Here is a 72,089-nt window from a genome sequence, read left to right as displayed (position 1 = left end):
TCAGATTGAACATTTTGCTTCCTTTGCTGTTCCCCATTCTTGGCATCTTGACTTCTTGTGCGAGGTCCTCATCACTGGGGACCGCCTCCGTGGTCTAGTGGTAGAGCGTCCGGCCGGAGAGTTGAAGGTTCCCATACCCCAAAATGGTACTTGTTGTTACCTGTCTGTGTGTGTGTGTGTGTGTGTGTCCGCACGCGCGCGCGTGCGTGTGCGTGTGCGTGTGCGTGTGCCTGTGCGTGTGCGTATGTGTCTTCTTCTTGTACAAGTACGGACTCTGTGTCTGGTGTTATAGTTTGAGTTCACTGAGACACCATGCCGCATGGATACGTCAAAAGTTGGACCGACTTGCTCGTTCACACGATGCAATGTGTTTACACGGAAACACCACTCAGAATAATTATACCGATTCTGAGTCGACCAGTCTGCCCACCTAATGCCGAGCGCCAGGCGGGGTAACAACAAATACCATCTTTAACGTGTTTGGGTACAAAGGGATCGAACCACAGACCTTCCGCCCACCACGCTATACCCACTAGACCACGGAGGCGGTGGTGGCAATGCGACTGACGTGGGCAATTATTCTAGCACTGTGATTGTTTAACTCATGAATCTTAGACATGTGACTGTTTAACTCGTGTAGCTTCACGTATCCTCGCACAACTAACTGACCTTAAAATTGATGTCTTGGTCGTCGACGACGATTGCGCTGAGTGTCGGCACGTAGATGCCTCCGTAGCTCTCCCCAGTGATGTAGAAGTCGTTGGTCTTGTACTCAGGGTACTTCAAGAAGAAATCTTTCAACGCGAGGTAGTTGTTGTGAGCTACCTTAAACACATAAAACCACAAACACTAAAACCGACAGAAACACTAAAAATCTTTATCTAAAAGGGCAAAACCTTGAGCATATCAAGATGACAGAAGTTGCCATAGTTACTAAGCAACATGACACACGGCCAGTGTCAAAAAGTTGACAGAAGTTTTCATTATTACTGAACAGCATGACATACGACCAATGCCAAACAGTTGACAGAAGTTGTCATTACTAAGCAACATGACATGCGGCCAAGGTCAAACGACAGCACGTGGCATCATGTCCCGACAGTGACAGTAAACATCCCAGTGGGGCGTTCCAGTTGTAAACACGTGATGAAGTCCAAATGCCTGTGGTAAATAATGTTGCAGTCCATATGCTAATTAATGATAAATATGTGATGCAATCTTTATGTTAATGATAAACATGCAGTGCTGTCCATACGTTGATATTAAACACGTGATGCAGTTCATATACATGGGGAAAACACGTGATGCTGTCTCTATGTTAATAGTAAATACGTGATGCATGCCACATGTTAATAGTAAACACGTGATGCATGCCACATTCTAATAGTAAGCACATGATGCATGCCACATGTTAATAGTAAAAATGTGATGTTGTTCATATGTTTATAGTAAACACATGATGCATGCCATATGCTAATAGTAAACATGTGATGTTGTCCACATGTTAATAGTAAACACATGACGCATGCCATATGCTAATAGTAAACGTCATGTTGTTCATATGTTAATAGTAAACACATGACGCATGCCATATGCTAAAAGTAAACATGTGATGTTGTCCATATGTTAATAGTAAACACATGACGCATGCCATATGCTAATAGTAAACACGTGATGTTGTCCACATGTTAATAGTAAACACATGACGCATGCCATATGCTAATAGTAAACATGTGATGTTGTCCACATGTTAATAGTAAACACATGACGCATGCCATATGCTAATAGTACACATGTGATGTTGTTTATATGTTAATAGTAAACACATGATGCATGCCATATGCTAATAGTAAACATGTGATGTTGTCCACATGTTAATAGTAAACACATGACGCATGCCATATGACAATAGTAAACATGTGATGTTGTCCATATGTTAATAGTGAACACATGACGCATGCCATATGCTAATAGTAAACATGTGATGTTGTCCATATGTTAATAGTAAACACATGACGCATGCCGTATGCTAATAGTAAACATGTAATGTTGTTTATATGTTAATAGTAAACACATGATGCATGCCATATGCTAATAGTAAACATGTGATGTTGTCCACATGTTAATAGTAAACACATGACGCATGCCATATGATAATAGTAAACATGTGATGTTGTCCATATGTTAATAGTGAACACATGACGCATGCCATACGCTAATAGTAAACATGTGATGTTGTCCATATGTTAATAGTAAACACATGACGCATGCCGTATGCTAATAGTAAACATGTAATGTTGTCCACATGTTAATAGTAAACACATGACGCATGCCATATGTTAATAGTAAACATGTGATGTTGTCCATATGTTAATGGTAAACACCTGACGCATGTCATATGCTAATAATAAAAATGTGATGTTGTCCATATGTTAATAGTAAACTCGTGATGTTGTCCATATGTTAATAGTAAACACGTGATGTTGGCCATATGTTAATAGTAAACACGTGATGTTGTCCACATGTCAATACGGTCACCTCATCGTCATCTGTGATGTAGTTTCTGTCGTCACTGAAGGAGAACCCAACACCGGCTGGGGCCTCGAGAAACAGCATGTTGGCGATCTGGTAACAGAGGAACACCTCGATGTACAATGGTGCTTTGGAGGTCAAAATGACTGCTGGGCATGACTTGCAGAAGCGATTATTGCTTTTGAATAGCTGTTGATGCCCGGCAATCCTTCTCCATCAAAGGGGCACACGGATGCCGAAAATATTGAACAGAGTTCTTAGTCTTTCCAGGATGCACGCACACTTACGCGCGCGCGCACACACACACACACACAGCTTACCGCGTTCCAGCTGTGTGGATTGTACTCCACCGTCTCCCCGTCAGTAGCAATCTGTGAGGTAGCAAAGAGGAAACAAATAAGAAATTCAGCCAAAATGGGGATCGTGCAGTAGGATTGTTTATTCACGAGATAAGTATAATGGCCAACTTTGAGTCTGTTAAATGGATTTGACTGCGAGAATACATCACTTGATCACTTTTCTTACCATTACAAGAGGTCGTTTACATGCTATTACGGTCGGTCATGGCTATCTATCGGTTTTAATGTTTGCTTAACGCCGCACTCAGCATATTCCAGCTATATGAGCTGTCCTGTAAATAATCGAGTCTCGACCAGACAATCCAAAATCTCATATTATGAGCAACGCCCCAAGCCGCCTGGGTACGAAGACTCGCAATAAAGAAAGTCACCGAGCCTGACCACCTAATCCATGACGTCGCCTATTAAGGGGGTATCCGTGGATCCATCAGTTGAAGCAGGTCACTCACCCTGAACGGCCCGTTCTCTGTGAGGAGCCCTAGCAGGGAACTACATCCGGGGCCTCCATTCAGCCACAGAACCACGGGGTCCGTCTTCGGTGTGGAACTCTGAGACTCAACAAACCTAAAGGACATTTCAATGATGAGGGTTTTTACAGGTAATGGTTGCAAGCGAGGGGGGATATATATACTAGTAGTATGAACGTATGTCTGACAGGTCAGTCATTGCAGTTATCAGAGGTTATACGTGGTTCAGCATTATTACGCATCAGTAGTAATTTGTTACCTCCAGGTATTTCCAGCAGCAGTATTTATAGTAGCAAGACTAGCGGGTAATCCTCCAGCAGTATTTCAATACTACATATTGACATTTCGGGGTATTTTCACCAGTAGTATTCGTTACAATGGGGTATTCGCACATCGGTATGTTTTACAACGGGGTATTCACTTAGCAGTATTCGCTACCACAGGATATACTCACATCAATATTCGTTACCACACGATATTCACATAGCAATATTCGTTACCATACGGTATTTTCACAGCAATATTCGTTACTATAGGATATTCACATAGCAATATTCGTTACCACACGATATTCACATAGCAATATTCGTTACCATAGGATATTCACAAAGCAATATTCGTTACCACACGATATTCACATAGCAATATTCATTACCACACGGTATTTTGACAGCAATATTCGTTACCATAGGATATTCTCACAGCAGTATTCGTTATCACAGGGTAATCACACAACAATATTCGTTACCACAGGGTCTTATTCTTACAGCAGTACTCGTTACTACAAGGTATTCTCACAGCATTATTCGTTGGAAAGTATTCTCAAAACACTATTCGTTGCACAAGGTATTCTCAAAGCAGTATTCGTTATACAAAGCATTCTCACAGCAGTATTGGTTATACAAGGTATTCTCACAGCAGTATTCGTTACAAGGTAATCTCACATCATTATTCGTTATACAAGGTAATATCACAGCAATATTCATTGCAAGGTCTTCTCAAAGCAGTATTCGTTACACAAGGTCTTCTCAAAGCAGTATTCGTTACACAAGGTCTTCTCAAAGCAGTATTCGTTACACAAGGTCTTCTCAAAGCAGTATTCATTATTACAGAGTATTCTCACCATCATTATTACGGGATAGCCTTAACATCAGTATCGCATTACTACGACGTATTTACACCAGCACTATTTCTAGTTATTCTAGCCAGCAGTATTTGTTACCATGATGTGTTCTAGCCAGCAGTATTTGTTACCATGAGGAGTTCAAGCCAGCAGTATTTGTTACCACCAGGTGTTCTAGCCAGCAGTATTTGTTACCATGAGTTGTCCTAGCTAGAAGTATGTGTTACCACCAGGTGTTCTAGTCAGCAGTATGTGTTACCACCAGGTGTTCTAGCCAGCAGTATTTGTTACCATGAGGTGTTCTAGCCAGCAGTATTTGTTAACACTAGGTGTTCTAGCCAGCAGTATCTGTTACCACCAGGTGTTCTAGCCAGCAGTATCTGTTACCACCAGGTGTTCTAACCAGTTGTACTTTTTGTCACCAGGTGTTCTACCCAGTATTATTTGTTACCACCAGGTGTTCTAGCCAGCAGTATCTGTTACCACCAGGTGTTCTCACCAGTAATGCACCTTCCTGGTTCCCGAGGCCTTCAGATATCCAGAGTATTGCTTCCAGCTGGGAGGTTGACTCAATCCGGGCAACTCTGTGATCTCGTCCTCTGGTACAGCTGCACGTGCACCCACGGCGAGGACAGCGAGGACCAGTAGCCAGGACGCCATGCTCATGTCCGGACGCTCGACTGATGTTTGACGGTGGACTTTTAAGTCTTCCTTCTTCAACGTGATAGAAAGACAAATTGGATAAACACACATAGTTTTAGATTTAAATCATATTATAAAAAAACAGGTGAAGTTTAGTTGTATAACCGGTGTCAGATTATATAAACTCCGGAACGGGCTGGTAAAATGACCTTGTTTCGTTATGTTGGAGCGGCGGGCTAGTCGAGTGCTTAAAAGCGTTAGCTCATCACACCGAAGACCTGGTTTCGATTCCCTAAACGAGTACAAAGGGTTCACCTGCCCTGATATTGCTGGAGTAAAACCATACTCACTCACTCACTCACTCCACCGTTATGTTGGTCGCGTAAACAATCAGTAAGGTATACCTAGTCGACATGATCAGGTCTTACCTGTCAGACTTGTGTGATCTCTGTAAAAAACGTGTCTCCGGGTTTTATGACAGTTTTTGCCTCAGCATCACATAAGCATGACTTATGGCTGTAGTCTTGGCTGCGACGTGTTGCAATTGCGCAAGTCCTGCCCCTCAAGTAAGTCCAGCGTTATACATATTCACCCAATACCAGGGTTGAAGCAATGAGAGATAGGGGCTACGCATGGTGCTGCATTTGCACTGTTTCTCGAAGTTGCGTGGTTGGATGGTAGCCTGAGTATTTGGTTGCGATGTAAATGTCGGCCTTGATAACGTTTGAACAGGGTGGCCCTGTCGTCTAGGGTGCCGTGTTTCGCGTCCCTTAATTTAACCAGGGACTTATTATTGTGGTTCAAATCCCGGTTTGTTAGCACCAGACATGTGTTGGTGGGTTGCATTTGAGGCTTGCATCAATTCAGGCTTTGATATAACTGTTATAACTGATAAAAAGCGGCATTGAACCAAAACTCACTCACTCACTCACTCACTCACTCACTCAAATGTTTGTATTGTCATTTGATGACTCTAATCGAAATCCTAGTACACAGTCTATTTACAATGTATGTCCACACAAGACACATACTTATGGCCCTTATCCCTGTACATACAGCTTAACAGCATTGTTATGTCACCTTGTGGAACATCGTACGACCAGTATGTCGAGGTCCAGTCAAGGTTGAATGAAGCATTTAGACACTGGTATTTAAGACTTCAAATACTTGGTTCCTGGGTTATCATTGTTAATAGACTCTACGAGTCTATCTCACTGACGAACTGATACAGACACACTAGTCAGAGAGGTGTGAATCTCTCACCGTGAGCCTGATAGAGACACACTAGTATGAGAGGTGTAATTCTCTCACTGTGAGCCTGATAGAGACACACTAGTCTAAGAGGAGTAATTCTCTCACTGTGAGCCTGAGAGAGACACATTAGTCTAAGAGTAGTAATTCTCTCACTGTGAGCCTGATAGAGACACACTAGTCTGAGATATGTAATTCTCTCACTGTGAGCCTGATAGAGACGCACTAGTCTGAGAGGTGTAATTCTCTCACTGTGAGCCTGATAGAGACACACTAGTCTAAGAGGTGTAGTTCTCTCACTGTGAGCCTTATAGAGACACACTAGTTTGAGATGTGTAATTCTCTCACTGTGAGCCTGATAGAGACACACTAGTCTGAGATATGTAATTCTCTCACTGTGAGCCTGATAGAGACGCACTAGTCTGAGAGGTGTAATTCTCTCACTGTGAGCCTGATAGAGACACACTAGTCTAAGAGGTGTAGTTCTCTCACTGTGAGCCTTATAGAGACACACTAGTTTGAGATGTGTAATTCTCTCACTGTGAGTCTGATAGAGACACACTAGTCTGAGAGGAGTAATTCTCTCACTGTGAGCCTGATAGAGACACACTAGTCTGAGAGGAGTAATTCTCTCACCGTGAGCCTGATAGTGAACACTAGTCTAAGAGGAGTAGTTCTCTCAACGTGAGCCTGATAGAGACACACTAGTCCGAGAGGTGTAATTCTCTCACTCTGAGCCTGATAGAGACACACTAGTCTGAGAGGAGTAATTCTCTCACTGTGAGCCTGATAGTGAACACTAGTCTAAGAGGAGTAGTTCTCTCAACGTGAGCCTGATAGAGACACACTAGTCTGAGAGGAGTAATTCTCTCACTGTGAGCCTGATAGAGACACACTAGTCTAAGAGGAGTAGTTCTCTCACCGTGAGCCTGATAGAGACACACTAGTCTGAGAGGAGTAATTATCTCACTGTGAGCCTGATAGAGACACACTAGTCTGAGATGAGTAGTTCTCTCACTGTGAGTCTGATAGAGACACACTAGTCTGAGAGGTGTAATTCTCTCACTGTGAGCCTGATAGAGACACACTAGTCTGAGAGGTGTAATTCTCTCACTGTGAGCCTGATGGAGACACACTAGTCTGAGAGGTGTGATCCTCTCACTGTGAGCCTGATAGAGACGCACTAGTCTGAGATGAGTAATTCTCTCTCTGTGAGCCTGATAGAGACGCACTAGTCTAAGAGGAGTAGTTCTCTCACTGTGAGCCTGATAGAGACACACTAGTCTAAGATGAGTAGTTCTCTCACTGTGAGCCTGATAGAGACACACTAGTCTAAGAGGTGTAATTCCCTCGCTGTGAGCCTGATAGATACACGATAGTCTGAGATGAGTAATTCTCTCACTGTGAGCCTGATAGAGACGCACTAGTCTAAGAGGAGTAATTCTCTCACTGTGAGCCTGATAGATACCCGATAGTCTGAGAGGAGTAGTTCTCTCACTGTGAGCCTGATAGAGACGCACTAGTCTAAGAGGAGTAATTCTCTCACTGTGAGCCTGATAGATTAACGATAGTCTAAGAGGAGTAATTCTCTCACTGTGAGCCTGATAGAGACGCACTAGTCTGAGAGGAGTAATTCTCTCACTGTGAGCCTGTTAGAGACGCACTAGTCTAAGAGGAGTAGTTCTCTCACTGTGAGCCTGATAGAGACGCACTAGTCTAAGAGGAGTAATTTTCTCATTGTGAGCCTGATAGAGACACACTAGTCTGAGAGGAGTAATTCTCTCACCGTGAGCCTGATAGAGACACACTAGTCTAAGAGGAGTAATTTTCTCACTGTGAGCCTGATAGAGACACACTAGTCTGAGAGGAGTAATTCTCTCACCGTGAGCCTGATGGAGACACACTAGTCTGAGAGGTGTAGTTCTCTCACTGTGAGTCTGATAGAGACACACTAGTCTAAGAGGAGTAGTTCTCTCACTGTGAGCCTGATAGATACACGATAGTCTGAGGGGTGTAATTCTCTCACTGTGAGCCTGATAGAGACACACTAGTCTGAGAGGAGTAGTTCTCTCACTGTGAGTCTGATAGAGACACACTAGTCTAAGAGGAGTAGTTCTCTCACTGTGAGCCTGATAGATACACGATAGTCTGAGAGGAGTAATTCTCTCACTGTGAGCCTGATAGAGACACACTAGTCTGAGAGGAGTAATTCTCTCACTGTGAGCCTGATAGAGACACACTAGTCTGAGAGGAGTAGTTCTCTCACTGTGAGCCTGATAGACACACTAGTCTAAGAGGAGTAGTTCTCTCACTGTGAGCCTGATAGAGACACACTAGTCTGAGAGGTGTAATTCTCTCACTGTGAGCCTGATAGACACACTAGTCTGAGAGGTGTGATCCTCTCACTGTGAGCCTGATAGAGACACACTAGTCTGAGAGGAGTAATTCTCTCACTGTGAGCCTGATAGATACACGATAGTCTGAGAGGAGTAATTCTCTCACTGAGAATAGAAAACACAGAACTGACAAAAATATGAAGTATATCGTTTATTCTTAAAATAATCTTTACTTAAAAACTGTGTAAACATGAAATACAAAATAAAACATACAGTTATGAAATCTACAAATCGCTATTTAATACTAAAAAGGCTTGCCAAACATCACTACTCTGTCACTTGAGAAACAATGGCTCCGTTTGACGTTACCGTACATGGTCATGGGGAACATGACCTTTCTGTACTTTCTTTGAAGATTTCAAAGATTCTTTGAGAAACAATAAGACTTATTTAGACTGTGCCTTTTCCCTAGAAGCTATACACCGAGGACACCAGAGAACGCAAAAAACCCATAGTACAGACAGTCACTTGGTAATACGTTTCTAGATCATCATTCAGTCCTGAAGGTGTATTGATCTAGAAAGGGTTATTTTTGATGAAGTTGGTGAACATCACAAGTGCTGGCTCAGGTTTATCTGAGGGAACCATGTGACCGGATCCCTGCAAACAAAACGTCAAATATTAAATGCAGGATTGTCGCCTCCCCTTGCAGTGTGTTGGTCAGTGCTTACTTTTTAATTCATTTATGTTCTTCTATGGATCTATGATACCCAGAGAGGAGGAGAATGATACCCAGAGACGCTGATCTATGACACCTTGAGACGCTGATCTATGACACCCAGAGAGGAGGATCTGTGATACCCATAGAGGAGGATCTATGAAACCTTAAGACGCTGATCTGTGATACCCAGACACGCTGATCTATGATACCTTGAGACGCTGATCTATGACACACAGAGAAGAGGACCTATGATACCCAGAGACGCTGATCTATGATACCCAGAGACGCGGATCTATGATACCCAGAGACGCTGATTTTTGACACCCAGAGACGCTGATCTATGATACCAGGAGAGGAGGATCCGTGATACCCATAGAGGAGGATATATGATACCCAGAGAGGTTGATCTATGATACCCAGAGACGCTGATCTATGATACCCAGAGACGCTGATCTATGACACCTTGAGACGCTGATCTATGACACCCAGAGAGGAGGATCTTTGATACCCAGAGAGGAGGATCTGTGATACCCAGAGACGCTGATCTATGACACCCAGAGACGCTTATCTATGACACCTTGAGACGCTGATCTATGACACCCAGAGAGGAGGATCTTTGATACCCAGAGAGGAGGATCTGTGATACCCAGAGACGCTGTTCTATGACACCCAGAGAGGAGGATCTTTGATACCAATAGAGACGGATCTATGACACCCAGAAACGCTGATCTATGATACCCAAAGACGCTGATCTATGACACCCGGAGACGCTGATCTATGACACCCAGAGATGAGGATCTGTGATACCCATAGAGAAGGATCTATGACACACACAGACGCGGATATGTGACACCTGGAGACGTGGATATGTGACACATGGAGACGTGGATCTGTGACACATGGAGCCTTGGAGCTATGACCCCTACAGACAGGGATGTGTGACACCAAGAGATGCGGACCTATTATACCTAGAGACGCGGATTATGATACTTAGACGTCGATCTATGACAGCTAGAGATGCGAACCTGTGATGCCTATAGACGTGGATGTATGGTTCCTAGAGACGTGTATCTATGACACCTGGAGACGCTGATCTATTACACCTGTTGGCACGGTTTAAGAGACAAATACCTATCACGTTGTTGGTTGGGGAAGATCTTAGGAAGATGACAAGACGACGGCACGTACCCTGACTGTGACGTACACGAGATTCTCGAACCCTCTGGCGAATCCCCCCACTTGTTTTGTCTTGTCGGCGGCGGTGTAGTACCAAGGCTTGCGGAACTGGACGCTCTAGCAACAGCAGATGTACGCATTGATGACAAGGATGATATGTGTTGCCTGATATGAACTGCCTGATATGAACTGCCAGGGACGTGTGGATTCCAGGTTTACAGTGTGGTGTCAAACAACACACACACGTGCACTCACGCACGTACGCGCACGCACACGCACACACACACACACACACACACACACACACACACACACAGAGTCACTCACACACAAAGAGTCACTCACACAGTCACTCACATACACACACACACACAGTCAACACACACACACAGTCACTTACATACACACACACATACAACACACACTCACATACACAACACACACACACATTCACATACACAACACACACTCTCACGCACACAACACACATTCTCACGCACACAACACACACTCACATACACACACTCTCACTCTCACTCTCACACACACATTCACATACACAACACACACTCTCACGCACACAACACACATTCTCACGCACACAACACACACTCACTAACACACACACACACTCACACACACGCTAACTAACACACACACACACTCACACACAACATACACACACTCACATACACAACACACACACACACACACACAAAGAGTCACTCACATACACACACACACACACACAGTCAACACACACACAGTCACTTACATACACACACACATACGACACACACACACACACACAACACACACACAACACACACACACACACACACACACAGCTCTATATAGCCAAATCTCACAGCAAACGGATACTACTTCATACCTCAGTGTCCCCAATATCTTATTACAAAAAAGAAAGAGCCCTACCTTCAGTTCGAGGGAGTCGACAAACCATTCGTCTCCCAGGAAGTTACAGGCCATGTCCACATCACCGTTGTACACCAACACCCGCTTCTGCAGCATCAACGTTGTATTATCACATACCAGGAAATAAATATATGTAACTCTTCTCTCAACCAATGTGTAAGCATCCTTCTGAATCATTCTATCATTCTGTTAAAAGGAACTGGAGTGTTGGTCATCAAGATACTATATATTTACAAGAGAACCTAGTCCCTCAAAACGTCCTTTTCAAAAAATCTGTAATAAGATAGTCGAAGGAACTCGATAATGTGTCACAATAAAGATACTCAGTATTAACTGGAGAATTGCCCCTTGACAATGGCACCATCGACTGGGGAATCTGTCGCAGTACAACAAAGCTATTAACTGGAGAATTGCCCCTTGACAATGACACCGTCGACTGGGGAATTTGTCGCAATACAACAAAGCTATTAACTGGAGAATCTGGTCCCAAGGACACCATCAGCTGGACAGTCGGTTCCTAAATTTATACTTCTTTGAACCTGAGGACTATGACGTATGCAAACCTTTGCGTCGAGGACCTTAAGGTACTGCTCCTTCACTGTCCTGTACGTGGTCTTGTAGCCCTGAGACACCGGTCCGCTGAAACACGCGTATTGCTCATCACTAACTCAAGGAGATCGTTTGATGTTCTGTGAAATCAGTCAACATTACGTGAGTGAAATGCAATACTTCTATTGCAGGATATCGATAGATTGAATTAGCAGGATCGTCGTATGTAAACAAGGGTTAAGTTCGATTGCATTCCAAAGATAGTGGGTCAGATTGTAATTATAAAATATAAACACACATGTGATCTTTAGATTTCAATATTTGATTAGTGCACAATTGTTGATTATTTCATTCAATGTAATGAACGGAATAGTTTTGTAGAACCTTGCGAACTACCAGACGAAGGTGAAATTGCCACAATCAGAGTGTGAAATAGGTTCGACCTGAAGCGCTCCTAAAATCATCATTATTATGAATAAATGTCTCCTTTTAGAACCAGCCATTCTGAAACGTACCTGCAAGAGTCCCAACGTTGAACAGAGTCCGGTATATGGAGAGCACGGCGCACTTCCGGCTGATTCAGGTATACAAGGACGTTTGTTTCATTAAGACAGGGTGGTGTCATCCGAAGCTTCTCAGGTGGGAGACTCTTCATCACCTTGAGACAATAAAAACATTGTGATAGCAGATATTACCTTAATAGTGAAAATGTACTTCGAAACTTTCTGATATTTGCGCGATATTTTAGCGACTCTCAATGCTGATTGATAATCTGATGTGACGTCACATTGTTTAAGTGTTGACAGTGCGATTAGCGACACCCCGTGTTCACGACGCCACAATTCCATAGTCTCGCGTCATCTGCATAATACAGTAAACTACGGTTATAACGAACACGCTTATAACGAACTGACGGATATAACGAACTAACCTTTTAGTCCCGACTATTTGCTGTAGTTATGCTGTATATATGCTTATAACGAACTACGGTTATAACGAACTAAAAAAGTAGTCCCTTTGAGATCGTCATAACCGTAGTTTACTGTAGTTCGCATTCAGTAAAATGTCCAGGTAGGCTTGGCATATTGTCTGTTTTTCTTTCTCATGATGACAATTAGTAATATATAAGAGCAATATATAAGAGGGACATGCTCTGTTCCTTTACTCTGGACATGACATCCTTAAAAACTCAAAACTCATTCGGAGTTCTTCTATTCTGTCACCTACGACAAGTTTACTGAGGTGGAGAAAAAATCAATATTCTCTTTCTCAGGCCTACTCTGATTTCTTCCTGCACTTGTGGTGAGTGTGGCAGGAACCAGCCGAAGTTGGAGGAGGTGTAGGTGCCTGTGTTGACGTCGTATGTCAGTCCGGTCGCCGTGTTCACGCACTCTCCGTACAGGTTGTAGACGTTGAGGCCGCTGCTGTACAGTGCTGTGAATGTCTCGAACAGCTGAGGAGAGAAGCATTACGTGTACTGTGTCTTCAACATACAGTCTTACCTCCCCTTGACCCTAAACATCAAATTGTGGGTAATCGCTGAACCACACAGTTCTCCGTCGCTGGCTGGACCATACTCTGCGTGCCGTCGCAGTTGACAAAGTTGTTGCGTCAAGACGTTACCTGTGTCTGGCTCGGAGACATGCTTCGCGAAGGCGGTTCAGCACCGTCCGACGATGTTGTTCTATTTTAAATAGTTGCTGAAATTTTGGCAACCGAGAACACTCACTTACTCTCATACACATAACATACACACACACACACACACACACAAAACACACACACACACACACACACGCGCACGCACACACACACACATGACAGAAACTATATTATGTGGCATCTGACAGCATTAGTAGTTTTGCGATATAGCGTGCAGTACTTAAAGTAATGTATGACGCGTACCGCTTTCTTGCAGTTGGTGTCGTTGGAGCTTTTGCTGTAGAAGTTGCACCGGCCCTCCTGGCCCTTACAGCAGTAGGTCATCAGGTTGTTCCACGTGCTGAAGAAGAAACGACCCGAGTTTGTGAGGGAGTAACGACATCCAAATCTCCCAAGTCAAGAGAACTAAAACTGTACGAGCAAGAGAGACGAGATTCAATTACAAGGCTTAAGGAAAAGTACATACCATGTATATGGCCTCAAAAAACACAACCATTATGTGCTAACATCACTGCATGTATAGTTTGATCAAAGAAGTCGGTAAAAGTGATATATGAAATAATAGCACATACAACGCTACTAAATTATGTTAACTGAAGAAGAAATCATCCAAAACATTCATCAGTACTATCAAGTTTTAACTTGATTCTAAAACATGTCCATTCCTCTTTTGCGATGGATTCCCATGCTTTATAAAAATCCCTACACAGAGAGATATATTGCTGGGTCCAGCAAATGAACCATCAAATCTCTGTTACAGTATCCATAATACAATCAAGGAAGGACTTTTTTATATTCAAAAAGAGTATTTGAGACACGTGGAATTAATACCATGTGGATACTCAAAACCTCAAAGGATTTGTCTGAATTTTTGCAATCTCAGAAAAGAAGTCAAAACATATGATTATTCAACTTTATACACCACTATCCCACTTGACCAACTAAAAGAAAAACTTCTTTTCTTGATCTGTGAGTGAGTGTGTTTATTACGGTAAAGGGGCCACCGTCCCATGATACATGAAACTTGACATAATAAGCGCTGAAGCGCCATATAATATGATTACAGTTTCTGTTTATGCAAATATTAAATGATGGATATCCATATTATGCAAAATATTTACTACGTTTCTTTAAAGCTAAAAAGATAAATTTAGCCAAATTATTTATGACCGTGATTTTAAGTGATGTAAATAATAAAATAAGCTTATTTGTGTAAATAAACATGGTGAACATAGATACAGTTACATATCTAACTTCAGAGGTTCAGGACAATTTGTCAAAAATGAAAACAAATCCCATCTGAAGCTAACTGAAAAACATTTAGGGGGGGGGGGGGGGGGGGGGGGCATTCAGGCAAGAAGTATACTTCCCCACGGGCACCATCTGTGCCCCCCTTCTGTCTGATCTGTCTTTTATGCATACGAATCGGATTTTCTACTCGGATTGCCAAAGTCAAAGCAAAGGAATTGGGGGAAGAAGTTTCAACTAAAACTTCAGGTGTATCGATGATCTGATATCATTCAACAACAGAAACACTGTAAATTCCCTTCCACTGATTTTACCCACCTGAATTTGAGTGAGTGAGTGAGTTGGGTTTAACGTCGCTTTTAACAGTATTCCAGTTATATCGCGGCGTGTCAGCTTAATGTGGGAGGGAAGCCCGAAGTGATGCAGGTCTCAGACGTTTACCACTTCGGTGAAGCCCACGAGCACGGGTATGGTGCAAAAAACTCTCCACAAGACTGTATGACCAGCAGCTCAAGCCTTTGGTGTCTACATTTCACAACTTTTGAGACACAATAGTGCATGCTCTTTTTAAAAAAAATTCAAAGAGCGTCATACGCCTCAAGCTCAAAACTCGTTTGATCAAGGTTATCACATTAAAGGCCCAAGTATAACTTTCAAAAAGATTTATGATGAACATATTGAGGACATTTCTAAATTTGACGCATCAGTGACTAAAATGATGCCCCGAAGTTAGCGTGACTTGAATGACAAGTGCCATCGGTGGGTCAGGATACGCCCAACTTTTCGTTTTAAAGTTCACATTAAATCATTGTTACAATATGAGCATTCGTCGTCATTCAAGCTGGTACATCAATATCAGCTATGGAGTGTCATGCTTGGCTGCTGTCTCACATCACAATAGGGAGAGGGGTCATAAGGGAGAGGGGTCATGAGGGAGAGGGGTCATAAGGAAGAGGGGTCATAAGGGAGAGGGGTCATAAGGAAGAGGGGTCATAAGGGAGAGGGGTCATGAGGGAGAGGGGTCATAAGGAAGAGGGGTCATAAGGAAGAGGGGTCATGAGGGAGAGGGGTCATAAGGAAGAGGGGTCATAAGGAAGAGGGGTCATGAGGGAGAGGGGTCATAAGGAAGAGGGGTCATAAGGAAGAGGGGTCATAAGGGAGAGGGGTCATAAGGAAGAGGGGTCATAAGGGAGAGGGGTCATAAGGAAGAGGGGTCATAAGGGAGAGGGGTCATAAGGGAGAGGGGTCATAAGGAAGAGGGGTCATAAGGGAGAGGGGTCATAAGGAAGAGGGGTCATGAGGAAGAGGGGTCGTAAGGGAGAGGGGTCGTTAGGGAGAGGGGTCATAAGGGAGAGGGGTCATAAGGAAGAGGGGTCATAAGGGAGAGGGTCATAAGGAAGAGGGGTCATAAGGAAGAGGGGTCGTAAGGGAGAGGGGTCGTAAGGGAGAGAGGTCATAAGGAAGAGGGGTCATAAGGAAGAGGGGTCATAAGGGAGAGGGGTCATAAGGAAGAGGGTTCATAAGGGAGAGGGGTCGTAAGGGAGAGGGGTCTTAAGTCTGGTGTATCTGGCAGCTGTGGACACATTTCAAAGTGTACGTACTTGTCCCCGGTGAGGCCGTGGTAGTAGGCGAAGTAGATGATAGAGTTGTCGAGCATGATGGCATCAGTGACACCATTGCCAACTGCAAAACCCTGGAAGGATGATCCGAAGCATCATTAAGTGAGTGAGTGAGTGAAGTTTAAACTGCCTTCAGCGTGACAAGAGACTCACTGTGAAACAATGTTGGCGTTTCCACTGAAGTCCTCTGAACTACCAAATTATGGTTATGGAGTAATGACTTAAAATATAAGGGTACCCAGCAGTAATGAGCAGTATGGAATTTCCGGATAAAGTATGTCCGGATTAACGAGGTTTTTAAGTGTATTTTAAACTGTTTGTTGTTTATCGCCGCACTCAAAAATATTCCAGGTACATGACTGCAGTACTTAAAAAGTCGATTCTGGACCAGACAATCCAGTGATTCATATTGTGAGAATGACCCATTCCGTTGGGGTGCGATGACGCGCAATCAACCAAGTCTCTGAGCCTGGACACCGGTCCATTCAGTCACCTCTTACGTCCAGCATAGGTTGCTGGGGACAAATTCTAACCCGGAATCTAACCCGGGCGTTAACTCGTATGTCTTAGCGTTGCTTTTTCTTAGTACTGTGGTTGAATGGTTTATATCGCAGTACTGTGAGAAATGGGATATAACGTCGAGTGCACGATTACTTCACTTACATAGCAACGTACATGCACTTGTATGTGTAGTTGCTTGTACTAGTACGAACTTTATCTCCTTAATGCCGACCGCCAGGCAGGGTAACAACAAGTACCGTCTTTTCACGTCTTTTGGTATGAGGGAATCGAACCACAGATCTTCCGCTCTTCGGACAGACGCTCTCTCCACTAGACCACGGAGTACTGTGACTGATGTGGGCCATATATTTTAGTAATGTGAATGTAATAATTCGTGTATCTTAACAATGTGACTGTTTTACCGTTTCCTCGCTCTACAAATTCACCTTAAAGTTGATGTCTTGGTCGTCGACGACGATTGCGCTGAGTGTCGGCACGTAGATGCCCCCATAACTCTCCCCAGTGATGTAGAAGTCGTTGGTCTTGTACTCGGGGTACTTCGTGAAGAAATCTTTTAAGGCAAGATAGTTGTTGTAGGCTACCTAAAACACATAAAAAGCAGACACTAAAACCGGCACAGTCCAAGCAGTGTGAAATATTCTACAGTCGATATACCGACTTAACGTTTTTCGATCTATATCTGGAAGTTTAAATGCCGCGCATGTCTATATTTATAAGTTAAGACAGCATGCGTCTAAACATAAAAGGTTAGAAACAGCGCATGTCTACGAAAGAAAAAAACGCAAAAGGCAAAAACCTGACACTTTCTATACGAAAAATGGTAAAAACAGCGCAGGGTCAACGCGGAACTGTGTCAACTGGTGAAATCCTGGTGCTCAGTTCGATGATATGAAACGTGTAGCAATTACCATCTAGATCTTAGAGTCAATATTTGGTACCGCCCATGTCAACAGTTGACATAAGTTACCATTGTGTCAAAGCAGCTTGACAAACGGCCAATGTCAAACAGTTGACAAGTTGTCATTATTACTTATGAGCATGACATACGGCCAATGTCAAACAGTTGATAAGTTGTCATTGTTACTTATGAGCATGACATACGGCCAATGTCAAACAGTTGACAAGTTGTCATTGTTACGTATGAGCATGACATACGGCCAATGTCAAACAGTTGATAAGGTGTCATTGTTACTTATGAGCATGACATACGGCCAATGTCAAACAGTTGACAAGTTGTCATTGTTACTTATGAGCATGACATACGGCCAATGTCAAACAGTTGATAAGTTGTCATTGTTACTTATGAGCATGACATACGGCCAATGTCAAACAGTTGATAAGTTGTCATTGTTACTTATGAGCATGACATACGGCCAATGTCAACCAACAGCACCTAGGATCAAATCCTAAAGGGTAACACGTGTGGCAGTAAACATCCCAGTCGGATATTGGAAGTCAACACGTGCTGCAGTCTACATGCTAATGGTAAACAAGTGATGTAGTCTATATCTTAGTGGTCAACACGCGATGCAATCCATATGTGAATTGTAAACACGTGCTGCAGTTCATGTGTTAATGGTCAACAACTGATGAAGTCTATATGTTAATGGTAAACACGTGTTGCAATCCATATGTTAATGGTTAAAACATGATGAAGTCTGTATGTTAATGGTCAACAACTGATGAAGTCTGTATGTTAATGGTCAACAACTGATGAAGTCTGTATGTTAATGGTAAACACGTGTTGCAATCCATATGTTAATGGTTAAAACGTGATGAAGTCTGTATGTTAATGGTCAACAACTGATGAAGTCTGTATATTAATGGTAAACACGTGTTGCAATCCATATGTTAATGGTTAAAACATGATGAAGTCTATATGTTAATGGTCAACAACTGATGAAGTCTGTATGTTAATGGTAAACACGTGCTGCAATCCATATGTTAATGGTTAAAACGTGATGCATCTACATGTTAATGGTAAACAAGTGATGCAGTCGACATGTTAATGGTAAACAAGTGATGCATCTACATGTTAATGGTAAACACGTGATGCAATCATTATGTTAACGGTAAACACGTTCTGCAATCCATATGTTCATGGTAAACACGTGATGCAGTCTACATGTTAATGCTAAAAACGCGATACTGACCATACGTTAATGATAAACATGTGATGCTGTGCATGTGTTAATGGTTAAAAAGCGACACAGGCCACATGTTCATAGTAGTGAGTGTGTATGGTTTTACGCCGCTTTTAGCAATATTCCAGCAATATCACGGCGGGGGACACCAGAAATGGGCTTCACACATTGACTCATGTCGGGAATCGAACCCGGGTCTTCGGCGTGACGAGCAAACGCTTTAACCACTAGGCTACCCGACCGCCCCTACATGTTCATAGTAAACACGTGATGCAGCACATATGTTTATGGAACACATGTAGTACAGTACACAGTTTAGGGGTCAACAGGTGATCAAGAAGTGACGTTGGCATTATGTTAAATGGCCAACAAGTGATGCAGGCAACATGATAAAGGTCCTTGTGGTATTTCCGAGAGGGTCACCTCATTGTCATCTGTGGTGTAGTTTCTGTCGTCACTGTAGGAGAACCCAACACCGGCGGGAGCCTCGAGAAACAGCATGTTGGCGATCTGGTGACAGAGGGACACATAGATATACAAAGTTACACGTTTGTTCAAAGGGATTATTGACTGAGCATGAGTGTCATACTGATTTTACAAAACGAGTGTATGAATTCTTGTATTTCCCGAGCGAGAGCTTAATCCCTTTGAGCTACTCTTGCAGAAAAATGCACTGATCACGACCGCCGTCTAGACAAAAAACAGAATTGTCGAATGACGTCAACAATCCTCAGCTATGACGCCATTTCTAGTGTGACGTCATTCCGCCCTTATGACACAATATACAAATAATTAGACCCGTCCCCTGAGGTGGTCTGACCGGAAAGAGGCCGCAGAGTCATCGTCAAGAGTTCTCATTTGTTTTGTAATACCAAAATTCATTTAAAAATGTATGCAGTCTTTAAACCGTCCTCTGTTTATTACAGCAACTCAGCTGCGAACCGTTAAATGTTTGTGTACCATACGCCATCTTGTTTCTAGCTGACGAGTCAATATTCATCACGTGACAGGTCAATACTGATCATGAGACGAGTCAATATTCAAGGTCAGTGTCAGTCACATGATTTGGGGGTCTACATTGAAATGTATTGTTTCGTCCCGTGGTACAGATTAGCCAATGGAATTGTAAGAATGAGGTTTAACAGTAAGATTCAAACGACGGCAAGAATGCTGTCCGGAAGAAACAAATAATACACTGGTGGGCATGAAGTGATATTTGCACTCGGTTACTACTAGCCTTATGGGTAATAAAAATATGTTGATATGACTGTATAGAAACCGGCCATTGATAAAATGGTGATTAGGAGGTCAAAATGGCTGTTGGGCATGACTGTGATTATGATTATATTTGGGACAACTTGAAGGTGTGGATCGATACCAACAAACACGGTTATTGTTTTTGCATAGCAGTTATAAACAGCGATGGTGGCCCCGCCAGCCTTCTCTATCGGTGGGGTACGGATGCCGGAAATAGTGAGCAGAGTTGTGTCCCTTAGTCTGTCCAGGATCCTCCCATGTTATCCCTTCTCCTGTGACCGATTTCCCCACTCCCTTGCTTTCCACCCTGTTCACTCACCGCGTTCCAGCTGTGCGGATTATACTGCACTGTCTCCCCATCTGTGGCTATCTGTTGGGTAGCAAAGAAAACAAACAAATAAAAACAAATAAAAAAGTGATCAGAGACGCGGATCCTGCAGAAGGATTTGCTATTCAGCGGGGTAATTATCACATACCTATGCGGATGCAATGAACTACTATAACAAAGAGCACAGTGTAGTTTGACATGTTAGCAGGACGGCACTCAGTGACTCCTGCTATTTGTGTGCGACAGTGAAAAATGGCGTGCATTCTGTTTTAGTGCATTGCATACCCAAAACACGTGTGTATGTTTAAATATGGTAAAAGTGCGTCTTTGAGCTCTGTGGATGTCTGTTTAATGCATTTGACTGCCAAAGGACACCGTTTAGTTAGTTTCCCTCACGTTATAAGAGGTATTATTCATACTATCAATGTCGGGCATGGTTATCTTAAAGCTTTTGTTTGGTTTTGCTTGTTGTTTTACGCCTTACTCGGTAATACTTCAGCTATATGAGGCGTCCTGTAAATAATCGAGTCTCGATCAGACAATCCAATTATTCATATTATGACCAACGCCCCAAGCCGCCTGGGTACGAAGACTCGCAATAAAGAAAGTCACCGAGCCTGACCACCTAATCCATGACGTCGCCTATTAAGGGGGTATCCGTGGATCCATCAGTTGAAGCAGGTCACACACCCTGAACGGCCCGTTCTCTGTGAGGAGCCCTAGCAGGGAGCTACATCCGGGGCCTCCATTCAGCCACAGAACCACTGGGTCCGTCTTCGGTGTGGAACTCTGGGACTCAACAAACCTAAAGGAACATTTCAGTGATGAGGGCTTTTACAGGTAATGGCAGCAAGCGAGGGAGGGTATTGTCAGAAGTTGTTTAGCATCATGATGGTACTACAATGATAATACCTGCCTATAGTATTTTGTTACCGTGATGTATTATCAGCAACAGTATTTTGTTACTATGTGGTATTCCCAACAGCAGTATTTTGTTTCTATCTGGTATTCCCAACAGCAGAATTTGTTACTGCGTGGTATTCCCAACAGCTGTATTTTGTTTCTATCTGGTATTCCCAACAGCAGAATTTGTTACTACGTGGTATTCCCAACAGCAGTATTTGTTACCACGCCAGCACTATCTGTCACTACGAGGTGTTCTACCCAGCAGAATTTCTAGCTATTCTAGCCAGCAGTGTTTGTTACCACCAGGTGTTCTAGCAGCAGTATTTGTTACCACCAGGTGTTTTAGCCAGCAGTATTTGTTACCGCCAGGTGTTCTAGCAAGCAGTATGCCTAGTTATTCTGGCCAACACTATTTGTTGCCACGCCAGCAGTATCTGTTTTCATCAGGTGTTCTAGCCAGCAGGATCTGTTACCACCAGGTGTTCTAGCCAGCAGTATTTGTTACCACCAGGTGTACTAGCCAGCGGTATTTGTTACCACAGGGTATTCTAGCCAGCAGTATATGTTACCACCAGGTGTTCTGATCAGCAGTGTTTGTTACCACCAGGTGTTCTGACCAGCAGTGTTTGTTACCACCAGGTGTTCTAGCAAGCAGTATTTGTTACCACCAGGTGTTCTAGCCAGCAGAATTTGTTACCACCAGGTGTTCTAGCCAGCAGTATCTGTTACCACCAGGTGTTCTTACCAGCAGTGTTTGTTACCACCAGGTGTTCTAGCAAGCAGAATCTGTTACCACCAGGTGTTCTAACCAGCAGTATTTGTTACCACCAGGTGTTTTAGTCAGCGGTATTTGTTACCATAGGGAATTCTAGCCAGCAGGATCTGTTACCACCAGGTGTTCTAGTCAGCAGTATTTGTTACAACCAGGTGTTCTAGCCAGTAGGATCTGTTACCACCAGGTGTTCTAGCCAGGAGTATCTGTTACCACCAGGTGTTCTAGCCAGCAGAATTTGTTACCACCAGGTGTTCTAGCCAGCAGAATTTGTTACCACCAGGTGTTCTAGTCAGCAGTATGTGTTACCACCAGGTGTTCTAGCCAGCGGGATCTGTTACCACCAGGTGTTCTCACCAGTAATGCAGCTTCCTGGTTCCCGAGGCCTTCAGATATCCAGAGTACTGCTTCCAGCTGGGAGGTTGACTCAATCCGGGCAACTCTGTGATCTCGTCCTCTGGTACAGCTGCACGTGCACCCACGGCGAGGACAGCGAGGACCAGTAGCCAGGTTGCCATGCTCATGTCCGGACGCTCGACTGATTGTTGACGGTGGACCCTTCAAGCCTTCCTTCTTCAACGCTATGGAAAGACAAATTGGATAAGCACACAAGGTTTTAGATTTCAATCATACTATCAAAAGAACAGGTGAAGTTTAGTACCATCAGCAGAGTCAAACATTCAGGGTGAACTAGTCAGTAATTGGAATTCAAGGGGTGTTTCAATCAATATTGTGACGATACTGCTCTTTCTGTGGCCGATTAATATCTCACTCATATATAACCAAAATGTTTTCGCATTAGTTGACTAGCCAAGCCAGAATAAAATGATAACATGAAGTGTACATCTTGCTATTGTTGGAGACGGGGCGAAGGTGGACATGTTATATCTAGTAAAAGAAGGAAGGGGATTTCTGTTCCACGGGTTGCCCTCCCCAAATGTACGCCATTTCCTTCGTGATGTTTATTGGGTGAGTGCATATGGTTTTACGCCGCTTTTAGGTATGTTCCAGCAATATCACGGCGGGGGACTCAAGAAATAGGCTTCGCACATTGTACCTATGTGGAGAATCGAACACGGGACATCGGCGTGACGAGCGAACGCTTTAACCTCCAGGCTAAGCCACCGCACCTTGTGATGTTCAGAAGGAGATAGGCCTACGAATGTCATGCAGTCATTACACTCCATTTACCAATTACCCAAGAAACGATTCCCTAACATTCCAAATATGTTTGGATATGGGTTTTCCATTGTTTGTCGATTTGCATCGGAAAAATGTCTACAAATCATTTAGTGCAATACAATATTGTTTATGGTTTAATGCAGCCACATTCCAGCTATATGACGGCGGTCTGTAAATAATCGAGTCTGGACCAGACAATCCAGTGATTGACAATATGAGCACCGATCCTTACAATTGGGATACGATGACATGCATAAACCAAGTCAGCGAGCCTGTGCACCCAATCCCGTTTGCTCTTACGACAAACATGGTCGCCTTTTACGACAAGCATGTGTATTCTACCACAGATCTTCACAGGTCACAATATAACACATGAGACAGGGAGGGGGGCGTAGTGGGGAGGGGGAGTGTTACTAACTCTAGTATTGTATTCCTGCACCGTTTCTAAAGTTACATCTTGGAGTGGAAAGACACCTTAAACCTTCATACGGCCATACATTTCCTTATAAACTGCCGGTTATGAAAGCGTTACTAGGTCGCCGGAACAGTGCAGATTTACGGTAACTATGTTCCCGTATGAAATACGTCAACATCGATTCTAAAACGCTCGGTTCCAAAAAACATATAAGTGGTATCTACTCTACAGTGGGACTACAACAAATTTCAAAACACAAATAAACTATTTCTTCTCAGTTTCATTTTTGCCACCATCAAATATGGGTGTATTCTTTCTCTTGCCCAGATGTTTGTATGAAATTGTACAAAACGGAAACCTACTCGTCTTATGATCTCGCTGTAGTTTCTATAGGGCCCAGGATTTCACTTTGTGTAAATGTCACTTGAAAATGACTATCAACGTTTCATGGCCTGAGTCATTATCAAATAAATATCTGCACACGCATAAACGTCAGTATTGGAATTAAAATAATAAATTTATCATCAGATGGAGGGATGGGCCAGCGTTCACATGGCAAGAATGCAGCATATATTAACATACAAAAGTCAGGCGATTCTAGGTGTGGATAATGGGTTTCGATTACTGACAAGACTGGATTAAACTTAATACCTACCTGCTGTCTGCTTTAGGTCAAGTGATACATCTTAAACATATCATGTGACAATCACATGGCCATCTCCTGGTCTTTATCTCGACATTTTCTGATAACCTGGATTATCACGATTCATCCTTACATCCACAAACAGAACACGCATCCGTAACTGATAACACAGACCCACTCACTGGACGTCATGTATACCTGCGCTATGCTGGACACCATGTATACCTGCACTGTGCTGGACACCATGTATACCTGCGCAATGCTTGACGCCATGCATACCTGCATTAGATGGACACCATGTATACCTGCACTATGCTGGACACCATGTATGCCTGCACTATGCTGGACACCATGTATACCTGCACTATGCTGGACACCATGTATACCTGCACTATGCTGGACACCATGTATACCGGCACTATGCAGGACACCATGTATACCTGCACTATGCTGAATACCGGGTATACCTGCACTATGATGGACAGCATGTATACCTGCACTATGCAGGACACCATGTATACCTGCACTATGCTGGACACCATGTATACCTGCACTATGATGGACACCGTGTATACCTGCACTATGCTGGATACCATATGTACCGGCACTATGCTGGACACCATGTATACCTGCACTATGCTGGACACCATGTATACCTGCACTATGCTGGACACCATGTATACCTGCACTATGCTGGACACCATGTATACCTGCACTATGCTGGACACCATGTATACCTGCACTATGATGGACACCGTGTATACCTGCACTATGCTGGATACCATATGTACCGGCACTATGCTGGACACCATGTATACCTGCACTATGCTAGACACCATGTATACCTGCACTATGCTGGACACCATGTATACCTGCACTATGCTGGACACCATGTATACCTGCACTATGCTGAACCATGTATATTTGCACTATGATGGACACCATGTATACCTGCACTATGATGGACACCATGTATACCTGCACTATGATGGACACCATGTATACCTGCACTATGCTGGACACCGTGTATACCTGCACTATGCTGGATACCATATGTACCGGCACTATGCTGGACACCATGTATACCTGCACTATGCTAGACACCATGTATACCTGCACTATGCTGGACACCATGTATACCTGCACTATGCTGGACACCATGTATACCTGCACTATGCTGGATACCATATGTACCGGCACTATGCTGGACACCATGTATACCTGCACTATGATGGACACCATGTATACCTGCACTATGCTGGACACCATGTATACCTGCACTATGCTGGACACCATGTATACCTGCACTATGCTGGACGCCATGTATACCTGCACTATGATGGACACCATGTATACCTGCACTATGCAGGACACCATGTATACCTGCACTATGCTGGACGCCATGTATACCTGCACTATGATGGACACCGTGTATACCTGCACTATGCTGGACACCATGTATACCTGCACTATGCTGGATACCATATGTACCGGCACTATGCTGGACACCATGTATACCTGCACTATGCTAGACACCATGTATACCTGCACTATGCAGGACACCATGTATACCTGCACTATGCTGGACACCATGTATACCTGCACTATGCTAGACACCATGTATACCTGCACTATGATGGACACCATGTATACCTGCACTATGATGGACACTGTGTATACCTGCACTATGCTGGACACCATGTATACCTGCACTATGCTGGATACCATATGTACCGGCACTATGCTGGACACCATGTATGCCTGCACTATGCTAGACACCATGTATACCTGCACTATGCTGGACACCATGTATACCTGCACTATGCTGGACGCCATGTATACCCGCACTATGATGGACACCATGTATACCTGCACTATGCTGGACACCATGTATACCTGCACTATGATGGACACCATGTATACCTGCACTATGCTGGACACCGTGTATACCTGCACTATGCTAGACACCATGTATACCTGCACTATGCTGGACACCATGTATACCTGCACTATGCTGGACACCATGTATACCTGCACTATGATGGACACCATGTATACCTGCACTATGCAGGACACCATGTATACCTGCACTATGCTGGACACCATGTATACCTGCACTATGATGGACACCGTGCAACCTGCACTATGCTGGACACCATGTATACCTGCACTATGATGGACACCGTGCAACCTGCACTATGCTAGACACCATGTATACCTGCACTATGATGGACACCGTGTATACCTGCACTATGTTGGACACCATGTATACCTGCACTATGCTGAATACCGGGTATACCTGCACTATGATGGACAGCATGTATACCTGCACTATGCGGGACACCATGTATACCTGCACTATGCTGGACACCATGTATACCTGCACTATGTTGGATACCATGTATACCTGCACTATGCTGGACACCATGTATACCTGCACTATGCTGGACACCATGTATACCTGCACTATGCTGGATACCATGTATACCTGCACTATGCTGGACACCATGTATACCTGCACTATGTTGGACACCATGTATACCGGCACTATGCTGGACACCTGCACTATGCTGGACACCATGTGTACCAGCACTATGCTGGACACTGTGTATACCTACACTATGTTGGACACCATGTATACCTGCACTATGCTGGACACCAAGTATACCTGCACTATGCTGGACACTGTGTATACCTACACTATGCTGGACACCTGCACTATGCTGGACACCATGAGTACCGGCACTATGTTGGACACCATGTAAACCGGCATTATGCTGGACACCAAGTATACCTGCACTATGCTGGACACTGTGTATACCTACACTATGCTGGACACCTGCACTATGCTGGACACCATGAGTACCGGCACTATGTTGGACACCATGTATACCGGCACTATGCTGGACACCATGAGTACCGGCACTTTGCTGGACACCATGAGTACCGGCACTATGTTGGACACCATGAGTACCGGCACTATGTTGGACACCATGAATACCGGCACTATGCTGGACACCATGAGTACCAGCACTTTGCTGGACACCATGAGTACCGGCACTATGTTGGACACCATGTATACCGGCACTATGCTGGACACCATGAGTACCGGCACTATGTTATACACCATGTAAACAGGCACTATGCTATATACCAACACTAATACAAAGTCACTCATTACTTGCTACATACCAACACTGGAATCATGTTTCAAACTCACTCATAGTTCACTCAAGAGACACACTAGTCTGAGAGGAGTAATTCTCTCACTGTGAGCCTGATAGAGACACACTAGTCTGAGAGGAGTAATCCTCTCACTATGAGCCTGATAGAGACACAATAGTTTGAGAGCTGTAATTCTCTCACTGTGAGCCTGATAGAGACACTAGTCTGAGAGGTGTAATTCTCTCACTGTGAGCCTGATAGAGACACAATAGTTTGAGATGTGTAATTCTCTCACTGTGAGCCTGATAGAGACACACTAGTCTGAGAGGAGTAATCCTCTCACTATGAGCCTGATAGAGACACTAGTCTGAGAGGAGTAATTCTCTCACTGTGAGCCTGATAGAGACACACTAGTCTAAGAGGTGTAATTCTCTCACTGTGAGCCTGATAGAGACACACTAGTCTGAGAGGTGTAATTCTCTCACCGTGAGCCTGATAGGGACACACTAGTCTGAGAGGTGTAATTCTCTCACTGTGAGCCTGATGGAGACACACTAGTCTCAGAGGTGTAATTCTCTCACTGTGAGCCTGATAGAGACACACTAGTCTGAGAGGTATAATTCTCTCACTGTGAGCCTGATAGAGACACACTAGTCTAAGAGGAGTAGTTCTCTCACTGTGAGCCTGATAGACACACTAGTCTGAGAGGTGTGATTCTCTCACTGTGAGCCTGATAGAGACACACTAGTCTGAGAGCTGTAATTCTCTCACTGTGAGCCTGATAGAGACACACTAGTCTGAGAGCTGTAATTCTCTCACTGTGAGCCTGATAGAGACACACTAGTCTGAGAGCTGTAATTCTCTCACTGTGAGCCTGATAGAGACACACTAGTCTGAGAGGTGTAATTCTCTCACTGTGAGCCTGGTAAAGACACACTAGTCTGAGATGAGGAATTCTCTCACTGTGAGCCTGATGGAGACACACTAGTCTGAGAGGTGTAATTCTCTCACTGTGAGCCTGATAGACACACCAGTCTGAAATGTATAATTCTCTCACTTTGAGCCTGATAGAGACACACTAGTCTGAGAGGAGTAATTCTCTCACTGTGAGCCTGATGGAGACACACTAGTCTGAGAGGTGTAATTCTCTCACTGTGAGCCTGATAGAGACACACTAGTCTAAGAGGAGTAATTCTCTCACTGTGAGCCTGATAGAGACACACTAGTCTGAGAGGTGTAATTCTCTCACTGTGAGCCTGATAGAGACACACTAGTCTGAGAGCTGTAATTCTCTCACTGTGAGCCTGATAGACACACTAGTCTGAAATGTATAATTCTCTCACTGTGAGCCTGATAGACACACTAGTCTGAAATGTATAATTCTCTCACTGTGAGCCTGATGGAGACACACTAGTCTGAGAGGAGTAATTCTCTCACTGTGAGCCTGATAGAGACACACTAGTCTGAGAGGTGTAATTCTCTCACTATGAGCCTGATAGAGACACACTAGTCTGAGAGGTGTAATTCTCTCACTGTGAGCCTGGTAGAGACACACTAGTCTGCGAGGTGTAATTCTCTCACTGTGAGCCTGATAGAGACACACTAGTCTGAGAGGTGTAATTCTCTCACTGTGAGCCTGATAGAGACACTAGTCTGAGAGGAGTAATTCTCTCACTGTGAGCCTGATAGAGACACACTAGTCTGAGAGGTGTAATTCTCTCACTGTGAGCCTGATAGACACACTAGTCTGAGAGGTGTAATTCTCTCACTGTGAGCCTGATAGAGACACACTAGTCTGAGAGGTGTAATTCTCTCACTGTGAGCCTGATAGACACACTAGTCTGAGAGGTGTAATTCTCTCACTGTGAGCCTGATAGAGACACACTAGTCTGAGAGGTGTAATTCTCTCACTGTGAGCCTGATAGAGACACACTAGTCTAAGAGGTGTAGTTCTCTCACTGTGAGCCTGATAGAGACACACTAGTCTGAGAGGAGTAGTTCTCTCACTGTGAGCCTGATAGAGACACACTAGTTTGAGATGTGTAATTCTCTCACTGTGAGCCTGATAGAGACACACTTGTCTGAGAGGTGTAATTCTCTCACTGTGAGCCTGATAGAGACACACTAGTTTGAGATGTGTAATTCTCTCACTGTGAGCCTGATAGAGACACACTTGTCTGAGAGGTGTAATTCTCTCACTGTGAGCCTGATAGAGACACACTAGTTTGAGATGTGTAATTCTCTCACTGTGAGCCTGATAGAGACACACTAGTCTGAGAGGTGTAATTCTCTCACTGTGAGCCTGATAGAGACACACTAGTCTGAGAGGTGTAATTCTCTCACTGTGAGCCTGATAGAGACACACTTGTCTGAGAGGTGTAATTCTCTCACTGTGAGCCTGATAGAGACACACTAGTCTGAGAGGTGTAATTCTCTCACTGTGAGCCTGATAGAGACACACTAGTCTGAGAGGTGTAATTCTCTCACTGTGAGCCTGATAGACACACTAGTCTGAGAGGTGTAATTCTCTCACTGTGAGCCTGATAGAGACACACTAGTCTGAGAGGTGTAATTCTCTCACTGTGAGCCTGATAGAGACACACTAGTCTAAGAGGTGTAGTTCTCTCACTGTGAGCCTGATAGAGACACACTAGTCTGAGAGGAGTAGTTCTCTCACTGTGAGCCTGATAGAGACACACTAGTTTGAGATGTGTAATTCTCTCACTGTGAGCCTGATAGAGACACACTTGTCTGAGAGGTGTAATTCTCTCACTGTGAGCCTGATAGACACACACTAGTTTGAGATGTGTAATTCTCTCACTGAGAATAGAAACTGAAAAATGCAATTGTGAAGTAAAAGTTTATTCATAAAATAATCTTAACTTAAAATATACAAACATGAAATGTATACAAAATAGAATATTTAGCTACAAACTTATCAGGTTTAAAACATTTCAGCTATTTATTCCTGCCACCTGAGACAATATCAAGATCGATATGTTCGGGAACGTGAGGCTACGTCAAGTTTGATGTGAGGGTGCGACCTAGTTTCCGAGGTAAGTCACCACTGCCTCTGAGGAAGTAAAAACACTGTACTGTTCAGCAGTGTGGAACTATTAAAACCTTATCATCAGCCTTAACACTAAAAGCAATTGTAAAGTATCACCATCATAAATTCAAGACAGTTAATAATATATGAAGTTAAGAAATATTTTGTAAAATCTCCCCTCCAAACACCTTTGAATGTCAAAAGCAGACACCTTTTAAGAAAACTGCTATCCAAATATCGTATGCTGATCTTGTGTAAATGCATACACTGTACAAGTATATGTGAGAACATGGGCATGAAAACTAAGTTGTATCAGTGTACATATTGCACCATGAGAACTTCTGCACTGCGAATTAAACCATACAGTAAGAGAAACATATCCTCTAACACCCTTAAAACTGTGGAGATAACAAGTACATGATTCGTTTCCTTGAATCTACAGCATGAAATTTCTACATCTTGGAATGAAATAGTTATCAAAACAGTCTGACGGAATGAATTAACATTATACAATTCATCTTCAGCACACGACCAGACATTCATCCATCACACTGTGCACACATGTACATTATCACATTCCGCTGGCTAAAACTGACACACTGGATTAACAGGCTATTGCCTGCTACAGGGATCCTAAAAGTACAAATTCTCACTCTAAAATAATTGAGACATTCCTGTTAAAATGTTTCTGTAAATCATGTGTGAAGTCTTCATCACATACTATGGCATGACCAAAGTTGACGATGTTACATTGCAGAATAAAAGTTTAACCAGGAACCATAAGCCTCCAGTTATCATCCTCGATTATCCAGTGTATTATATTTCCATTCTATTATCAATACTGAAGACATTATATGATTACGGATATGAAATCAAACAGTCATGTCTCATTTCAGACATAGAAATTCTCCCATAAGTTTGTTTTGATCTGAGTTTTTCTGAAGTGAGAGGTAATTTGAATCAAAGATCTGATATTAAATGGAGATACCCTGGATAATCGGAGAATTGTCTGTACGTGAGGTGCAGCGATTTAGTGAAGGTGAAGGTTGAGAGTGTTATGCTAGAGGCTGCCCCATGATGAAGCTCTTGAACATCTCCAGACCGGGGACTGGTCTGTCTGTGGGCACCATGTGGCCAGCTCCCTGCAACACAACAGCAATACTTCAGACCTCGACATGTTGGTCGGGCAAAGAATTTTTCTGTAAGAATGTTATTTTTGGAAGATAACCACTCATACTAAATTTGCATATTGTCCAAACAACACCTTAAAGTCACATCTGCAATATGTCAGCCATAATGTAATTATTGAGTGTTATAACAATCCCTCTTTGCAGGTGGGGTGAAATGGGGTTTAACTTTTCAAGATTATTTCACTTGAATAGCGACATGCATGCACCTGCATGCTTGTACTGATCTGGACTAAAGCTGGCTTTATAGTACAGTGATCGCTCGCTATTGCGCTCTTCGATAAAGCGCTACTTCGGTTATTACGCGCGGTAACGCATGGCTCCCAAAATTTATGTACACTTTTATTACTGAGAGTTTTACACAGACATAATTGTATTGTTGTTCGTTGTTCATTTGCACATAACGCTTCTCATTGCATAATCAACCGTTTATCGCTGAATGGAGTTCTAATAATCTGTTTGAAAACATCCGCGGCAAGTCCCGGAAATACGATTGTTCAACTAGTTAACTTTTCACACTATACATCCTTTGATCTTAGAAGCGCATGCATGCAATAAAAGAGAACCACAAGGGAAGTTTATATTCTTAATTAGTGGGCAATCCAATTTAAGGCTAAACTGTCACACACATGTAGTTGCTGTCACAACACGGCGGTCATTCATTTCGTAATCGCGCTTTCGTAACATCGCCTGTTTTTCCCCGTAGTTATAACAAGCGATTTCATTGGATTAAAATTTGTTTCTAATGACGCTTTCTTGCCGAAATCTGCTACAAGTTTCGTGATTGGTCAATTTTGAGCACGTGACCTCAGGCAGCCAATCAAGCTGTGATACCAAGCTCGTGTTTGATAAATTTCAGAAGTTAGCGAAAGATTTTTTGTTAAATCGTGTTATTCTGAACGTTTTAAGCAGGAAATCACGATATATATTAAAAATATGGAACTTCGCGAATGTATCGTGCTAGGTTACGAGCTGTGACAAAGATTTTTCATGCATATATTATTGCATTAAACGTTGTGTCCGAGCCGAGAATTCAAGGCGACGAAAGCCGAGATGTCATTTGACTTACATTACACGCGATCGCACGAAACGATGGAAATAATAACTTAGATGTAAGTTTGATTACTTTTAGATATATTTTTGTTGATTTTATTTATCACTTTGTATAATATATTTAAAGATTTGCTTAAAATAGTCTTTATTTTGCTCTTTGACATGTTCGATGCGGACCCGTTGTCGAAAAGTGTGTCCGAGAATTTTATTTTCAATAACATCGCGGGAAATAGTGAATAATTTTTTAATTTATTGATAAAAAATGATAAATTAGAATGGAATACGTATTTCAGACATTGTGAAATATGACAGATTTAATAAATGAATGATATTACAGGTAGATCTAGGTCCATAAAAATATATACTATTTTGACGTGACGTGAGATAAACACATAGGCCTATTGATGATTTGAGATTTGCCGAGCGCGCTCCCCCGCCTCGGCCTCGGTTAAACGGCTCATCGTCTATAACGCCCACCAATTATTTGGACCCCATTGGTAGCGCAATAGCGAGCGATCACTGTACCAGCCCACTGAGACTACCACGCCACAGTTTAACATGGACACCCCACTCACAGTATATTCTGAAGCAGCCAGTCCTTGTTTTATCCCCTAAATGCCGAGCATCAGGCAGGGTAAGAACAAATATCATCTCTTAACGTCTTTTGGTATGACAAGGCCAGGGATCAAATCACCAACCCTCCACTCTCTCCTCCTTGCATATTTATGATGATAGGGGGATGTTTCTAGGGAGGAGCTGTGTAAGGGGACTGAGGGGCAGAGTGGTGTTATCAAGTGTGTGAACAGAAGTGGGCAAGTTGAACATTTTAGGATGTCAGTAAGGTAAGTCAGGTCATACAGGCCAGTCAGGTCAGTCACATATGGAAGATCAGTCAGGTGAGACAGTTCATGCAGGTAAGTCAGGTGAGACAGTTCATGCAGGTAAGTCAGGTGAGACAATTCATACAGGTAAGTCAGGTGAGACAATTCATACAGGTAAGTCAGGTGAGACAGTTCATGCAGGTAAGTCAGGTGAGACAGTTCATGCAGGTAAGTCAGGTGAGACAGTTCATGCAGGTAAGTCAGGTGAGACAGTTCATACAGGTAAGTCAGGTGAGACAGTTCATGCAGGTAAGTCAGGTGAGACAGTTCATGCAGGTAAGTCTGGTGAGACAGTTCATGCAGGTAAGTCAGGTGAGACAGTTCATGCAGGCAAGTCAGGTGAGACAGTTCATGCAGGTAAGTCAGGTGAGACAGTTCATGCAGGCAAGTCAGGTGAGACAGTTCATGCAGGTAAGTCAGATGAGACAGTTCATGCAGGTAAGTCAGATGAATCAGCTTATACAGGTGAATCAGCTTATACAAGTGAATCAGCTTATACAGGTGAATCAGGAGAATCAGATTATACAGGTAAGTCAGGAGTATCAGATTATACAGGTGAATCAGCTTATACAGGTGAATTAGGAGAATCAGATTATACAGGTAAATCAGGTGAATCAGATTATACAGGTGTCAGGTGAATCAGATTATACAGGTGAATCAGTAGCCAGTTTTAGTTTTTACAATGTATAAACAGAAAAGAGATATTCAGAGGATTCATCCCCAGTGTTGAGTACATTTCTCCACACTGCCCCAGTAACCATAGCAACAATCATGACGACATCTTACCCTGACAGTGACCAGGGAGAGATTGCTGTACTCCTTCACAAATCCTGCCACCTGCTTCGTGCCGTCCTCCGCCTTGTAGAACCACTCCTTCCTGGGGGACGTGGCCTGAAACAGGATACAACGCATCACACAGAGAAGACCAGTGGTACATGTCTGGCAAATAGTGACACTCACCCACCTGCTTCTAGATCAATATGTTCAGTTCCACAGGGGACAAGTGTAGCCATATAAGGTTCAACATCAATATTTTCATACTGAAAACCCAGACGAATACAGTCAATACCTTGAACTGAGCAAGTGAGTGTTTGTTTGTTTTGTTTTAGTTAGTTTGTTGTTTAATGTCGCACTCAGCAATATTCCAGCTATTTGATGACAGTCAGTACATAATCGAGTCTGGACCAGACAATCCAGTGATTGACATCATGAGCATCTATCCATGTAATTGGGATACAATGACATGCATCAACCGAGTCAGCGAGTCTGACCACCCTTTCCCGTTAGTCGCCTCTTTCGACATACATAGTCTCCTTTTACGGAGCTGAAGACCTATTCTACCCTGGATCTTCACGGGTCTTAGGATCAGACAGGCCATCAGAACCACAACATAGTCCAGTATTCTCACCGGAATGCCAAGAGCGTCCACGAACCATTCGTCACCGAGGAAATTGCAAGCCATGTCGATATCGCCATTGTACACCAGCACTCGCTTCTGAAAAACAGATCCAGTCATGATATAATGTTCCATGGCACCCAGTGTAACAATTTTAGAAAGTCAGAATTTTCATGTTCTCCCAGAGAAAAATGGAAAGAATATTTCTTGAAATGGGGACTGGCACTAGAAACCCAGTTCTGTCAAGTTTCGCCTTGTAAAAGTTGAATAGTGAGTGAGGGAATGTTACACAGGGGGATGCTCAAGCGTTTTTATTACCCTGGCCACTGGATCCATCCACACAATAATTCTCAGCTCACTGGGGAGTATACGACCCAAGCTGCCCGTTAGGTGCTAGATGGTTAACAACCACATTGCCATCCCATCCTACCTGGTACCCATTCACTACTGGGTGAACAGAGGCACATTTCGAACAAAGTCACTTGCCTAAGGAGACGCCACATGTGTTTCAGTGTAGGGCATGACCGAAGCCCTAGAAACTCAGAGGAAACTGACGGAATGTGGTAACCCGTCCAAAGACTCCGCGACTGATGTTGCATAACTTCACCTGATTTGTGACCTGTGCACCGCTCACAGGATCACGTGCCAACACTGGAGTGAGTGAGTGAGTGAGTGAGTGAGTATGGTTTTTACGCCGCTTTTAGCAATATTCCAGCAATATCACAGCGGGGGACACCAGAAATGGGCTTCACACACATTGTAGCCATGTCGGGATTCGAACCCGGGTCTTCGGCGTGACGAGCGAACGCTTAAACCACTAGGCTACCCGACCGCCTGCCAACACTGGAGGCCTCACCTAGATCTCCATAGGTGAGGCAGTGAAAATAGGAACTTGACATCAACATTGTTCCATCGTAACTTGCACAGAAACTGTGTGAGCCAACATTGTTAGGCAGTAACGAGTGATGAGCTACAACTTACCCCTGCAGCAAGAACTTTCTTGTACTGAGCAGAAACGTCGCTGTAGATTCTGACGTATTTGCTGCCGACGTCACCGCTACATGTCTCCCACTTCTGCACCACGCTGGGGATATGGAGGGCTGTCCTCACCTCCTCCGAGTTGAGATACATGGCCACGTTCCTGGCATCGATGCATGGTGGGTCCAATTTCAGATTAGTGGCATCCTTCATCACCTGTAACGGCAATATCTACTGCATCAGCAACACCGTTGTAGCAACATTTTACAACACTGTATACTACTCAAAAGAAGTTAAGAACCACTCGATTCTTTCATATATCAATTGTTAACTGTCGTGGCATGCAATGTATACCACTCAAAAGAAGTTAAGGACCACTCGATTCTTTCATATATCTATTGTTAACTGTCGTGCCATGCAATGTATACCACTCAAAAGAAGTTAAGGACCACTCGATTCTTTCATACAACTATTGTTAACCTGTCATGCCATGCAATGTATACCACTCAAAAGAAGTTAAGGACCACTCGATTCTTTCATATATCTATTGTTAACCTGTCTTGCCATGCAATGTTTACCACTCAAAAGAAGTTAAGGACCACTCGATTCTTTCATACAACTATTGTTAACCTGTCATGCCATGCGATGTATACCACTCAAAAGAAGTTAAGGACCACTCGATTCTTTCATATATCTATTGTTAACCTGTCTTGCCATGCAATGTATACCACTCAAAAGAAGTTAAGGACCACTCGATTCTTTCATACAACTATTGTTAACCTGTCATGCCATGCGATGTATACCACTCAAAAGAAGTTAAGGACCACTCGATTCTTTCATATATCTATTGTTAACCTGTCGTGCCATGCAATGTATACCACTCAAAAGAAGTTAAGGACCACTCGATTCTTACATCTATTGTTAGCCTGTCGTGCCATGCAAGCATTACAGTGAAGTTTAGACTCAAATAGTAACTATTATGCCCAAACTGTAATGGTTGACTCCTCTGGTATTGCATCATCAGGTCATGTGTTATTACAAAACTCATTATCATGATTATAATGATTGTTATTTGGTTTCACAATGAGATATACTTCCTGGTGACCTTGCAAAAATAATCGACTATACTAAAAACAAAATTCCAGCTAGCTTTTGAAACTCCAAAAATTACCAATCCCCCCTAATTTTTGTCAGTCCAACAAACTCAACAAATAAAAAATCGTATGAAAATTACCTGGTTTTAATTCATTCAAAAAAAATATTATTTAATAGGTACCCTTTATTTGCCTGTCACAAGAATTATTGTTCCTAATAAGCCTAATTTTAATGGTAAAGAAATGGTAATTACATGTAAACAGGAAGACTGTGAAAATATTACTGGGTCAATAGTCATTGCCATTGATGGATGGAAACTTTGTTCTAGGACAATTCCACACCAGGATCGAAGAATAACAAGAAATGCATAGTGTCAGATAGGATAAGTTTAAAAAATATATCCATACAACGGTTAGTTTTAGTTTAGTTGGAGTCAGGTAATACTGGTTCTTTTAATCAGTTTATCTCAATAAGGTTACCTTTCTATCTTTCCTGACGATGTCCAAAAATCCAAACGGATAACCAAAGTTAGATGACTCTGTGATGTTTGAGTTGGGTCTCTCCCTTGACATGACGCCTCCGGCACATTCCCCGTAGAGGTTGTAGATGTTGAGGCCCCCGGCATACACCACACTGGACGCTGCAGTCACCTGCAACACAGTACAGTACAGTTAGTGGAGGAAGACGTGGCCATGTAGTCGGGGTGTCAGAATGTATTTAGGTGAGTGAGTGAGTGAGTGATTTTTAGAGAGAGAGTGAGTGAGTGAGTGAGGAGTGGGTGAGTGAGTGATTTTTAGAGAGAGAGAGAGTGTGAGTGTGAGTGAGTGAGTATGAGTGAGTGAGTGAGTGAGAGTGATTTTTAGAGAGAGAGAGTGTGAGTGTGAGTGAGTGAGTGAGTGTGTGAGTGAGTATGAGTGAGTGAGGAGTGGGTGGGTGGGTGGGTGAGTGAGTGAGTGAGTGAGTGATTTTTAGAGAGAGAGAGAGAGTGAGTGAGTGATTTTTAGAGTGAGAGTGATTTTTGAGAGAGAGAGTGATTTTTTTAGAGTGATTTTTAGAGAGAGTGAGTGAGTGAGTGAGTGAGTTAGTGAGTGAGTTACCCCACTGCCCCTGTGACGTCACAGCAGCCAGACCACTATTTCCTCATTAATCTGCTGTTCTAGTCAAGCATGCTACTGAGACCTATTGTTTCAAGGAAGCTCCACAAGGGGGAACAGACTAGTAGTGATGTAGTCGGACCTACCACTTTCTGACACTGAGGGTCTTGCATCCTGTCCGTGAAGAAACACCTCTCAGTACTATTGGTCTGGCAACAAAACTTCTGAAGGTCCTTGAACATACTGAAACAAAACATCATTTACATCATTAGCTCAGCACATGTTCATGTCATCAGTAAGGCACAGGGCCCCAACCAAAGGATACACGATCTCAACAAGGAGATATGGGATTTCACCAAAGGATACACGATCTCAACAAGGAGATATGGGATTTCACCAAAGGATACACGATCTCATCAAGGAGATATGGGATTTCATCAAAGGATACACGATCTCAACAAGGAGATATGGGATTTCATCAAAGGATACATGATCTCAACAAGGAGATATGGGATTTCATCAAAGGATACATGATCTCAACAATGAGATATGGGATTTCATCAAATGATACATGATCTCAACAATGAGATACGGGATTTCATCAAAGGATACATGATCTCAACAATGAAATATGGGATTTCATCAAAGGATACATGATCTCAACAATGAGATATGGGATTTCACCAAAGGATACATGATCTCAACAATGAGATATGGGATTTCATTAAAGGATACATGATCTCAACAATGAGATATGGGATTTCACCAAAGGATACATGATCTCAACAATGAGATATGGGATTTCATCAAACGATACACGATCTCAACAAGGAGATATGGGATTTCATCAAACGATACACGATCTCAACAATGAGATATGGGATTTCATCAAACGATACACGATCTCAACAATGAGATATGGGATTTCATCAAAGGATACATGATCTCAACAATGAGATATGGGATTTCATCAAAGGATACATGATCTCAACAAGGAGATATTTGATTTCATCAAAGGATACATGATCTTAACAAGGAGATATGGGATTTCATCAAAGGATACATGATCTCGACAAGGAGATATGGGATTTCACCAAAGGATACATGATCTCAACAATGAGATATGGGATTTCATCAAAGGATACATGATCTCAACAATGAGATATGGGATTTCATCAAAGGATACATGATCTCAACAAGGAGATATGGGATTTCATCAAAGGATACATGATCTCAACAATGAGATACGGGATTTCATCAAAGGATATATGATCTCAACAATGAGATATGGGATTTCATCAAAGGATACATGATCTCAACAATGAGATATGGGATTTCATCAAAGGATACATGATTTCAACAATGAGACATGGGACCTCAATCAAAACGATATGTGATCTCAACAATGAGACATGAGGTAACAGTGATCTCAGCCAAAAATTAATGGTGATCTCAGCATGGGGATACAGGGTCTCATTCAAAGGATATGCCTATTTCAGCAAGGACATATGGGATTTTAGCCAGGGGGTATGGTAATAGCCATCAGATCACAGTGACCTCATCCTCAGTTACAGGTTACAGAATCTCATCCAAGGGGTGCAGTGTCCTCTACTATAGGACAGATTGTAAGTGGGTGACGGGATAATTTGACAAAATTAATAACAAGTTTCAACTGCAAATATGTTTATCAGGAAATAGCTTGAGATGAGGTGAGGAGAAATGGGGTTTAACGTCACGTCCAAGATTATTGCACTTATATAGCGACATGCTCTGTGTGTTCGTGTGTGTGTGTGGGGGGACTAATGCTGATTTATAGTGCTAGCCCACTGAGACACCATGCCGTGTAAGATGAATACCCGTCTCACACACAGTATACCGACTCCGAGCCAAGCAGTCCTTGTTTTAGCCCCTTAATGCCAAGTGCCAGACAGGGTACCATATATTTTAACGTCTATTGGTATGACGCGACCAGGGTTCGAAAACATCAGTTCATGTGGTGACAACAGAGGTTTTGAGTGAAGTGACAAGGATATGCCCAATCAATGAGAGATAATGCTATACCATACCTGTCTCCAATCAGTCCGTGGTAGTATGCAAAGTACAGGAGGGAGTTGTCATTAAATTTGTCATTGGAGAGTCCGTTACCAATGCCCATGCCCTGAAACACAACCCAAAGTATGCTGAGCCTCAATGTGAGTGTCAACCCTAGCCTACACTTCCATCTCTCCTGTCTTGGGTTCTGGTCATTTTCACTGATCTCAACAATGACGCCATCATATGCAGTTAGTTTGATGTTTGGCTCTTGTTAGTTTCTTGTTTAACGCCGCACTCAGCAATGTTCCAGTTTTATGAAGGCGGTCTGTAAATAACTGAGTCCAGACCAGACAATCCTGTGATTGACACCATTGGCATCAATCCACGCAATTGGGATTCAATGACATGCAGCAACCATGTCCGTGAGCCTAACGACCTGATGCCGTCAGTCGCCTCTTACGACAAGCATCAGTTGCTGAAGATCAAAAACATGTCTGCTCTTTACGGGTCTGTGCCGTAAGTGACCGTCACAACTGAATTATAGACTTGTGAAAAGAGGGACCAAACCTGACATGGCCACTAAGAGAAACACTTAGTCTCGTGCTATATTACATTGTTTATTCAAACCATTTTTAAGTGATTTTTGTCCTTGTTGCCACTCATAGTAGTAAACTCACGTATATCCAGACAAATATGTACCATCATGTATTCTTGAAAGAGGGGGAAGCTCATACTTTTCTCATTTTATGAGCGCATATTAATTTCAAGAACGAATTGAAAGAATTGTTAAGCATTTTACCTTGAAATTGATGTCCTTGTCTTCTACAACAAGCGAGCTGAGGGTTGGCACGTAGACCCCCCCATAGCTCTCTCCCGTGATGAAGAAGTCATGCTTGGAGTAGTTCTGGTACTTGGAGAAGAAGTCCTTGAGGGCCAGGTAGTTGTCCTGGGCAACCTGAAATCAGTCACGCATGTACTGCCTTGTACCACACAAATACTGGATCCTACTTATCAGGGTTTTTACATGATGCACAAGTGTAGACAAAATGGACGCGGGGAAAAAATATGCAAGGGATGCACAATATTAAATATTCATTGTACCTACAGCCTATAAAGAGCAGTTATGGGCGTCTGTCATTTCATCCATCAATCATGACCACTGTCCACATGATCATCGATTCATTCCAGGCTCTAAGTAATGATCTAAACATACAATCACTACACCATTTCATTACTTTACAGGAAATTAAAAATTACCTTAAAATTAATTATTCAGGGTCCCCTGGACCCTCACCTTTGTAGGTCAAGGTAAAACCCTGTTACAAATATGTCCTGCAATTGCAGAGGGTGATATTCCTGGAGATTTTTCTATGATATTCTGGCGTGTGTTGGTGTGGCCCTGTCTTTGTGGGGTTGAAGAGCAGTTGTACATCGCCCTATTTTGGATTGGTTGAAGAACATACTCACCTCGTTATCATCTGTAGTGTAATTCTTGTCATCTGAGTAGGAGAACCCCACACCTGCAGGTGCCTCAAGGTACAACATGTTGGCCGCCTGCAATACCAAACTCAGCATCAAAAACAATATCAGATAAATACTTAAACTGATGTAGGTGATGAGACTGGGTCGTGAGGCCCAAATGACAAGCACTAGCAATACTACAAGTAATGTAATACAGCTTAAGAAGACAGGATCTAGACAAGGGGCTAATGTTAGCAAATCAGGGATTGACACTGACAGCTTCATTCCAGGACAGACTGAACATTTGTTTTCAAACGCCAATAGCACATGTTCATGGTAATGTAAATTGGTTTCTTAATACAAATGCAGGCATGAGAAAGGATATTTTCGTTTTCAGCTGAAATTTCTTTGCAATGGAGTGTGGTCAATAATTAGGGGGTGTGTATAGGGGAAGCCATCAGATTTTAACAAATTTGTGCTCACTAAAATTCGCGGAAGATTCTTGTCCCTGCAAATGTGACAAGACCTGGACTTGTTGAAACTGTATTAAATGATCATATTGACTGAACAATTCAATCGGACACACCTCTGGCTCAGTATTACAGCTTGTGCCTCACTCAGCAATATTCCAGCCAGATGACAGCGTGCTGTGAATAACCCCATCTAGTCCAGAATAATCAGTGATTGATACCATGATCAATAATGCCAAGCCATCAGGGTATTATGACAATAACTAATGAAGCCCATCAATCCAAAAAACTGATCCCCTTCGTCATGTTTGTTTTGTTTTTCGTTATTGTTTAACACTTCACTCTTCTTTGAGAGGCATTTAGAAGTTGGAGTACTAAGTAAGGATAAGATATATGGATGACTAACTTCTTTATTACAGTTAGGAGCAACGTTTCGGTGTAGGTTCTATCACTTGCTTGATAACGGTGTTAGAACCTACACTGAAATGTCGCTCCTAATTGTAATAAAGAAGTTGTTCATCCACATATTTTATCCTTACTTAACACTTCACTCAGCAATATTTCAGCTATATGATGATGATCTGTAAATAATTGAGTCTGGACTAGACAATCCAATCATCATGAGTATGGATTGACGCAATTGGGATACGACATGCATCAACCAAGTCATCGAGTCTGACCACCCGATCCTGTTAGTAGCCTCTTACATAAAGCATAGTCGCAATCGACAATCATAGGTTAATTGAGACCAACGCGGAGGGCGCAAATAGTCAGGATTACAAAACAGGAGTGAGTGAGTATGGTTTTACGGTGCTTTTAGCAATATTCGAGCAATATCACGGCAGGGGAAACCAAAAATGGGCTTCACACATTGTACCCATGTCGGGAATCGAACCATGTCGGCAATCGGTGTGACGAGCGAACGCTTTAACCACTAGGCTACCCGACTGCCCCTACAAAACAGGAAGTACTGATGACACTACACAGTGATACAGTATTAAAGTACAGGATGTTCTTATGACACAGTATTACGTTACACAGTGCTACACTGTGTACTTGGGTCTGGTACTTATCAACGTCTTACCAAGGACCAGCTGGTGTTGCTGTAGGTCACCGTCTTCCCATCAGGCATCACCTACAAAAGTCAAATGTTTCCGAAAATACTTGTATGTCCTTCTGAGTGAATATATTTTGTATCTAAATGAATGCAGGTACTCTTTCCAAATTTGAACAAAAAACTGTCCAGATAATGTCATCATGGTCATAATGAGGAGTTAACAAAAACACACTGTTAAGCTTAACAGGTCCAAGAAGGAAAAAGGCCCTGCATTGAATGCATTTTGTTAAAAAAATGTGGAAATTATGAAAATAATAACTTTTAACATTGTTCGAAAAAAATTGGATACAATTTGGATCACATCCCTCTAAGCCCCACCTCAACATTCATCTTGGTGCAGAGAAATCCTAGCTACATCTTCATACTCATTCTAATATAATAATAAAATAGTGAGCACAGAAAATCGACGAGGCAGTTTATCTTACGCATGATTGTAATCAATCACAATTCTTCTTCATCCCTGCATCAGCACTTACCCTGAAAGGCCCATTTTCTGTGAGAAGACCCAGGTCTGAACTGCAGCCCGGCCCGCCATTGAGCCACAGCACAACTGGATCAGTAGCAGGGTTGTTCATGGACTCCACAAACCTGCAACAACACGACACCATTACATGGCTGGGACACTGCAGGGTACACATGGACCGTACAGGTCAGGTCATGAGCCCTGGTATACTTCCACACATGGACCGTACAGATCAGGTCATGAGCCCTGGTATACTTCCACACATGGACCGTACAGATCAGGTCATGAGCCCTGGTATACTTCCACACATGGACCGTACAGGTCAGGTCATGAGCCCTGGTATACTTCCACACATGGACCGTACAGGTCAGGTCATGAGCCCTGGTATACTTCCACACATGGACCGTACAGGTCAGGTCATGAGCCCTGGTATACTTCCACACATGGACCGTACAGGTCAGGTCATGAGCCCTGGTATACTTCCACACATGGACCGTACAGATCATGTGATAACACATGGCTGGCACCTCATGGCTGGTGCCCTGGTGATAACACATGGCTGGCACCTCATGGCTGGTACCCAGGTGATAACACATGGCTGGCAACTCATGGCTGGTACCCTGGTGATAACACATGGCTGGCAACTCATGGCAGGTGCCCTGGTGATAACACATGGCTGGCACCTCATGGCAGGTGCCCTGGTGATAACACATGGCTGGTGCCCTGGTGATAACACATGGCTGGCACCTCATGGCTGGTACCCTGGTGATAACACATGGCTGGCACCTCATGGCTGGTACCCTGGTGATAACACATGGCTGGCACCTCATGGCTGGTGCCCTGGTGATAACACATGGCTGGCACCTCATGGCTGGTACCCAGGTGATAACACATGGCTGGCACCTCATGGCTGGTACCCTGGTGATAACACATGGCTGGCACCTCATGGCAGGTGCCCTGGTGATAACACATGGCTGGCACCTCATGGCAGGTGCCCTGGTGATAACACATGGCTGGTGCCCTGGTGATAACACATGGCTGGCACCTCATGGCAGGTGCCCTGGTGATAACACATGGCTGGCACCTCATGGCTGGTGCCCTGGTGATAACACATGACTGGCACCTCATGGCAGGTGTCCTGGTGATAACACATGGCTGGCACCTCATGGCAGGTGCCCTGGTGATAACACATGGCTGGCACCTCATGGCAGGTGCCCTGGTGATAACACATGACTGGCACCTCATGGCTGGTGCCCTGGTGATAACACATGACTGGCACCTCATGGCAGGTGCCCTGGTGAAAACACATGTCTGGTACAAGACTGACTATATATATGGAAGTACACAGGCACACAACACACACACAAGATATTGTTCATATTACAAGATCATGAAGATAGGACATACTTCTTTACACACATTAAAATTTGGATCGTGTCGACACCCACATTAATACAATGGTAAAATGTTGAATTAAAGTTTCAAATTTAAACAAAATTGAATCATTCTCACCAGTAGTGAAGTTTCTTTGTGCCGGATGCTTTAAGGTATCCTGAGAACTGTTGGAACGATGGCTGCTTTCTCAAACCAGGCATCATTTTTATTTCATCTTCCGGAACCATAGCGCAGCACAATGTTGCCATGGCAACCAGTGCTAGTAAGCTAAGAGCCATCTTAGGAAGTCTAAAATTCAGATAGAGATGAAAAGTATCAATCAAAACTATTAGTATAATTTTCATTTCAAACTAACTAAAGCTATACTTTATGGATGTCAAAGAGTAGACAGACAGGAAACAGTGAGTGAGTGAGTGAGTGAGTGAGTGAGTGAGTGAGTGAGTGAGTGAGTGAGTGAGTGAGTGAGTGAGTGAGTGAGTGAGTGAGTGAGTATGGTTTTACGCCACTTTTAGCAATATTCCAGCAATATCAAGGAGGGGGACACAGGAAAATTGGCTTCACACATTGTACCCATGTCTGGAATCGAACCCGGGTCTTCAGTGTGACAAGCGAACGCTTCAACCACTAGGCTACCCGACCACCCCACAGGACACATGAAGCTTCAAATCAGGAGTAACATTTGAGGGAAATTATTCTCAACTTATTCTCAATGCTACAATCTTGCTACAGAAAATGTAAACATATGCAGCTCTAAATGTTCAATAAGGAACCAGATTAAAGTATTTATGTCAATCGCTCAAGGGAGCTTGTCGGCAGTGTTCATTACCATCCCATATGATTCAATATCCGCCATGAGGAGGAGGTAGATTTATGTGGCTGAGCCCCCAGCCGAACATGTTTGAAACACAAAACTGTTGATTTTAATTATATATTCTTTTCAAGATCTTGTAAATTATGGTCTGCAGATATGTAAAACAAGCAAGATAAAATGTGGCCATTTAGTTATTTATATATTCCTTTATGCAAGGGATTTGTCGGAAGTGACAATATCAACTTGATCATGTTGATAACTTGCACTACATACAAGTTTTTTTAATATTTTTAAAAAATTGATCAATCCAAGAAACACTATGTGCCAGGTCAGCACATTGGTGGTGTTTGTGCCCGGGGCACCTCACCTTACCCTAGCTAAGTTAAAGGTGTGGCCTTCTCTTTTGTCTTTATAACAAAGCTATATAGCCAATGGCAGCTGACACAGGTTAAGTCATATAATATAAAAAAACAGTACAGGGTGGTTGCCAGTACATATAAAATACAAAGTATACATAAGGATTTAAGAAACACCACTCTCATCAGGGCTTTAGAATGTTGTAATTACTGGCAACATATACATGTCATGGCTACATTGTAATTAATTTTTGAATTGAATGTTCATTCAGACAAAGACTGTGGACACAATCCCATAATTAATCCATCTGATCATTGTTCGTAATTTAAAAATGACCCAAGGCTGAATCTTGCTCAATTGGGTCATACTGGCAGCAGTTCTTTTACATTCATTCTAGATTAGAAAAGAAAAGAGTAGATCAATTATACCAGAAAATGTCCACAGTGAATGTTGTCAACGAGCTGGGAATGTAGACCTACAAATTCTCCACTGCTATGAATTTGTATGGCTTACAAATTCACCTGCAGGCGATTACAAGGAACATGGTATTTCAGTCGTAGGGAACACTACACCCCATACTTCCTCCCCACGAGACTGCAGATTCTCGCGATGTGGGCACCGTTCCACGAGAGATCGTAGCCTTCAGACGATATATATTATAGTTACTCCAATATACAACACTGACTTCCGACAATCGTTGCGCTAATATCGCTTTATGCAACGGGCACCTGTGGCCAATACGATATCGTGGCCATATTAAGTCTATATATGCCTACAGAACAGTGAGCCTCTAAGGTACTGACATTTCTTTTAACAAATCCACGGTTGGGCTTATTGAAGTTACTGACTTCTGGAAAACGAAACTGCAAGAGACAGTGATTCATCATAGTCATTTTACCTTACAATGATGATTACCATTACATACAAATGTCCGAGTCCTAACTAACATCGACGGTTGTCCTACCGAGTGTTCCTACTTCAACCGATTATCAACTGGAGATAACCTACCTCTTGTGAGCAGATAGGCGTGAGAATTCCTTCTGTGCGACCTCAATTGTCCAGATCCTGGTTGTGTGTTCGCACAATCTCACTTTAAGTAACTAGTCTATCAAACCAATCACGTGCCCATAAAAGAATCACATGACGAAAATCACGTGCCGGGGTAAAAAAGGAAATATCACGTGATTAGGGAAGTGGCGCAGAGAGTGAACTAGTTCCCGACTCTCTATGCGTGTCGTCAACTTGTTTTATGAAGAGACGGAGCCCAGCTTTATTCGGTGCGAGCCGAGTATTGACTGAGTTCCTGTCTACCTTAACTAGTAGTCTAAAAGCACTAAGCCTGCGGCGCGTATCAACAGTGGAACCAATGTATTATCGAGTGGTTTCACTGATGGTTGGCGCAGCAAGCTCAAGTGTGTCTGATTTTTCTGGTTAGGTAGAAAGGAGCCCAGTCTAAGTAGGGACACTCGTTATCTGAATTTAACCAGAAACCCGAGTGGTCAAAGCCGGTCTGTTATTATTCCCCATCATGTGATGGAGCAAAGATTAAACTTTGCCTTGTCACGATGAATCTACACTTTCATGTCGACACTGTAGATACTATTTAAAAGAAACAATAAAAAGTCAACCGAGGTTACCACTTTTCTCGCAGCCAGGGTTGACAATATTCGACCTTAGTTAACCAGCGGGGAACTTAGGACAGTAACAAAAAACATCCCGCATATATAATGTAGCCTTGATAACAGATCTGGAGATCATATATCGGTATATGGTCTCTGGTTATAATAATATGGCCGCCAGGATAAGGGGCAACACAACAGCAACTGCTATAAGTTACACACAACTACGTGAAGTTTACAAGTGTTTCATTGCTAGTGTCAATAATATCCATGTACATTTATAATAATATCAATAATGTACATCTTTTGTCAACGCTTGACGCCCGTACCACAAATATTTATTGTCTACCAAAGTTGTTTATCTTGCAAGCAACTACCCTTGATGTGAATAAAAACTTTGAAAAAAGTGTTTCATTGCTTGATAAAGCCCAATTTCATTAAAATCAGATCTTAGTTCTCGCTACCGCTTTGTTTAGCGGTAGCGAGAACTGAGGTCTGATTTTAATGAGATTGGACAAAGCCTCCATTGTACCTTTTCTATTTTTAATGCATTTAAAAAGATGAAAAAATAACAATAACGCATTAAAGAACATTAAACGAGATGCAAATTAATCATCAAAGTTGTTTTATTGATTTAAGTGATTCTAAAGTAAGTATGTCCCACACACATTGATACATGTACAATCAATACATAGTTAATTGTATTCATTAAAACGTATATTCATCACTGAACCAATAAATAAAACTAATTAGCTTTAATGGTGACGTAACTTAATGGGGAGGCTGCTAGCCAGAGTACAGCACCCCAGGGGTTCACGAGGTATGGCCAACTTAGGTCACCGAAGTATGACGTAAATCGGTTAATATGAGCTAACATTGGGCAACCAGTGTTAACTTGGGTTTACCTGGGTCGTCCTGGGTTTTGAAATCGAACACAAGCTGTGTCAACTTAATGGAATCTCATCGGAAACTAGTAGTGAGTGAGTATGGTTTTACGCCGCATTTAGCAATATTCATGATGGAGAGGCCGGTGGCGGTGGTACTACCAAACCAAACTAAACTTCTTTGAGAGGCATTTAGAAGTTGGAGTACTAGGTAAGGATACTATATATGAATGAACAACTGTTTTTATGACAATTCGGAGCGACGTTTCGGTGTAGATTCTAATACCGTTATCAAGCTAGTGAAATGCCTAGTGCTCTCTCTGTAGGCTGTTGTTGGGGTCTTTGTTGAGCTGCTTGTAGGCGATTGATCATTGCGGAAAGTTGTCGGTTAAGGCATTGAAGTGGGCTGTATCAGAGACCATAAAATAGATCTATTTTATGGTCTCTGCATGGTTGTATCCATGGTGACAGTTGCCTTGCCTTTGTCTGCGGGGCGATGGTGATATAGTGTTGTCGGATTTTACGTTATTCGGGATTTTCCTGTCATGATGAGTGAGGTTGGGTTTCTGGGGTTTGGGTTTGTTCAGGGTGCTGGCAATCTGGTGTCGCAGGAAGTCGACATTACCCCCTAGGGCCAGTTTTTGTAAACCCTTCTCGATGTTGGCAATGAATTCATCGTTGTTGGCCCGGATACTTGCTCGATACTTGGTGTTCGCTACTAATCGTCATAAAGAACTTGTTCATCCATTTATCTTATCCTTACTTGGTACTAAATTAAAGACTTGAGTAAAAACACAGTTGGGAATTACACAGGTATACACTACATTAGCTGCAGCTAATGGAGACAATGATTTGTTAGACAGCAATTCTACTAACAGCTAATTGTGATGTGAGCTGACTTTATAGTTGGCAGCTTACTGTGCATGGATGTATGGGCATATCTATATTTTTTCACCAACATAAGGGATGTATTATGTATGAAGCTTGACGAGGCGTACATCTGCTGTCGCTGCGCTTCTTGCACATGTCATCTAAATTGACCAAACATTCATACTTTACATTCAATGCTATTATTTCACATTTTGAAAAAGGCACGAGCATCTGCAGCAGAGAGAAGAATTAAGAATAAAACAGTCTGTGATATAGAATAAATTTATATTAATCTTCATGTTACATTTCTACATTTATGGCCCAGGTTATTTTACAACATCTGTTATTACAAATGTTAAAAATAACGTTTATGCATGGTTAAATGATTATGAAAAAGTGCAGGACTTTGCAATCTCATTAAAATCAGATCTTAGTTCTAGCGAGAACTAAGGTCTGATTTTAATGAGATTGAGGACTTTTCAACTTTAAGTTTATATTTGCCGTCTCAAATTTCCAAAACCCAACACTTCCGTCATTTCATACTTGCAGTAGTATTCGACATCCTCTACTTCTCCGGAAGTTGTTCCAAATTCTATAACAAAAAGACAGACATATATGATTCTAATCCTCTGTCATGGCATTCTTTGACATGCGTTTTAAAATAAATTGATCAAGATTAACTTTCTTCCTTGAACATTTAATCGATATCCTCGCAAAAAGAAAGTTTTTGCAAAATTATTTCGAAAGGGAAGTTAAAATAAAGTAATGATAGGGTCTAGGTTTTGTGCAGGGTGGGTGCCATTCTAAACAGGCTCGCGGTTAAATACCTAACAGTCATAAATATCATCCTGATTATTATTCATTTGCAGAGAGAAATCAAATTTACCAATAACAAGTTTTAGGGTACTAAAACAAAGCATGGTGATGAACAAAGTCATCTTGGATATATGTATAAATATTTATTTTGACAAACCAATACCGCTTATACACAACAGTTTCTGTCGCAATGTATGTTCCATTGGGTTCACGGTTCGTTGTTTTCCGTCCATCTTTTCAACTAACCCACATGTATTTACTTCCGGTCAGGAAGCACATGTGTTTGTTGTTGTGATGTGACGCAATATAACATAATCTTCAGTCATTACATTTGTGTTAATTGAAATCACCAGTTTCCTTTGTTTCTATTTGTTCTTTTCAACGGTCAGAGTCACCCGAGTAGAGTTTGGGTAAGATAACTGCGGCAGTAGCGGTGTTATGACTAGACTGAGGACAAGACTCATGAGTTCAAAGCGCTTGTACTGAACAAATAACTGTAGACAAACCTTTGCCGAACCAAAGACGTGTATATACGTCCGTGGCCGAACCTAGCCTGCCTAGCATATATATATTTGGGATTTTTAAATATCTGAACTAGGAATAAGAACATGTCATAGTGTTTGTTGTTTAACGCCGTACTGCGCCAAGTTCCAGCTAGGTTTATTTGACGCCTTTAATTACTCTAAATAAAAGACAGGCTTGCTGACTTGGTTGATGCATGTCATCGATCCCAATTGCGTGGATCGATGCTCATGATGTCAATCACTGGATTATCTGGTCCAGACTAGATTATTTACTGACTGCCGTCATATAGCTGGAATATTGCTGAGTGCGGAGTTAAACAACAAACAAACAAACAAAATAAAGAAGTTGTTAGCCATAAATTTACTCTGCTTTGTCATCCCTCAACTTCTAAGTAATGCCTATCAAACAATTCGGCTGTCAAGTCTGGACGGATTAAACAAATGAACCAAATCACTGGTCACACAATTTAACCAAAGATATTGTGGAGAAATGAGTGAGTGAGTTTGATTTTACGCCGCTTTTAGCAATATTCCAGCTATATCATGGCGGGGGACACCAGAAATGGGAATCAAACCCATTTCTTCAGTGTGACGAGCAAACGCTTTAACCACTAGGCTAGCCGACCCCCCCTGGAGAAATGAAATGGTCATAATATACACTAATGAATTGTGTATATAGGAAGGAAAAATAAGCAGAACACAAACGGGTGTCCTTACATTGAATAAATGTTAAAAGAACTGCAGAATTTTCAGTTGAGACCCTTGTGACCTGACCAGCCTAATGCTGAAAGTGTGAAGAGACAGGTCATGCTTACCATGGTTACTGTACAAAGACATCATTATCCTGAATAATATTGACATACTGCTGTTCAATTTGCTATTTATTAATAATACATTGACCACTTGGCAATGCTTGGCAACCTGCGCAATGTAGTTGTGAAAAGAACATTTGCATTACTTTCTTATGACCATGATGACCTTGCTTCTTCCGTGTGATCACATGAATTATGTGTTGTATCTATTCTGACTTCAGCGTAACTAACTGTGCCTGCAGAACAATGGTGATAGCTATTGGTTTTGAAGGCAGCGCCAACAAGCTGGGTATTGGAATCATACAAGATGGAGTTGTCTTGTCAAATCCTCGCCATACCTACATCACACCACCAGGAGAAGGTAAGCTGGGTCTGTTTAGATCTACATGACATGCCTACTGTTATGAGTGACACAGTGTCTTAAGTGACAAAAGGAAGGGCCCTTCTCAGTTTCACTATTAAGAATATTTAATTATCACCAAAACCTACAATTGTTCAGTAAATACACAACTGCCAGCACAATCTGGCAAACTAACGTATATGTGGCAAAGCAAAATGAGTGAAAACTCAACGAGATACAGAAACTCCCCCTATTGGACACGGTCTGGATCCTGGTCACAAGAATATTTCCATCACAGTTTGTTTAGCCAATGACACATTATGCACAGTCTAAGTCTAATTCAAATGACAGTTCCACTTTCCTGCCTCTTACAAATGACCGACATGGCCGAATACATCACAAGATTCCACTGGTAGGAATGTCACAGACCAACATGGCCGAATACATCACAAGATTCCACTGGTAGGAATGTCACAGACCGACATGACCGAATACATCACAAGATTCCACTGGTACGAGTGTCACAGACCGACATGACCGAATACATCACAAGATTCCACTGGTAGGAATGTCACAGACCGACATGGTCAATACAGGGACATAGTGAGTGTGTGACGTCCTGATGGAATACATCACAAGATTCCACTGGTAGGAATGTCACAGACCGACATGACCGAATACATCACAAGATTCCACTGGTAGGAATATCACAGACTGACATGATCGAATACATCACAAGATTCCACTGGTAGGAATGTCACAGACTGACATGATCGAATACATCACAAGATTCCACTGGTAGGAATGTCACAGACTGACATGATCGAATACATCACAAGATTCCACTGATAGGAATGTCACAGACTGACATGATCGAATACATCACAAGATTCCACTGGTAGGAATGTGACAGACTGACATGATCAAATACATCACAAGATTCCACTGGTACGAGGGTCACAGACCGACATGACCGAATACATCACAAGATTCCACTGGTACGAGTGTCACAGACCGACATGACCGAATACATCACAAGATTCCACTGGTAGGAATGTCACAGACCGACATGGTCAATACAGGGACATAGTGAGTGTGTGACGTCCTGATGGAATACATCACAAGATTCCACTGGTAGGAATATCACAGACTGACATGATCGAATACATCACAAGATTCCACTGGTAGGAATGTGACAGACTGACATGATCGAATACATCACAAGATTCCACTGGTACGAGTGTCACAGACCGACATGACCGAATACATCACAAGATTCCACTGGTACGAGTGTCACAGACCGACATGACCGAATACATCACAAGATTCCACTGGTAGGAATGTCACAGGCCGACATGGTCAATACAGGGACATAGTGAGTGTGTGACGTCCTGATGGAATACATCACAAGATTCCACTGGTAGGAATATCACAGACTGACATGATCGAATACATCACAAGATTCCACTGGTAGGAATGTCACAGACCGACATGACCGAATACATCACAAGATTCCACTGGTACGAGTGTCACAGACCGACATGATCGAATACATCACAAGATTCCACTGGTACGAGTGTCACAGACCGACATGATCGAATACATCACAAGATTCCACTGGTACGAGTGTCACAGACTGACATAATCGAATACATCACAAGATTCCACTGGTAGGAATGTCACAGACCGACATGACCGAATACATCACAAGATTCCACTGGTACGAGTGTCACAGACCGACATGATCGAATACATCACAAGATTCCACTGGTACGAGTGTCACAGACCGACATGACCGAATACATCACAAGATTCCACTGGTAGGAATGTCACAGACCGACATGGTCAATACAGGGACATAGTGAGTGTGTGACGTCCTGGAGCTCTCATGAGCAACTCTCTCAACTCTCAACACGTGGGGGTAGGTGTACACGACCTGGCAGCTGGAGAGGGTGCAGGAGCTACCCAATGGATGCAGGTTTACCACAGATACTGGTTGGTGCTGACAACTTGAGGTTGATAATCACAACAAATCTAGGCTTTGAATCCATGACTGAATTAGGCATGAATTTCTGGGCTCGATCATAGCACCACCAGTGGCTATTATGAGTTATGTCTTTTCTATGTCCCTCCAATTGACAAATCAGATTCCACCTCTCATATCACTTGCATTTGCTTTAAACAAAATGGCGGTGGCCAGTGAAGATCAGATCGATAGTCAAGATCTATATTGTAATAAAACAGGTCTTACTTCGCGAAGTGCATAAAATCACGAAAGCACCTCAATTATTAACATGCAAAGATTTTTATAATATCTGTTGATGCTAAGTTGACAGTACACATGTTTTGCAAATCCTGCAACTGACTGAAATCTGCATGGCAGTTTATGAACAGGATGTCAAGTTCGTTGCATGATTTTGATTACACAATGCACAGACTTATTAGTCTGGCCACAAATCTAACTCCATAATACCAGCCTAGTTCTGCAAGGATGGAAACTCGACTTTTTTAGTCAGTTAACTCCCTTGCCCCGGGAAGATGCTGGTGGTCATGGTATTTTGATGACATGGAGGAATTTTTTTAACGTTTCCCTAAGGGATATACTCAGGCCTCTTTAAGTTATGAGGTAGAAATTCATCACAGGGCATCTAGTGTAGAGTTATGGAAGTAAGACTGATGAATGTTCCCAGCTCCACATCGGCAATGTTCAGTTGGGGCAGCTGTACACTAAGCAGTGGTATTCATCCATCATGTTGTGTTCCTGCAGGCTTCCTGCCGAGAGATACCGCCAAGCACCACAGGGAACACGTCCTGCAGGTTCTCCAGCAGGCTCTAGATGAAGCCAAGATCAACCCTCAGCAGATAGATGTGGTCTGTTACACTAAAGGTGGGTACATCTACTGTTTTTGACCCAGTTCGTCTATGTTAAACATGATGAACCTGTACAGACTAAAAAGGCAACACAGACTAATGATAGAGCCTTGTTCAAAATGTTGTTGAGAATGGTTTGTTTGTTTGTTGTTTAACGCTGGACTCAGCAATATTCCAGCTATATGACGGCGGTCTGTAAATAATCAGCAAACATAGTATGTCGACAAAACAAACATGTATTGTTTCACAGAATGTAACTTAGATATTGTCTAATAATACACATGTAAATCCAACAATTCAAAACTGACAACATAATAATGTTATGCCATTTCAATCTGAATATTTACTTTTTGTCATTATACTCAAGGTCTAGTGGATAGAACATCTGCCTGGAGAGAGTAAGGATGGTGGTTCAATACCAAAATAATTTGAAACATGGTACTTGTTGTTACCCTGTCTGGTGCTGAGCACAACGGACTGGGATTGGATCAGAGGCAGTATACAGTGTCAGAGTGAGGTATCCATGTTAAGCTGTGCCATGTCATCTGTGGGCTAGCACTATGGAACCAGCATTAGTCCGGACTAGTACCAAACACACATGTGCATGCACGTTGCTATATAAGTGCAATGATCTTGAATGAGACGTTAAACCCAATTTTACCTCATATTTTATTGATTGATAGTGTTTTTATGGTATTTTTGTTATGCTTCATCAATGACATGTTTTGTATGACTTGGATATGGTTACTGATTGTGTTTCAGGGCCAGGGATGGGGGCGCCTCTAGTGTCGACTGCAATTGTGGCACGCACTGTGGCTCAGCTGTGGCAGAAACCCATAGTGGCGGTCAACCACTGCATTGGGCGTATCCTTGTTGCCATCTTTTGAGGAAGTGTCCCTTCCTTGCGTGTTGTTACCCCTTCCCATATCCCCACACACCACATCAAGGTTAAAGTCTTTCTACTTCTATATAGTGCATCAAGGCTAACATCTACTTATCCACATATATCCACCCCTAACCTTGCTCCAAGGCTATACTGAATGATAAGTCCATGGATGTGTAGTAGTTCCATCCTACTAAAAGGCAAGTCTAGATATGTGGACTAAGGACTGCGGTCTCTTACATGCACAGCTTGTTATAATTTACATAATCTGGAAATTATTGTTTCAAACTAATAAATATTGCCTTAGAGACTTGAGCAAGTCTAATCCACCCCTGTTGGGATTCTGGGTTAGAATTATTTCCCAACAACCTATGCTTGTTGGACGAGGTGACTAGATGGAAGGGGTGGTCAGACGTATAGGCAGTATGTGGTTGTTGTGAGACCTGTGATTCAGGGTAGAATAGGTCTTCAGCAATCCATGCTTGCTGTAAAAGGTGACTATGCTTGTCGTAAGAGGTGACTAACAGGATCGGGTGGTCAGGCTCGCTGACTTGGTTGATGCATGTCATCGTATCCCAATTGCGTGGATCGATGCTCATGATTATTTACTGACCGCCGTAGGAATATTGCTGAGTGCGGCGTAAAACAACAAACCAACCAACTATCAGTGAAGGAGTTAGCTTTTCCGCTGCAATAGTCCAGCTATGTCAGTGTAGGGAACATCAGAACTGGGCTTCGCACCTTTGTTATGAGGCAGTATATTGTTGAAGATGTGTTTGGTGTGATTGTCAGTGTTAGCCAATGATTTTGTCACTGTCAAATGTCCATGAAACAGGTCTTATTTTGAATTCTGAATAGTGTTGGAAGCTGGCCGGGATTCTGTATTTTCAAATAGGAGATAAGACGCAAGGCAGGTTGCAGACCGTATCCATATCATGCATATAGCTGGAATATTGCAGAGTGAGGTGTTAAACAACAAACAACAAACAAACAAACAGACAATGGTAGTTGTAAAGCTCCTTATCCAGGTCAGACATAGAGATGGGGCGTCTGATCACGGGAGCCAAGAACCCTACAGTTCTGTATGTCAGTGGCGGGAACACACAGGTCAGTCTGGTCTTAGATTAAACATATCAATCATTGTGTCCAGCTTGGATGTGTCGAATTCCTGGTTGTCTTGAACTCTCCGTCTGGTCCTTGCGAATTCCTAATTTATTTATCTTTTGAACTGAATGTTTTGAATTCCCGGTTGTCTTAAACTTATATGGGAGTCCCACGTGTCCAAATTAAGCATGAAATTCCCCTTATGACTCGAACAGTTAAAAATAAATAAATGTTCACACACCCACACTTGCCAAACTTCAACTCTCTTCCACACAACTGACTGATCTCACTGCGATTGCCGTAATTACATCAAAGGCAGGATGGTTTCTAACAACATGCCAACACCCAATCGAGCCTCATTAACAGGCACACCTTACAAAGGTGCAAACTGATTACTCCAGCGCATCAGCAGCAGGTTACTGAAGTGTTCTCACATGACTGCCGATGAGACGTGAAAATTGATTAAGATTATGTTAGTGAATCAATTATTCGAGCTATGACTTATACAATGATGCTTATGTGAGAGTGAGAGATCGATGCTACGCTTGAGTTGTGGCCCCCTTCACTACCAGCAGCCTAGACACCGAAATTTACATGTCTTGAAATCTAGTCTTGTGTTCAGACCTAGTAATAATCTCTCACACTAGAATGTTTGGTTTTCACTTTGTTGGTGGTTGTCTCGAGCCCCGGTTAACGCAGACTATTTTCCTGGTCCCCACAAGTTTTGACGCAATGAGGTTCAACTGTACATGCAGTGTATTCTGGAAACACAGGCCTTGTCTTGCGTATTGTTGTCGCTTGAGGTTCCATGAATTATTGTGTGATCTGGCAGACAGTGTGTCTCTGTTGCAGGTTATTGCATACTCTCATCGTAGGTATAGAATATTTGGTGAAACAATTGACATAGCTGTTGGAAACTGCTTGGACAGATTCGCCCGAGTTTTAAAGGTAAGGCATTAGCTTTTAACTACTACAGAATAATATATACCGTGTAGAATGATGTTTACCTCGAGATGTTTTTTCTTTCTAACTCTCCGTGCAGCAAAGTTCTTGCTAGTGTAATAATACACTGTGCACTCACTCTCTGTGTTAAGCTGAATTATCAGGTGCAGTAAGGCTCTTATTACCCCTATGGTAAGGAATATCCGAGTTCATAAAATCGTGTGTGCACTAGTGCAGATATCACTACATACACATCAGTGTATTGCTCACGTCATCCAGACAATCTTGACATCTTTCAACTCTTATTGTGATGTAAATTTGGAATGCCATCAAACTAGAGACGACATCATAGCTGAAGGTTGTTGACGTCATTCGACTCTTGTAAGAATTAATGTTTACCCGTGCTCTCACGCGGGAAATAAAAGAACTCAGTCCCCCTTTTCGTAAAATCAGTATGAACACATGCTCCTATAACAAACTGTGGATGTACTCACACTCTGTTTGGCTGAGTTATTGCTAGAGCAGAGAGCAGATGTTATGTTGGAGGCCATTAATCCTCGCCCTGTCTGCATTGCAGTTGTCCAATGATCCCAGCCCGGGCTACAACATAGAGCAGATGGCTAAGAGGCAAGTAGTCCACTTGTGTCCACAACTGTTGCTGTCACGACCTTACTGCTGTACTGTATTGATGTGATGCATGTTACGTGCGTTTTGGCAACAGCAATCGTAATCCGGAATAACGATTTCTCCTTTTGTACAACCCAGCGTGTGTGCGCTAAAAAACCCGGTGCTTCCACCGAGATATACACTGTGGCATGTTTGTGGTCTGCTTGAATGTCACCTTGTGCCTTGGTAGTACACTAGAACGGCTGGATGCCGTTGTACAAAACAAGCCTAGAGCTACGACGGTCGTAAGCCTATGTTAAGGTATGGGAGTTACGATCATCTCAGCACTTAGATCGCTTTGTACAACGGCACCCTGGTTGTGTTTGTGATAGTTAATCCATGTCCTTGTTACCACAATTTTTAGGGATCTTGTGTTGTTGTGTTCACAGTGGTGGTGTTGTGTTTTTCTGCAGGGGGAAGAAGTTCCTGGAGCTGCCATATGCCGTGAAGGGGATGGACGTATCCTTCTCAGGCCTACTGTCCTACATTGAGGTCAGTCACAGCACTATTTGTGGAGGTTCAGATATCAAACATACCGTAATTCCTCTATTGGACGCTTGGGTGTCTCTTAGATTATTGAGGTCCCCTGACCCGGCGTGTATTAGAGACCCAGCAAAAAATTAGCCAAATGTTGATGCAATACAGTTCTTATGGGTGTATCGGCAGCCAATTGTTATGGATCCATATATTGGCAGTGGATGTATTCATACGCATGGTTTTGGTGTGAAAAGACTGATATATATGTAAGAGAGGTTTCAGTAGGAAAAAGGATACCTCTTTTTACTCAATCATAATCAAGCATTCTTCAATGTCAGGGTAGAATTATCCATTATCTAGAATGAGTTTGGATTAAAATCACTTTGAACACATCTTCACGAGGCAAGGGAGTTAACTGACTGTAAAAGTCCAGTTTCCACTCATGCCCTGCTGGGGTGCAATTTCATGGTTCAATCATAGCACCACCAGTGGCGACTACAGGCTATGTCCCTTCTATGTCCCTCCTATTGACCAATCAGATTCCATCTCTCTTATTACTTGCATTTGATTAAAGCAAAATGGCGGCCCAAGTCAAGATGATCTGATCGATAATCAGATCTTTTTTATAATAAAATCGGTCTAACCTCACGTAGTACATCAAATCGCTTGAGCACCTTGTTTAAACACATAAAAAGATTTGAAAAACATCTGTCTACACCCATTTGGTGGTACACTTGCTCTGCAAATTCTGCAGTCGACATGGCAGTCGCCATGTTGTTTACATAACTCCATAATCTTAGCCCAGTTCGGCAAAGGTGGAAACCGGTGGGGCTGGGACGATCAACTGTGTGATCTGATACGTATCAAGATACCTTACTCAAGATCCGATATGTATCACGATACTTGCATGTGCTCTTATCTGTGGTGTGCAAGCCATCTTTTTCATAGACAGGATGGATTGACATGCAGTTCATCGCAGTGTATGTTTATGTGTACCTGGTTCTGAGGTGAGACATCACATGTAGCCTCTGTGTATACAGGAGCGAGCCCCGCAGCTGATCAAGGCGGGGGAGTACACGCCAGAGGACCTGTGTTTCTCCCTGCAGGAAACTGTCTTCGCTATGCTGGTGGAGATAACAGGTGAGGCTAATCCGTCCCGAGATACAGATTACAGGTGCGTCTAATCCATTCTCAGGCGGAGATAACAGGTGAGACTATCCAAAAGGTGCAGACAACAGATGAGAATAATACATTCTCAGGTGCAGATTGCAGGTGAGACTAATCTGTCCAAAAGGTGCATATTACAGGTGAGGTTCATCAGTCCTCAGGTGCAGATTACAAGTGAAACTAATCTGCCCCCAGATGCCGATTACAAGTGAGACTAATCCGTCCCCAGGTGCAGATTACAAGTGAGGTTCATCAGTCCTCAGGTGCAGATTACAGGTAAAGTTCATCAATCCCCAGGTGCTGATTATAGGTGAGACTAATCTGTCACCAGGTGCTGATTACTAGTGAGACTAATACATCCCCAAGTGCAGATTATAGGTGAGGTTCAACAGTCCTCAGGTGCAGATTACAGGTGAGACTAATGTGTCCCACATGGTGATTACAGGTGAGGTTCTTGAGTCTCCAGGTGCAGATTACAAGTGAGACTAATCCATCCACAGGTGCTGATTACAGGTGAGACAAATCCGTACCAAGGTGCAGATTACAGGTGAGGTTCATCAGTCCTTAGGTGCAGATTACAAGTGAGACTAATCTGTACCCTGGTGAAAATTACAGGTGAGACTAATTTGTCCCCAGGTGCAGATTACAGGTGAGACTTACCTGTCCCCAGGTGGAGATTACAGGTGAGACTTACCTGTCCCAAGGTGGAGATTACAGGTGAGACTAATCCATCCCAGGTAGAGATTTCATGTGAGACTAATCCTTCCTCAGGTGCAGATTACAGGTGAGATTCATCAGTCCTCAGGTGGAGATTACAGATGAGTCTACTCCATCCCCAGGTGCAGATTACAGGTGAGGTTCATCAGTCCTCAGGTGTAGATTACAAGTAAGACTAATCCATCCCCAGGGGCTGATTACAGGTGAGACTAATTCGTCCCCAGGTGCAGATTGCAGGTGAGACTAATCCATCCCAGGTCGAGATTAGAGATTACTTAAATTTTTAATCATGTGATGTGTTTCTGTAACAGTAATGGCACATTGTTTATGATACTGAGGAGCAGGACCTGCATCTGAATATTTGAGCATGTGGTACTTTTCCTATAACCAGTGCTGTGTGTATTGCAGAGCGAGCCATGGCACACTGCAGGTCCGAGGAGGTGTTGATTGTGGGAGGAGTTGGCTGTGAGTCTTGACCTTCTCACCATGTTTCATGTTACTTGCCATAGTAGTAATATTTCTAACACTGGCTTGTATTCATAAGGGAAAATGATGTAGAAATATCCCTGTGATGATTCCAGGGAAGAATGGGTTTCCAATATCCCATGCTTGTCCTAACTGTTTGCTGTTTAATGTTGCACTCAGCAATATCCCTGCTATGTGACAGTGGTCTGCAGATAATTGAGTCTGGTTGAGACAATCCAGTGATTGTCATCATGAGCATCAAGCCATACAATTGGGATATGATGATACGATGCAAATAATCAAGTTACCGATCCTGACCAGCTGACCTTCTTAGTCGCCTCTTATGACAAGCATAGGTTGCTGGGGACCTAGTCTAACTTGGAAATCCCACAGATTCCAGAAGTAGGTGCGCATCGTGAGTTTCTCACCTTGTTCTGACCATGTTTCACATTGTTCAACATTGTGGTATCTTCTTGGATATAAGGGTGTAGAAATACCCTTGAGGGGATTTCGGGGAAGAATAGGTCCCCAGGATCCCATGCTTGTCTGAAGAGCTTCTTAAGGGGATCTGAGGTCTGATTGGGAGACTTGGTTGACTGCATGTCATCGTGCCTGATGGCGTGTGTTGTTGCTCATGCTTTTAGTCACTGGTTTGTGTCGTCTGCTTATTCACAGGCAGCTGAAGATCTTGCTGACTTGTCCTGAAATCAGTTTGTTTATTTTTTGTTTAACACCGCACTCAGCAATATTCCAGCTATGTGACGGCGGTCTGTAAATAATCGCATCTGGACCAGACAATCCAGTTATTTGCCTAATGGAAGCATTTCAATGGGTTTGAAAGATTTTTTTGCATGATTATTGGTATATATTACTGTAACTATGACACGGAGGATGACAATATATCTTTACACATTAAAGTGACCGTATCACCAGTTATGTATAGGGGTTTAATGTCTGCACTGAAAATACTCAACTGGAAAAAGGTTTTCACATTGACAGATATTTTCTCATTGTTTCACTATTCACCATTTCAAGACCTATGTATATCTTCATGTGTAGACTTTTCAAAAATGAAACAGATGAAAAACATGTAATTTGTTGAATGGACTGTGTGAGATGTGTACTAGGTTGACCATAAGGAACTCTGGGTTGGAAAGTGCCCTTCTTCATCAGTGGGTGAATATAATTTTATGCAGGTTTCAATCTCATTAAAATCAGATCTAAGTTCTCGCTGCCGCTAAACAAAGATTTGAGGACTTCCCATTATGGGTCACGTCAGAACGACCTTTCGTGAACTTTGACCGACCACTGAAATTATTAACAAGAAGTCAACATCAGCCAATTAGAAAGCAGCTTTCTCGAGCCTTTACAGCACTCGTTTCAACTTGTTGACTTGTCGACGCTTGAAATAAATGTTGACAAAGTCTTTGATTAAAATTTTGAAAAATGAACTGGAATGTCTAATATATGGTTGAGATTGTATGGCAGTGCTTTCCACGTTCTCTGCAACGCCTCCTCCGATCAAATGTTTATCCCACAGAAGCGAGAGATAGACAGTAATTTTGATGGAATCAGTCGTATGGGCCGTAACTGTCGTTCGAAATACCCCGTATTAACGTTTTTGAGGCTGCTTGATCATAAAACACATTCCGACTTGTCACTTTCACGATCTGGTAAGCGATGCTCTGATTGGTCAGATGAAAGGTCGTTCTGGCGTGACTGTAATGGGATGTCCTTAGATCTTTTTTTAGCGATAGCGAGAACTAAGATATGATTTTAATGAGATTGATGAAGCTTTTAGCAATATTCAAGCAATATCATTACTGGGGACACCAGAAATGGGCTTCACACATTGTACCCATGTCAAGAATTGAACCCGGATCTTCGGCGTGACGAGCAAATGCTTTAACCACAAGGCTACCCTACCGCCCTCCTTCTTCATGAAGCAGGAAAAATTTGCATACATTTCGTCTTCAGACATATTCAAGTCGCTCTGGTATCAGTACCTTAGGTCTGCCCTTCTTCTGCTTCAGGCAATAAACGACTTCAAGACATGATGGAGAAGATGGCTGAAGAAAGGGAGGCAATTCTGTATGCTACAGATCAGAGGTGTGTGTACAAGAGTTAGCTCCCTTGAAGCATGTGCCTTCTCTCTGTGGACCAGCAGTGACTGGGGTGGTCATCTCTAATTCTGAACATTTGAACAAAAATCTTGTTTAATTCCTTTAGGTTAATAGACAGCGTAATGAAGATGAAAATTAGATATGAATTCTCACAGTATAGTCTTTTTCTCAAATAACTTGGTAATCTAAGATTGTGAGGTTTTGTTTGTTTGTTTGTTGTTTATTGTGCACTCAGCAATATTCCAGCTATATGATGGCGGTCTGTAAATATTTAACTAGACAATCTAGTGATTGACACCATGAGCATCATTCTACACAATTAATTGACATGCATCAACCAGGTCAGTGAGTCTGCCCATCCAATTCTGTTAGTCGCCTCTTACGATAGTCATGGGTTTCTGAAGATTTATTCTAACCCAGATCTAGGACATGTCTGTATTCTGAAATGTACCGTAAGTAAAATCAGAATACTCAAATTTACCCAAGTTTGTCAATTCTGTGGCACAAGTAGGCGTTTCTACATCTCAATGCGTGAAACCGGCTAGGTATTCTTGCCAAAGTACATCATTATTACATGGTCATAGACAAATAATAAACTCTGTTTTGAATCAGAGAAGGAATGTAGCTAAAGCTGTAGAGACTTGACGATAACCTTGTAGCTACAACATGTTCATAGCTGTTGGATGAAGCTTTAGGTGGCATTTCAGTATGGAGTTGAGCTGTAGCTATTACTGACAAAACTACCTATGGTGTACCAATTAAGTCTGGGTCCACATGCGCAAAGCGATCTTAGCACTATGATGATTGTTACTTGCATACTTTAACATAGACTTACGATAGTCGTAGCGCCTAGAACGCTTTGTGCAAGTGGTCCCAGAACTGCGTATTTGTGTAATCAAGTTCTTTTAGTTTGTGTGGATCTCTCATAGACAGACGCCTCAGATGTTTTGCTTGGAAATGTCAAGGAATGACACTTGGTACTGTTATTGAAAGAACTATTACACCCCCACGCAACACAAACCCCATTTTGCATCTTCAATACGTCGAGAATAATGGATAATCACCTCATTGTTATGGAGGTTAATGAACTGTGAACAAAAGAAAATGATGGATGGCTCTCCACTAGCCTGTCACAGTGTAAACATGGATGACTATTTACCATATTTAAATTATTTTTTTTCAATCTCCTTTAAAGCAAACTCGTTCGCTCACTAAAGCAGAATATCTGTGTTTGCAGCTTCTGTATAGACAATGGTGCCATGATTGCCCAGGCCGGGTGGGAGATGTTTAAAGCCGGGCAGACAACTCCGCTAAACGAAACCAGTTGCACCCAGAGGTAGGAAAGGCTGTCTTAGATTACATGTCCCAGAAATGTCTTAGATCCATAGATTTATGAAAATCTCACAAATTGTTGCATGAACATACCTTATTCGACGTAATAAGCGCCCAGGGCACTCTCAAAACTAGAATTAGGAGGCTCTTATTAGAATATTATTTTGGTGAATAAAACAGTTGAAATTTTTCATGGTTTATGCTGACAGCCTGAAATGTTTACATAAGACAAATATGTTTTTCCAGAATTTAATTGCCCATGATTAAGTGTGCATATAACACACGAGTGTGTATTATACATGAATGAATATGTCTTTTGTACATTGATCAATTGGAAGGGGTGCTAATTGGGATTGTTCACTAGCAATGGACACTTATAAGAGCAGGACGCTTTTTACGTCGAATACAGTATATTGATTTTGGCAGTACATCTCAAAACACATCAAATGGGGATTCAAAACTGTATGACAACATTGTTGTCGTTTGATAATCTCATGTAAAAGAACTTAATTTCATTTTTGTGTCCAACTTGCTAAATATTACAAACATTTGAAAATGCGTTTTTAAAGTGTCGTCAGTATACATTGTAACAGAGGATATTATTCTGGAAAAGTCTTACCCCGGGGGGGTACTCTTTATAACAGATGTAATGGTTTCTGGAACTTTGTATTGTCAGGTGTAAGTCATACTTTGTGGTGTCATCCGTAAGTCGCCGCGATTCACTGTGCAGAGTTGCGTCACTTGGGCATGCCAGAAACCTAGGATTGTGGGTTCGAATCCCAGTTCGCCCAGATTATGTTTCTAGGTTTGTCGGCACCAACACGTGCTCGTGGGTTTCAACGAAGTGGTAAACGTCTGAGACCTGCATCACTTCGGGCTTTCCTCCCACATTAAGCTGACACGCTGCGATATAACTGGAATACTGTTAAAAGCAATGTTAAACCCAACTCACTCTCGTGATTCACTGTGCAGACATCCATCCCTTAGTCGTGCCAGAAATCAGGATCAATTATGCTGATTATGTCCCTTGTGTTGTCAGCACCAAACCTGTACTTTAGGTTTTGCTAAAGTGGTAATTGTCTTTGACCTGCATCAGTCTTTTCTCTCACATTAAGCTGACATGCCATGATATAACTAAAATACTGTTAAATAGGGCTGGCTAAAAAGATAGATAATCAGAATTATCGTTGATGGAAAGAAATATTAACGATTATCGATACAAAAATTGTATCATCGATAATATCTTACGTAAAAAATTGTAATGAACTTTACCAAAACAGACTTGCTATTATCAATCATGTCAATTGCCAAAGACGCAAAGCAAGTGTTTTTGTTATAACTTAAATGTCCACAAAAGTAATCCATGTATAAATGTGTCACCATTCACCAGTGGTATGAAGGATGTTGATTTCTGTCAGAGTTTTTTGCTTGTTTGCTCAAAGTTACTTCTCCGATATTTATCAAAAATGGATCGATATTTAGTTGGCGATTATCGATCTCCATGATCTGTATCTATAGCCAGTCCTACTGTTAAAAGTGGTGTTAACCAAACTCCCTCACTCACTTTCTGGAATCCGACGTGTCTATAATGAAGGCTGGTTTCAATGATATTTCAGGTTTCGAACAGACGAAGTTGAGGTGACCTGGAGGCAATGATGGCACTGAGCAGTGACATGCTAGAGATCAGACTTTGGTTGGTTGGTTGGTTGGTTGGTGTGTTCTTTATAGCCGCACTCAGCAATATTCAAGCTATATGACGGCAGTCTGTAAATAATCGAATCTGGACCAGACAATCCAGTGATTAATATCATGAGCATCGTTCCACGCAATTGGAATCGATGACATGCATCAACCAAGTCAGCGAGCCTGACCACACGATCCCGTTAGTCGCCTTTTACGACAAGCATAGTCGCCTTTTACGGCAAGCATGTGTTGCTGAAGACCTATTCTACCCCGAATCTTCCCGGGTCAGATCATGTCATATGCTTTGTACATAGGAAACTGTAAATAAATATCTAATTGAATATATGCCTTAGCTTGTCACTTTGGTGGAAGCCATTGTACATGTGAGTCATGAAATAGAGCATTGACTGTGTTTTAGTTTGGTGTGAGTCAAGTTTTAATACTAACCTTAAACAAACCAGATATATGTGGAGATAGGTGTGTGTTAGGTTGTTTGTACTAATAAACTCGAAAGTACCACCACGTACGACTTTCAACATGTACATATTGCTCAAAATGTAAAGGACAGGACAGCTATGCAGTGACTAAGAGACTAATACCGGTATTCCCATCTGTCTAACTCTACCAGATAGTTATCCCCTGCCCCAACGAGGTTGGCAGGGGATATTGAAATAGGGTCTGTCCATGCATCCGTGTGTGTGTGCGTCCTGAGACCGTTTACGGAGCATAACTCAGAAACCGTTAAATATTTCCATAATGAAACTTTGCATGTCTATCAGTCTCATGGTGAACTGGTGCCTTTTGCCATTTAGGAATTTTAAAAATGTTCATTTTTTACGTTTCCATGGCAACAAGTTGGACTTGGTGTTGGTGGTGTTCGATTCCAGATGAAATTTTCCACATCTATCAGACACATGCTGAATTGTTGCGTTTTGCTATTCATGAATTTTAGAATTTTATTTAAGTAATAACACAACTCATTACAAATACAGTTACGTATTCTATCATAAACTGCAGAAGGCAAAACAACACCAGTAATAACTTTTTTAGTGCTGCAATCAGGCCATTTACAAAAAGGTCCAGTGAACATAGTTCACAGGAGCTAATACATTGCACACAACCGGACATGTCATGTTGGCGGGGGGATATGAGTATTTCATGCTTGTTCAGAATTACTCTAGAACACCAAGCCCATGACTACTCTGTCATTCAGACTTACACCAGGACAGCTAGGCAGTGATTCAGTGGGGTGGTTCCTGGTAGATTGGATTTAGGCCAGGGCCATCTGGTACAAGGCATTCTTAGTTGTATGGCTATAGTGAGTCTATGTTAAGGTATGGGAGTTATGATCATTGTAGTGCTAAGATCACTTTGAGCAAGTGGACCTAGGACAGGTAATACATGACTCAAAGTTGTTCAAACACCAGGGGACCAGTGGGTTGGTAGCCTAGTGGTTAAAGCTTTCACTCGTAATGCCGTAGAACTTGGTTTGATTCCCCACATGGGTACAATGTGTGAAGCCCATTTCTGGTGTTCCCTGGCATGATTGCTGGAACGTTGCTAAAAATGGTGTAAAACCAAATTCACTCACTCACATAAACACCAGTACAGCTGGCCCGTTGATTCAAACAGATTCAGGCACTGGGGTTAACTAGCCTGTTGGCTCAAACAGGTTCAGATACCAGGACAGCTAGCTCGCTGGTTCAAACATGTTAGTCAGAGGAAGCTCTTTGAATCCACATTGTCGCACAGCAGCCTTGCCAAGTCAAGAGGTGTGCGAAGAGGCATCAGTAATGGTCTTTTGACTTTCTAAGTAATCAACAAGGATCATACCCTTTGCACCCCAGAACACAGTGGCCATGAATTTCTTTACCGACTTGAATGTTTTTGGTGCTGGAGAACTGGAATAGTGCCATTCATCAAGGCTGGTTCTCCCAGCCTTAAACATAGCTGCCCAACATTTAACAGTGGAATAGTTAGGGCACTTGTCCCCATACACTTGTGACACGCGGTCATTGATTTCTTGGAGAATACTTTTCCCTTTAGTCAATAACTTGATGACTGCTCGGTACTCCATTTCTGTGTCGATTTGGACCCCTATCACGTCCAACTGGATGTCACTATTAAACAAACGGCCTCAACAGACCAAATACACTTGAAATGAACTACTCAAACAATGTACCACATCGACAAGTTCACTATGTAAGGCCCATAGTTGAAAGTTACTGAGGCTTAGAACTTTATTACCACCCCTCGTATTGTTTATACCAAGGGGATCCCACAACTGACAACCTATATTTCAAATATTTACAGACCATCAGTTGCCGATTTTGTTCTGATATTGTGGTAATGTGTGACGCACCATACAGGATTAAGCAATGTGCACTCACTCAATCGACAACCAGTAGACACTTGTCTTTGTTTGTTTCACACAAAAAAACTACGATGTGTCATATTGTTCGTATTATGTCGACAGTTGAGACACGTGACACTACTATCAGTGAAGGAGTTGGCTTTTCCGCTGCAATAGTCAAGCTATGTCAGTGTAGGGAACATCAGAACTGGGCTTCACACCTTTGTTATGAGGCAGTATAGATTGTTGAAGATGTGTTTGGTGTGATTGTCAGTGGTAGCCAATGATTTTGTCACTGTCAAATGTCCTGAAACAGGTCTGTTTTTGAATTCCGAATAGTGTTGGAAGCAGGCAGGGATTCTGTATTTTCAAATAGTAGATAAGACACAAGGCAGGGTGAACAGGGTCTCTTGTCGCCTTCGTGTCGCTTTTATATAGGTACAACCAGCTTTCTAGAAACTGTCTCATCCCGAAACACCTTGAACAACCTCGCTTGCCATGTTTGTCAACGTTCAATGGAGGTAACTGCTACACACTTCTTGTAACAAACTGTCCACCACAGCATTCTACATTGTACCAGCGCTTCGACCCGACCCGGGAAGATCCGGGTTAGAATAAGTCTTCAGCAACCCATTCTTGCCGTAAAAGGCGACTATGCTTGTCGTAAAAGACGACTAACGAGATCGGGTGGTCAGGCTCGCTGACTTGGTTGATGCATGTCATCGATCCCAATTGCGTGGATCGATGCTCATGATATCAATCACTGGATTGTCTGGTCCAGACTCAATTATTTACAGACCGCCGTCATATAGCTTGAATATTGCTGAATGTAGTGTGAAACAAACCAACCAACCAAAAAAACAAAACCATACCGCGAATTGTGTGTGTCCGCCGAGATATGCGGCACATACTGAGGTAGGGTGTGTCATTTACATACCATACTCAAATAGACATGGGTTATGAGTAACAAGTTACGAAGAATCATTAATGACAGGACATTTTAGCTTGAAAAAAATGTTGATAGGCTAATGTCGCCCCCGCACTCTTGTCCCAGCTTTAAAAAATGGCGGATCTGTGGCCTCCGAAGACATGCTGAATGTAGGTAAATAATCTAGCATATGTTTTATTCTGGTATATCACTTGAAAGCTAACGGCCAACGAAATACACAAAACAGACAAAAACCCAGGTCAAAAAAGTAAAGTCCAACACTGGGGTTCACAAGGCTACTTACTGATAACCACTTGGGCAACATTCGCACAGCCTTCCAAGGTTAGGCGGAACGCTCACTACAACTCTACATTATACATGAGGTAACAGTTGCACCATCACACACGCAGAATGTGCCGATGAATAGGGTATGCGAAAAGAACGAGTCTGATTATCGAAGCACGGCGGACATTCTTTGGATTTTGCTTGATAACGTAAGCACTTCAACGCAAGCCTGCACAGTGTTATGACCGTAGAACATTTTTTGTACAGTTTACAAGGAGTTTTCACTCCTTGTTTCCTTGATGTCAATTAGGCTTTCCGTCCCGAAATGTGTGCCTGAATGTGATTGGGTGACCAGGTCTTGTTTAACTTGAAACAAGCTGGGTTGCTGAAGACATGGACGCTTACTATTCCGAAGGTTGTCGTGCGGGCCATGTGTTATATGATCTACTGTTGATCTGACGATAACCTCATGGTAACGGATAACCTACGATGTGTTGGAATGTATTGGCATCCGCGATGAAACGTGTCGCATCCAAAGTAAGTGCCCGTTACTTATAGATTAAATGTATGTGTGTGTGTGCGTGTGTGTGTGTGTGTGTGTGTGTGTGTGTGTGTGTGTTGAAGCTCTCTTAGAACCCTGTCGTTTCCCACTTGACACAAACATTGTTCATGTTCCGAAGCACTGTGTTGTCACAAGCATTGTTCATGTCCAGAATACAGTAGTTGTCACAAGCATTGTACATGTCCAGAATACAGTAGTTGTCACACGCATGGTTCATGTCCAGGATACAGTGGTTGTCACAAGCATGGTTCATGGCCAGAGCACAGTGATTGTCGTGGGGATGGTTCTTAGCCAGAGTGCAGTGGTTGTCGCAGGGATGGTTCATGTCCAGAGCACAGTGGTTGTCGTGGGGATGGTTCATGTCCAGAGTGCAGTGGTTGTCGCAGGGATGGTTCATGGCCAGAGCACAGTGGTTGTCGCAGGAATGGTTCATGGCCAGAGCACAGTGGTTGTCGCAGGAATGGTTCATGGCCAGAGCACAGTGGTTGTCACGATCCGATTTGGTGTCCCATTAGTGGTTCCATCGATGGGCATTACGGGGACGATGAGTCTACAGAGCCCCATTTTGTCATAAAGGCTGACCAAACTAAATACGGTGTAAATCATCAACCTCTGGTTTGCCTGACCCAGGCTCGATTTCTAACAGGCAGCAATTTTAGAACTGCTAAATACTGCGTAAACCAGCATTTAATAGTTGGATGAGTGCCGCATTAAATAGTTGGATGGGCGACTCCGGCTTGACTCCTAAGAGGTTCTAGGGGTTCGGTCCTGCCCCACACTGAAGCATATGTTGTTCGAAATATGCCTCTGTTCACCAAGCAGTAAAACGGGTAGGATGAGTTGGTAATGTGACAGTTAAACTTCTCGTGC

The 72,089-nt window shown here is 42.6% G+C and overlaps 5 protein-coding genes across 6 annotated transcripts in view; 1 reads left to right on the top strand and 4 right to left on the bottom strand.

Annotated features, from left to right (window-relative positions):
• The window catches only part of LOC124131632 (lysosomal protective protein-like), a 13,490-nt gene extending 7,838 nt beyond the window's left edge, over positions 1–5,652 (bottom strand). The window contains exons 1-6 of the mRNA XM_048397527.1: positions 5,552–5,652; positions 4,981–5,195; positions 3,341–3,455; positions 2,853–2,903; positions 2,539–2,625; positions 670–825 (exon numbers count right to left, since the gene is read on the bottom strand). Of these exons, the coding sequence (XP_048253484.1) occupies positions 670–825; positions 2,539–2,625; positions 2,853–2,903; positions 3,341–3,455; positions 4,981–5,147 (576 nt within the window). The 5' untranslated portion in view covers positions 5,148–5,195; positions 5,552–5,652. The remainder of the gene's footprint in view (positions 1–669; positions 826–2,538; positions 2,626–2,852; positions 2,904–3,340; positions 3,456–4,980; positions 5,196–5,551) is intronic.
• Positions 5,653–8,904: 3,252 nt separating this feature from the next.
• On the bottom strand, positions 8,905–24,880 carry LOC124131380 (lysosomal protective protein-like). 2 transcript variants are annotated; one of them, XM_048397525.1, is made up of 14 exons: positions 24,803–24,880; positions 22,908–23,123; positions 21,563–21,677; positions 20,864–20,914; positions 19,711–19,797; positions 17,569–17,724; positions 16,604–16,695; positions 13,998–14,094; positions 13,372–13,545; positions 12,608–12,750; positions 12,107–12,182; positions 11,544–11,630; positions 10,620–10,724; positions 8,905–9,370 (listed from the first exon to the last, which is right to left on the bottom strand). In XM_048397525.1, the coding sequence occupies exons 2-14, from the start codon at positions 23,072–23,074 to the stop codon at positions 9,287–9,289; spliced, it is 1,434 nt and encodes a 477-aa protein (XP_048253482.1). In that variant the 5' UTR covers positions 23,075–23,123; positions 24,803–24,880; the 3' UTR covers positions 8,905–9,286. The 2 variants fall into 2 exon arrangements, with proteins under 2 accessions (XP_048253482.1, XP_048253483.1); XM_048397526.1 differs by having other exon boundaries at positions 22,908–23,131; positions 24,803–24,863.
• Positions 24,881–30,801: 5,921 nt separating this feature from the next.
• LOC124131700 (lysosomal protective protein-like) lies at positions 30,802–47,960 on the bottom strand. Its single transcript, XM_046495194.2, has 13 exons — positions 47,805–47,960; positions 45,746–45,916; positions 44,247–44,358; positions 43,738–43,788; positions 42,190–42,276; positions 41,522–41,677; positions 40,755–40,846; positions 38,835–38,931; positions 38,074–38,244; positions 36,503–36,715; positions 35,534–35,620; positions 34,912–35,016; positions 30,802–32,146 (listed from the first exon to the last, which is right to left on the bottom strand). The coding sequence occupies exons 2-13, from the start codon at positions 45,904–45,906 to the stop codon at positions 32,060–32,062; spliced, it is 1,419 nt and encodes a 472-aa protein (XP_046351150.2). The 5' UTR covers positions 45,907–45,916; positions 47,805–47,960; the 3' UTR covers positions 30,802–32,059.
• A 3,267-nt stretch (positions 47,961–51,227) lies between these two features.
• Positions 51,228–67,226, top strand: LOC124131791 (probable tRNA N6-adenosine threonylcarbamoyltransferase). Its single transcript, XM_046495300.2, has 13 exons — positions 51,228–51,395; positions 52,543–52,682; positions 55,429–55,548; positions 56,295–56,396; positions 57,449–57,522; positions 58,372–58,467; positions 59,039–59,088; positions 59,541–59,619; positions 60,645–60,744; positions 61,897–61,953; positions 63,987–64,062; positions 65,314–65,412; positions 67,025–67,226. The coding sequence occupies exons 2-13, from the start codon at positions 52,568–52,570 to the stop codon at positions 67,062–67,064; spliced, it is 1,008 nt and encodes a 335-aa protein (XP_046351256.1). The 5' UTR covers positions 51,228–51,395; positions 52,543–52,567; the 3' UTR covers positions 67,065–67,226.
• Positions 67,227–71,286: 4,060 nt separating this feature from the next.
• On the bottom strand, positions 71,287–71,688 carry LOC125381113 (histidine-rich protein PFHRP-II-like). The gene has a single exon (XM_048397334.1). The coding sequence runs from the start codon at positions 71,686–71,688 to the stop codon at positions 71,287–71,289; it is 402 nt and encodes a 133-aa protein (XP_048253291.1).
• Positions 71,689–72,089: the final 401 nt, after the last annotated feature.

The sequence above is a fragment of the Haliotis rufescens genome, unplaced genomic scaffold (genome assembly GCF_023055435.1).
Source record: "Haliotis rufescens isolate VD_foot unplaced genomic scaffold, xgHalRufe1.0.p SCAF_17, whole genome shotgun sequence".
Lineage (NCBI taxonomy): Eukaryota > Metazoa > Mollusca > Gastropoda > Lepetellida > Haliotidae > Haliotis > Haliotis rufescens.
This window is presented reverse-complemented; position numbering and strand designations above follow the sequence as displayed.

What these genes read in the sequence shown, in the direction of transcription:
- LOC124131380 (XM_048397525.1), bottom strand. Translation starts at nt 23,074, where the DNA reads ATGAGCATGGCAACCTGGCTACTGGTCCTCGCTGTCCTCGCCGTGGGT. An exon ending in ATCCGCACAGCTGGAACGCG is followed by an intron (nt 19,798 to 20,863) that starts GTGAGTGAACAG and finishes CTCTGTCACCAG; the next exon opens with ATCGCCAACATGCTGTTTCT. An exon ending in AAGTGCAGGAAGAAATCAGA is followed by an intron (nt 12,751 to 13,371) that starts GTAGGCCTGAGA and finishes TATTGTCTCAAG; the next exon opens with GTGATGAAGAGTCTCCCACC.
- LOC124131700 (XM_046495194.2), bottom strand. Translation starts at nt 45,906, where the DNA reads ATGGCTCTTAGCTTACTAGCACTGGTTGCCATGGCAACATTGTGCTGC. An exon ending in CAGAAAATGGGCCTTTCAGG is followed by an intron (nt 43,789 to 44,246) that starts GTAAGTGCTGAT and finishes TGACTTTTGTAG; the next exon opens with GTGATGCCTGATGGGAAGAC. An exon ending in ACACTACAGATGATAACGAG is followed by an intron (nt 41,678 to 42,189) that starts GTGAGTATGTTC and finishes GACTGATTTCAG; the next exon opens with GTTGCCCAGGACAACTACCT.
- LOC124131791 (XM_046495300.2), top strand. Translation starts at nt 52,568, where the DNA reads ATGGTGATAGCTATTGGTTTTGAAGGCAGCGCCAACAAGCTGGGTATT. An exon ending in GATTCGCCCGAGTTTTAAAG is followed by an intron (nt 58,468 to 59,038) that starts GTAAGGCATTAG and finishes TCTGCATTGCAG; the next exon opens with TTGTCCAATGATCCCAGCCC. An exon ending in GATTGTGGGAGGAGTTGGCT is followed by an intron (nt 61,954 to 63,986) that starts GTGAGTCTTGAC and finishes CTTCTGCTTCAG; the next exon opens with GCAATAAACGACTTCAAGAC.
- LOC125381113 (XM_048397334.1), bottom strand. Translation starts at nt 71,688, where the DNA reads ATGAACCATTCCTGCGACAACCACTGTGCTCTGGCCATGAACCATTCC.